This window comes from Muscardinus avellanarius (assembly GCF_963383645.1).
Source record: "Muscardinus avellanarius genome assembly, chromosome: 5".
In the NCBI taxonomy this organism is placed as follows: Eukaryota; Metazoa; Chordata; class Mammalia; order Rodentia; family Gliridae; genus Muscardinus; species Muscardinus avellanarius.
The window spans coordinates 115,823,331-115,889,339 of record NC_137790.1 but is presented as its reverse complement, the minus strand read 5'-3'; the positions used below and the strand labels follow the sequence as shown (position 1 = coordinate 115,889,339).

The 66,009-nt window shown below is 39.3% G+C and overlaps 2 protein-coding genes across 6 annotated transcripts; one reads left to right on the top strand and one right to left on the bottom strand.

Moving 5' to 3' along the window:
* Nucleotides 1-9,173: 9,173 nt before the first annotated feature.
* Nucleotides 9,174-44,256, bottom strand: EIF2A (eukaryotic translation initiation factor 2A; the record flags this gene model as incomplete). Of its 5 annotated transcripts, none has more annotated exons than XM_080695699.1 (14): nt 9,174-9,239; nt 10,120-10,185; nt 11,359-11,487; nt 17,162-17,275; nt 19,117-19,688; nt 22,410-22,526; nt 22,653-22,797; nt 22,939-23,012; nt 24,277-24,359; nt 24,642-24,741; nt 26,827-26,945; nt 30,871-30,945; nt 35,250-35,319; nt 44,205-44,256. In XM_080695699.1, the coding sequence occupies 14 exons, from the start codon at nt 44,254-44,256 to the stop codon at nt 9,174-9,176; spliced, it is 1,782 nt and encodes a 593-aa protein (XP_080551825.1). The 5 variants fall into 5 exon arrangements, with proteins under 5 accessions (XP_080551825.1, XP_080551824.1, XP_080551826.1 ...); XM_080695698.1 differs by having other exon boundaries at nt 24,642-24,780; nt 44,205-44,232; XM_080695700.1 differs by lacking the exon at nt 30,871-30,945 and having other exon boundaries at nt 44,205-44,232.
* A 535-nt stretch (nt 44,257-44,791) lies between these two features.
* Nucleotides 44,792-47,131, top strand: SERP1 (stress associated endoplasmic reticulum protein 1; the record flags this gene model as incomplete). The annotated part of the gene is made up of 3 exons (XM_080696319.1): nt 44,792-44,875; nt 45,076-45,151; nt 47,091-47,131. 3 exons carry the CDS (start codon nt 44,792-44,794, stop codon nt 47,129-47,131), a joined length of 201 nt encoding a protein of 66 aa, XP_080552445.1.
* Between the last annotated feature and the right edge of the window lie 18,878 nt (nt 47,132-66,009).

The window sequence follows — 66,009 nt, the reverse complement described above, 5'->3', positions numbered from 1 at the left end:
AAAAGAGCCAGGCATGATGGTGCGTGCCTGTAATCCCAGTATTTGGGAGGCTGAGAGAGGAGGATCACAGGTTCGCAGCCAGCCTTGGCACTTTATTAAGGTCCTACGACTTAGACCTTGTTTCAAAAATAAAAAATAAAGCCGGGGCGTGGTTGGCGCAGTTTGTAATCCTAGCATTCGGGAGGCGGAGATCGGGGCATCTCGGTTCACGGACAGCCTCAGGTACTTACTGAGGCCCTCCACAACTTAGTGAGACCCTGTTTCAATAAATAAAAATAAATAGGGCAGGGGGAATAGCTCGGAGGTCGAATGCCCCGGGTTCCATCCCCAGACCCGCAATAAATAGGCTCGAAGGTAAAGTGCCTTTGGGTTCAAGTTCCAGTAACTAAGACACACACTTTAAAAGAAGGCATAATGAAAGGAGAAGGAAGTATAATTTTGTTTTGTGGTGTTGGGAATGGAACCCAGGGGCATTGTACACCCCCAACCCTATTTTTCTCCTCCTCCTCCTCCTCCTCCTCCTCCTCCTCCTCCTCCTCCTCCTCCTCCTCCGTACTGGAGTTCCTGGAAACCCTTCTACCTCCAGGCTACACTCCCAGACGTAATTTTATACTTTTTTATTTGGAAACAGGGTCTCCTAAGCCAGCGTGGCTGGCTTTGAACCTGTGAGATACTCCTGTCTCAGCCTCCCAAGAGCAGGGATTACAAGTGTGGGCCACCACGACCGGCTTATTCTTTATTTTGAAACAGAGTCTCATTAAGTTTGGAGGACCTCACTAAGTAACCGAGGCTGGCGGAACCTGTGATCCTCCTGTCTCAGCCTCCCAAGTACTGGGATCACAAGTGTGTGTGGCCACCAGGCCTGGCTGGGAAATATACTTTTTTTTTTTTTTTTTTGCGGGTCTGGGGATGGAACCTAGGGGCATTTGACCTCCGAGCCACACACCCTGCCCTATTTTATTCTTTATTTTGAAACGGTCTCACTGAGTTGCCGAGGGCCTCATTAAGTAGCTGAGGTTGTCCGCGAACCCTGATCCTCCTGTCTCAGCCTCCCAAATACTGGGATTACAAGCGTGCACCACCACGCCCGGCTGGAAATAGATATTTTAATCTGGAGTTCCACATAGTTTTCCAAGACTGTCACTCCCTAAACCAGTCTCTCCCCCAGGCCTGTCACTCCTAAATTTCTGGGAATTCTATAAACCTTAAAGTTAACCGTAAATTAACTCATTTATGATAATTACCTTGTACACTGTTAATTAGCCATCAAGAGATTAAAATTAAGCAACTTTCCAGTGTTATATATTGGGCAGAGCCGGGCGTGGTGGCGCACGCTTGTAATCCTAGCATTCGGGAGGCTGAGACTGGAGGATCGCGGTTCGCAGACAGCCTCAGCTACTTAGTGAGGCCCTCTGCAACTCAGTGAGACCCGGTTTCAAAATAAAGAATAAAAAATAGGGCAGGGGGTGTGGCTCGGAGGTCAAATGCCCCTGGGTTCCATCCCCAGACCCGCAAAAAAAAAAAAAAAAAAAAAAAAAAATATATATATATATATATATATATATATATATATATATATATATGGCAGATAGTAGAGACTGTCAGTCTAACAAACTTGAAAATGATCAGGCCACCATGAACTAAATTGTAACTGACAAGCCACATACCTTCCCATACCCACCCTTCCTGTTTCCTTTAGAGGAAATGGGGCTACCACTCCCCCCACAAGTGTCTTTTCCCCCATTTCCCTTTCTCTCTCATTGGGTGTGTGTGGGGGGCTAACTGGGGATTGAACGCAGAAGCATTCTACTTCTGAGTTACATCTCCAGCCACTTTTAAAAAACAAAATAGGATCGCACTAGGTTGCCGAGGTTCTTGCTAAATTGGGTTCTTGCTCAATTTCTGAGGCTGGCCTCAAATCTGCAGTCTTCCTGTCTGAGCCTCCCAAGTGCTGGGGTTACCAGCAGGTGCCTCTATACCTAACTTCTCCTCTCTTGATAACCTGAATTCTCTTGAGTGTGTATTATTTGCTTTACCCCCAAAGGCATTTCTCTTGCGATACCCCACGTTCATCCTTGAATGTGTATCTGTTTTCCTAAATAAATCTGCCTGTGCCTCTACAGACACAGGCTGAAATTCTTTTGTCACCCATGTCTAGGAGCCCACCTGTCCCAAATCTAGCCCCTCTGACCTCCTTCTCTGGGAATTCCTTAGGATACTCTGCTGGAAATATCTCTTCTCTGATAATAACTCAAAGTTCATAGTTTACATTTGGGTTTACACTCTTGTAATTGGAGTACATGCTGTATGTTGGGATCACGTAGCATATAGCCTTTTCTGATTGGCTTCTTCCACTTACAACATGTATTTAAGTTTCGTCGTCTTTTGCTGGCTTGGTGATTTGTTTCTTCTTAGCAGTGAATAACATTCCACCATCTGGAGGTACCAACATTCCTTTATTTACCTACTGAACGACATCTCGGTTGCTTCCAGGTTTTGGCAATTATGAACAAAGCTGCTATAAATATCCATTCACAAGTTTTTGTGTGAGCCTAAGGTTTCAATTCCTCTGAGTAAATACAATAAGCTCCATTCTGAATTTGATGGTATATTTAGTTTTGTAATAAACTGCCAAACTGTTTTCCACACCAACAGTCCCATCAGCAGTAAATGAGAATTTCTGTTGCTCCACATCCTTGCCAGCATTTCAGTGCTCTTGGTGTCTTGGATTTTGCCTAGTCTAATAGGTCTATGATGGTATCCACTGTTAATTTGCATTTCCCTGATGACATATGATGCAGATCATCTTTTCGTGTGTTTGTCATCTATCTTCTTTAGGGAGATGTACCCATCCCCCCGAGTGGTACTGGGAGTGGAAGCCAGGGGCTTTTCTACCTCCGGGCTATACTCCCCGACCTATTTTGTACTTTATTTGGAAACAGCGTCTCACTAAGTTGCTGAGAGCCTCACTATGTTGCTGAGGCTGGCTTCGAACCCATGCGATCCTCCTGTCTCAGTCTCTCAAGCGCGGGGATTACAAGCGTGCGCCACCATGCCCAGCTAATGTGTACCCATTTTAAAATCAGATTGTTTTCTTACTATTGTGGGTTCAGAGTTCTCTGCATATTTTGGGTCACAGTCCTTTATCAGCTCCTTTTGCAAATATTTTCTGTGGCTATTTTTTCATCTTGGGAAAAAAACCTTTAATGCACCTATTTATGGTTTGCACGGGCCCACCTCAGCACTGGTGAACATGGATAATATCCTATCTATGGGAAGATACATTTCATTTTGTCAACAGTTGACTTATAAACTCCTGGACATTATTCATTTGTAACTAATAGGTCACTAATAGAGAACAGATTGAGAGGAAGAGTGGCTGGGGCTGAAGATGGCTAATTGAAGGAGTATGGCAATTAAAAAAAAAAAGAATAGTAAAACAGTAACACAGGCTACTAAAATGACAATTTTTTTTTTTTTTTTTTTTTTTGGTGATGCTAAAGGTTGAACAGGGGCATTCTACCTCTGAGCTACAAACACCCCCAGTCCTGTTTTACTTATTTGGAACAGAATCTAAGTTGTTGAGGCTGGTTTTGAACTTGTAATCCTTTTATTTCAGCCTCTCAAGTACTGGGATTACAAGCACATGCCATCATACCCTGCAAGTAACAAAATTTTAAGTGAGTAAACATAGTTTCCAGCTCTGTTCTCAAAATTTCTAATTCTTAATTTCCCTATACGCCAATCTTCAGAACCCTCTAGTGGCCATATAAGGAACTGTGAAGAAAATGCTTTCATTTTTAAATTCATTTAAAATGCATATAAAATCTAAAAGAAAAACCTTTAGAGAAGTTTGCTTTTTTGACTTCCAATTTAAGATTATAAAACTAAGCACTTACACTTGCCTCTCTTTTCTCAGGATCTCAGTGACACGACCAGAAAGTGGCACAAACAATAAATCCATGGAAGCAGAAAAGGGCGAGTGGTCCAGAAGCTGCGAAAAACTCTTAAAACCCAGAAAGCAGATGATCAGTCACAAGTGGTTTTCCCGTCACGTCCACAGCATACTAGGGTGCAGTGAATGCAGAAGCTGATGAGCCCGAGAGGCTCTGGGCCCGGGGAGCGAGGCTGTGAAGCAGCATCCGGTAGCTCCCCTAGCTGGGGAATCTAGGCATCAGCCCTTTCCTGTGGGCAAAGAACAAATGGTTGCAGCATTTCCTCTGTCCTGAGTCCTGCACCCTGCTTTCCAAAGACAGTACAGAGCCTCAGACGATTCAGACCCCCCTTGAGGTTCTAAAGAGGAAGAGAAAGCTCCCTACACAAAGAAGGGGACATTTACTTTGGAAGTTGCAGGGGTCCCATGCCACCCTGCCAGCACTCCAACAGAACGCCTCCCAGCAGGACCATCCATGAGCAGGTAAGCAGCGCACACACAGGGAGTGGCTGACGTCGTGACCGTATGGGGCTGAGTTGTTCCTGTGGTTGGAATCTTATTGCTGGAGTCTGTAATGACCACTGTTCTGACAGAGAGGTTAGTCTCAGTAGGCCCATGGCTATTCATGGATTCTGTCTTTAATTAGAGAACTGAAGAACCAAGAATAAAATACTCACTTTCACATTTATTTTTAGAAAATGCAACATGCAACTTAATTCATGTGTTTGGACGGCAACACAAATATCATGGACTTTATAAAATTTCTCTTGGGACTTAACACATACTATTTTTTACTTGATAGAAATTAAGAAAATGTTCGCCGGGTGTGGTGGCACACGCTTGTAATCCCCGCGCTTGGGAGGCTGAGACAGGAGGATTGCACGGGTTTGAAGCCAGCCTCAGCTACTTAGTGAGGCTCTCAGCAACTTAGTGAGACCCTGTTTCCAAATAAAATATAAAAAAGGTCTGGGAGTATAGCCTGGAGGTAGAAAGCCTCTGGGTTCCACCCCTAGTACCACCAAAATAAATAAATAAATAAATAAATAAGTAAATAAAATAAAAAAAATTAAGAAAATGTTCAATTTAGTTTTTAAAAAGTGGTATAACAATTTGTATGAAGTAGGATGGTGGGCCATAATTTCTTCTCATTACCATTTTAAACAATAAATGCATACATGGTTCAATCTGTGTTAAAGATCAATCTGAGCCAAGTGTGGTGGCTCTTGTCTCTAATCTCATTACTTAGGAATCTGAGAAAGGAGGATCACAGATTTGAGGTCGGCCTCAGCAATGTACCAAGACTATCCGTAACCTAGAGAGACCGTGTTCTGAAACAGAAAATAAAAAGGGCTGGGAGCGTAGCTAGGAGGTAGAATGCCCCTGGGTTCAATCTCCAGCAACGTAAAAGGCATACACACATCAATCAAACCAACTGCCTTCTTTTTTTCTTTTTTTGTGGTATTGAGGACTGAACCCAGGGTCCCAAACATTCTAGGCAAATGGTCTGCCACTGAGCTACATCCCCAACCCTTTTTTTTATTTTGAGACAGAGCTTCTCTTGAGTGGCCCAGGCTTGTTTTAAACTTTCCATCCTCCTGGTTTAGCCTCCTGAATGATCATAGGTGTAGATCACCATACTTTATTGCCTTATTTCCTTAAACAATAACGAAGTTAGGTGTAGTTGTCATTCACCAATGATTCGCAGTAGTATTAATTGCAAAAACCTTGTTCTTATTTTGCTGTGCCAACTATTCAGTTCTGTAAATCTACAAATAATCTATGAGCAATTAGACATTTCTAAGTGATTCATTATATTCCTTCGTAACTACACTGTGCACAGTAAACACTTGAAAATTGATCTGGAAACAAGTGTGCTTCTTTCTTCTTCCTCCTCCTCTTCTTCCTCTCCTACTTCTTTTTCTTCTACTACTACTTCTACTCTTCTTCCTCCTCCTCCTCCTCCTCCTTCTTCTTTTTTGCGGTACTGAAGATTGAACCAAGGGCATTCTACCCCAGAGCTACATCCCCAGCCCTATTTTTTATTCTTTATGTTTGAAACAAGGTCTCACTGAGTTGCGGAGGGCCTCACTAAGAAGCTGAGGCTGGACTCAAGCCTGAGTTTCTCCTATCTCAGCCTTCCAAGTACTGGGATTACAAGCATGCACCACCATGCCCGGCTCTGAAGGTTATTCTTTTTATTTTTTATTTTTTTGTGGGTCTGGGGATGGAACCCAGGGGCATTTGACCTCTGAGCTACACCCCCTGCCCTATTTTTTTTATTCTTTATTTTGAAACCGGGTCTCACTGAGTTGCAGAGGGCCTCAGTAAGTAGCTGAGGCTGTCTGCGAACTGCGATCCTCCAGGTCTCAGCCTCCAGAATGCTGGGATTACAAGCGTGCGCCACCACGCCCGGCTTTGAAGGTTATCCTTTCTAAACCTGGCTTGGCTTTACAGTCTTTGTAGTTTAGGATGATTTAGAAATAGGTATCTGGTATGGGCTTATTCTACTCTTCCTCCTTCCTTGCAGAACAAAACAAGTAATTCTGGTAAGATTGAAATAGCCAGGCTTGTCACAGCTATTTCTACAATTTTATTACTTGGTAAGTTCTTGCCAGTGTGCCCAGCTATGGATATAAATGTATTTAAATAGGTAGATAAACCCCAAAACTGCTTTGGAACCTCATTTGAATAAAAGCTCTTACTATTCCTGTTCTAATATCTCACTAACTCAAAGACAATGCAGCTGACTACCCCTCCAACGGAGCACCCGTGAAACTGTCATTTCTTAAAAATTGTGACACACCCGGTTCCAGAACAGAGAACGCCTACACTTTGTTATTTAAGCACGTGTATATATGTGCTTAGCTGAGTTTTATAACCCAAATGTGCATCGTATAACTGCAAATTACATATGGGATGATTTCCAAAATATTTTAAGGAAAAAGAGGCACAGAACAGTTTTATATGCTATCATTTGTTTTGTTTAAAATATATGTGTGAGACGGGCATGGTGGCGCACGCTTGTAATCCCCGCGCTTGGGAGGCTGAGACAGGAGGATCGCACGGGTTCGAAGCCAGCCTCAGCGACTTAGTGAGGCTTTCAGAAACTTAGTGAGACCCTGTTTCCAAATAAAGTGTAAAAAAGGTCTGGGAGTATAGCCTGGAGGTAGAAAGCCTCTGGGTTCCACCCTCAGTACCACCAAAATATATATATATATATATATGTGTGTGTGATATGTGTGTGTGTGTGTGTGTGTGTGTGTGTGTGTGTGTATGCTATCTACCTTTAAAAATAAAGAACTGGTAATTGTTGCTCTAGAATATAAGTAAAAGACTTACTTTTCATTGTATGACTTTTTGTACTGCTTGAATCTTTGAATATTCTGTGTGTGTGTGTGTGTGTGTGTGTGTGTGTGTGTGTGTGTGTGTATGTGTGTGTTACTGAGGCTTGAACTTAGCTGTGCTCCCAGCATTATTTTTTAATTTGGATCTCACTAAGTTGCAGAGCTGACCTTGAACCTGTGACGCTCCTGTCTCAGCCTCCACAGTACTGGGATCACAGGTGCATGGGTGTGTACCACTATGCTTGGCTGCACTTAATTTTTCTTGAAAGGACTAATAAGTTACGTGAAATACTCTTACAAACTAAAAATAAAGTCAAGCCAGGCATAGTGGCACACACTTGTAATCCCAGTACTTGGGAGGCTGAGATAGGAGGAACACAGGTTAGCAGCCAGCCTCAGCTACTTAGTGAAGCCCTCCACAACTTAGTGAAACCCTGTCTCAAAAAAAAGAATATGCCCGGTGTGGTGGCGCATGCTTATAATCCATGCACTTGGGAGGCAGAGACAGGAGGATCGCGCAGGTTTGAAGCCAGCCACGCTGGCTTAAGAGACCCTGTTTCCAAATAAAAATAGAAAAAAATAGGTCTGGGAGTGTAGCCCGGAGGTAGAAGGGCTTCCAGGAACCCCAGTACCACCAAAAAAAAAAAAAAAAAAAGAATATAAAATTGGGCTGGGGGTGTAGCTTGAAGGTAGAATGCCCCTGGGTTCAAACCCCAGTACCACAAAATAAATAAATAAATAAAGTCAAATAATCAAATAGAGAAATGGCCAAAGTAAAAAAAAAAAAAATCATTAAAGAAATGCAAACAATCACTGAATGTAGGTAACAAATCTCTAATAAAAAGAAATATGTAACAGAAACAAAGTATCATTTCCCCTTTCTCAACTTGGCAAAAATTCAAAAGCCTGATTCATCAGACATTGATGAGCATGTGGGAAACTTTCATTGGTTTGAAGTATACACCTCCAAGGAGGGTAATTTGGCAGTCCCCAGAAAAATCTGAACATACAGTTTATGATCCAACAGTCAAACTAACCTCCAGTAACATTAAGTAGAGTGTGTAAAGATATGTTGTCTAAACAGTGCATCATGGTAACCTAATGTACAGGCTCTATAATCAAACTGCCTGTGTTCAAATCCCATTTCCTAACTTTGTAACATCGCAAACTTCTTAATTTTCTGGCCTTAGTTTCTCTTCATTATAAAACAGAGATTACAATAACATCTACCTCATAGTCCTGATGTGAAAATTAAATAATTTAATTCATGCCTTGTAAATTAAAAGAACTTCTTAAACCAGGCATGGTGGCGCACACTTGTTATCTCAGCATTCGGGAGGCTGAGACAGGAGGATCTGGGTTTGCAGACAGCCTCAGCTACTTAGTGAGGCCCTCTGCAACTCAATGAGACCTTGTTTCAAAATAAAGAATAAAAAATATAGGGCTGGGGGGTGTAGCTTGAAGGTAGAGTGCCCCTGAGTTCAATCCCCAGTACCATAAAAAAACAACAACTTCTTAAACAATAGGTAAATTAAAAGAACTTCTTAGTCAACAGACTTAAAGGCAAAGCAATTAAAATTAAAATGTCTTTATTCATTTATATAGTAAATACTATTCCCACTTTAAAAAAGTCTCTCAATCTGTCAAGTTTAGTTGAAAATTCATATGTCTTATCTTTATCATGTACAAACATGATAACAGGATGCAGAATGTAAAAGTCAATTTAACGGACATTATTAAATAATTTCACACATATGTAGACTGCTGCATAAATGGTTAAAATTATTGACTGACATTAAATGTGGGCATGTGGATATTCCACAACCATGTTGAGTTTAACAGATGATATATTTGCACTGATGATCAATGAAAACTAATTTGCTTTCTGTGAGTCTTTAAATACCCAATTCCAAATCTTCCAGCTCCTGGAGAAGCGCTGTCTCTTTTTGAATTTTCTCCAACTAGAAAAGTTTAAAACAGCGAAGTTATTAAATAGTAAAACAAATAATCACTGGATGTTTAACTGGACAAATTTATAGAAGGTTGGAAGAAAATACTTAGAGAGAGAATATTTCTTATGCTTTATCAGACCTACTGATAAACATAGGTTAAAAAAGACTGTTTAGAAACAAATTCTAACTTAATATCTGGTATGAATCAAAGGAACCAAGAACAGAGCTGTCTTATTGTGTTCTTTTCAGTCCAATAAAATTTCCACTCTACATTTGGGCTTTCAAGTGTCGTGGAAAGGAGGCAAAGACGGCAGCCCAACCTGAGTTATGGCAAGGAAGAGACAGCAAGTGTCCAATGTAACAAATGGCCATTATTTTCAGCAGTGATGGCAAAAAACTTCTTAACCAATAGGTAATAGCCACTATGCCCCTTGGGCATAGTGACTCTCATTCATCATGACCTATAGCAGTACCTAAACTTATTAAAGAGTAAGATTATTTAAAACTAAAATTATGAAAAAGAATATGTTATACAGTTTTCCAAACAAGTTTTAAAAATCTATGTTTCAGGTGGGTGTGGTGACACACACCTATAATCCCAGTACATGGGAGGCTGAGTCAGGAGGATTGTGGGTTTGAAGCCATCCTCTGCAACTTCGTGAGGCTCTTCTCAATTTAGCGAGATCCTGTTTCAAATTTTAAAAAAACTAAATAAAATAAAATAGGGCTAAGTGTGTATCCTGGAGGTATACTGTCCCTGAGTTCACTCCTCAGTACCATACACACACAGAAATAACTTATGTGCTCATTTTCCTGATTAATTGCTTATAATAAACAGGGGAAGGGCGGTCAGAAATGACCTCAAAGCAGAAATGCAGATGAAAAATACCTGATTTTTTTCCAGCTGTTTCCCAGCAGCAGCTTGTTCTTTCAGTTGTTCAATTGCTTTCAATTTCTATAGGCATCAAATATGAGTCAAGAAAAAGAAGAGTCACTATCTAATGCAAACTTTCTTATTAACAACACAATTCTAGGAATATGAAACTTAAATAAAGACAATTATCTTACACTTCTATAAAGAGTGGTTTGTTAAAATGCTGGGGTAAACTTTTTTTTACAGTTAAATATAAAATTGTATGTTAAAAACATAAGATTTGGCAAGTATCTTTTCAATCTTTTAATTAATGTTACCATGTGTATGCATGCACATATGCACATATGTAATATATCACTCATTTCACCACTTATCACAACACTCCATTGTGTCAGGACAATGACTTAGGCTTTAAAAGAAACCTCATAATGCAGCTGAGAAGGGCGTTAGACATGTTTGACTTCCAGGCTATTGTGACTTGGTTGCAATTTCATAAGCTAATAGATTTCTTTTTGTCTCTGTTTCTTCATCTTTAAAACTAGGATAAAATATCTGCTCTTACCTTTCTTATAGGAATCTAATCAAGTACTGAGCATAAGAATGCTCTACATTTTTTCTTTATTTTTTTCCTTTTTTATTATGGTACTGGGGATGGAACCCAGGGGCATTCTACCTCCGAGCTACATCCCAGACCTATTTTTTTATTCTTTATTTTGAAACAAGGTCTCACTAAGTTGCAGAAAGCCTCACTAAGAAGCTGAGGCTGTCCTCGAACCATGAACCTCCTGTCTCAGCCTCCCGAATGCTGAGGTAACAAGTGTGTGCCATCACACCCGGTTGTTCTATATTTTCCATACAAATGTATATTATTTATTACTTCAAAAATAATAATAAAAGCAGTAATAGCCTTAAAGCATTTGTGAGTAGAACTAAAATAAGTACCACTGCTAAGTTCCAGTATTTCATAGTGAAAAAACAACAATAAGAACTGCTACAAACGTCTTAGATACCTGTTTTATGTACCTAGGCACTATTCTTTGTATGATTCTCATACATAGTCCTTTTCTTTTTTTTTTTTTTTTTTTTTGTAGTACTGGGGGTAGAACCCAGCCGCTTTTCTACCTCTGGGCTATACTCCCAGACCTATTTTTTTTATACTTTTTATTTGGAAACAAGATCTCACCAAGTTGCTGAGAGCCTCACTTAGTAGTCCTTTTAACACACACATCTACTTTTCATTTGAAAATCGCTCACCTTCTTTAGGTTCTTAATTTTTTTGTCTACTTCAGGGTCACCAGAAGTCGACTGGGGGGCAGTGTTTCGTGGTGTGTTCTGAGGGGCAGGAGTAGGTGCCAAATCTGGACTCTTGTCACTTCTTGCTTCCTGCAGGAAATATTTTGACAATTTCAATTTAAAAAGTAAAAATATTAAAACATTTTATTTTATTTTTATTATTATTTTTTGTGGTACTGGGTATGGAAACCAGGGGTCTTCTACCTCCCTGGGCTATACTTCCAGACCTATTTTATATTTTTATTTGGAAACGGTCTCAGCGAGGTGCTGAGAACGTCACTAATAGCTGAGGCTGGCCTCAAACCTGCGCAATCCTCCTGTCTCAGCCTCCCAAGTACTGGAATTACAAGCATGTGCCACCCCGCCTCGCTGAACATTAAAGCATTTTAATCAATTTCAATTAACACAGCCTTGGTATATAAAATCAGGAGCCAAATATGGGATTTTATCTATATTTTATATGAAGAATCTGAATTAAAGGCCTCATAAAATATGCCACATATTCCCATAACAGGTAGAAATGAAATGACCTTATCAGAGTAAACTAGGTTTCTGAATCAGCTGACAAGCATTCTAAATTTCTGGATATTCTGAAATGAGCTACCAAAGGACTTTCAGAAATATGAGAAAGGTTTTTCAGTTAAAGTGCTTAAAATTTCACTCTTGTGAAATTCTCCAAAATTACTATGTATGTAAGAGCAAGTACATGAAATGGGTGATGCTACACAGAAAAGAGCTATGTATTTAATTACAGTCAGACCAATTCAGCTCTGCAACAAAGTGCCGTGGAAAATGCTTTTTCCCTGAAAGGGATGCTCTATTGCTTCCAGTATATTCTTTATATACTGACAACCTTTCTGGCTTCATCTCTCCTCACAGAGGGACCACCAATTCTTGTTTTTTAGGAATTGGGGATTGGACCCAGGGACCTTCTACCTCTGAGCTATACCCCCAGCCCTGTTTTTTATTCTTTATTTTGAAACAGGGTCTCACCAAGTTGCAGAAGGCCTCACTAAGTAGCTGATGCTGAACACGAACGTGTGGTCCTGTTCTAGCTTCCCCAAGTACTGAGATTACAAGCAAGAGCCACCAGTTCTGGCTAAGGACCACTTTTACATCCCCTAAGGTGCCATCCACTCTTGCCTCCTCACTGCTCTTTCTGCATACCCTCCCCCACAAGTCATCCCGATGGCCCTTACTTATCTTTTATGTTGTTTTTGCAGTACTGGGGATGGAACCCAGGGGCATTCTACCTCTGAGCTATACCCCCAGCTCTATTTTTTTTATTCATTATTTTGAAAAAGGGTCTCACTGAGTTGCAAAGGGCCTCACTAAGTAGCTGAGGCTGGCTATCTCAGCCTCCCAGATGCTCTGATTACAAATGTGCTCCATGATACACAGCTCCTACTTATCTCTTAAACCTTCTAGAAGCCGGGCATGGTGGCGAAGGCTTGTAATTCCAGCACTTGGGAGTCTGAGAAAGGAGGATTCCACAGGTTCAAAGCCAGCCTCAGCTACTTAGTGAGGCTCTCAGCAACTTAGTTAGACCCTGTTTCCAAATAAAGTATAAAATAGGTCTGAGAGTATAGCCCAGAGGTAGAAAAGCTACTGGGTTCCACCCTCAGTACCACAAAAAAGTAAGCAAGCAAGTAAATAAATAAATAAAATAAAATAAAAAAATAAACCTCCTAGATTTCCACGCCCCAAGACTGGATTAGCTGCCTCCTTCGCAGGCTGCCATGATACTCTCTAAGTATCCCTAAGTAACAGTCCCCTGTGAGATTTGATTCCCTGGCATAGTATTTGCTTTACTGCAAGTGCTAATTAAATGAAAGAGCGTAGAATAGCTCTCCCTTTGTAATTACAAGATGTATGTTTTGACAAGAGGGGGAAAAAGGTTATTTAAATATCCACTGGCCCCATGGCTTGGTTTCTATTTCTTCCTTCTACAGTTCCCACTGGAATATATAATGCTCAAGACCTGAAATCTTTCTGGAGAGAAAACTCTTTTAACTTCCAAGACATCCTAGGAAAAACTCAGAACAGGGTATCCCCCCTAGATCTTCAACCCTAGAAAATCCAAGTTTACAGAAAGTACAGAAGTAGAGCTGGGCGTGGTGGCACCTGCTCGTAATCTCAGAACGTGGGAGGCTGAGACAAGATGATCACAGGTTTGAGGACAGCCTCAACAACTTAGTGAGATACTGTTTCCAAATAAGAAATGAAATCAGTCTGGGGTGTAGCTTGGAAGTAGAATGCCTCTGGGTTCAATTTTCCAATACCATACACATATACATACACAAAAAATTCACTTCTAATATGTAATAAATCTTTAGTTATCTGTAATGAGCTAAGAATGTAATTCTTCTAGAAAGATTGTTATAAATGTGAAAAACTAGCCAGGCATGGTGGCGCATGCTTGTAATCCCAGCGCTTGTGAGGCTGAGACAGGAGGATTGCACAGGTTCGAAGCCAGCCTCAGCTATTTAGTGAGGCTCTCAGCAATTTAGTGAGACCCTGTTTCCAAATAAAGTATAAAATAGGTCTGGGAGTACAGCCCGGAGACAGAAAGCCCCTGGTTTCCACCCCCAGTGCCACAAAAATAAATAAATACATAAATAAATGTGAAAAACTATTAAAATGGAGCCGGGCATGGTGGTGCACACTTGTAATGCCAGTATTTGGGAGGCTGAGACAGATTCGAAGCCAGCCTTAGCTACTTAGTTAGGCTCTCAGCAACTTAGTGAAACCCTGTTTCCAAATAAAATATAAAATAGATCTGGGAGTGTAGCCCAGAGGCAGAAATCTTCTGAGTTCCAACCCCAGCACCACAAACAACAACAACAGCAAAAACTATTAAAGTAAAAATTTTCCACCATAAAACTAACCAATAATAAGTTAAAATGTCTGCATGCATCATCATACTTAAATTCCTGTCATCTGTATATGGCAAGATTAAACCCTTAAGTTTGAAGCCTTTTGCGGTAAATTGGTAGAAGCTGGGCATGGTGATGCACACTTGTAATCCCAGCATTCGGGAGGCTGAGACTGGAGGATAGCAGTTCACGGACAGCCCCACCTACTTAGTGAGGCCCTCTACAACTTAGTGAGAATCTGTTTCAAAATAAAGAATAAAAAATAGGGCAAGGGGTATAGTTCAGAGGTTGAATGCCCCTGGGTTCCATCCCCAGACCCGCAAACAAACAAACAAAGCTGGTAGAAAATTATCACAAGTTTATAAATTGTGTTTATAAAATATAAATACTTTATAAAACTATTTAACTCATACTCAGAACTGAGAGGCTCTGGTCAGGGTGTGATCCTGCCATGGGCCATTTAGTTTTATTCTATCACACAACCAGAACTTTTACTAACTCTAGCCAGTTATTAAAAAATGCATATCTAAAGAGTATCTTGGAAGGTAAAAACTGTTTACCAATCCTTGAAAAACACCTAAAGAGTGGGTGTTTTTGTAACTATATGCTTTATTCTAATGGCAATGAATTTTTTGTGTGTGCATGTGTGTGGTACTAGGGGTTGAACCCAGGGGCATTCCACCCCTGAGCTATACCCCCAGCCATATTTTTTATTCTTTATTTTGAAACAAGTTCTCACTAAATTGCAGAGGGCTTCACTAAGTAGCTGAGACTGTCTGGCAACTCATGATAACTCCTGTCTCAGCCTCCCAGGTACTAAGGTTATAAGCATGCAACCCTAGCTATACCTCTTTAAAAAAGAGACACAATTACCTTTAACAAAGTCAACTATTTTTTCATGTATTTATTGGCCATTTGTTAGGGAGATTCTACTAAGCAATAAAGAACAAAATTATGTCATCTGCGGGAAAATGAATGGACCTGGATAACATTATGTTAAGTGAGATTAGCCAATCACAGGGCGTGGTGGTGCGTGCTTGTAATCCTAGCATTTGGGAGGCGGAGACAGGAGGATTGCAGGTTCAAAGCCAGTGAGACCCTGTTTCCCAATAAAAAATAAAATAGTGCTGGGGGTGTAGTTCAGAGGTAGAAATGCCCCTGGGTTCAATCCTCAGCATCATCAAAAATAAGTAAGTAAATAAATAAATAAAAAAGAAGCTCAAGGGAACAAACTCCCTTGCCCCTCCCACCACAGGAGGGCTTGTAGGAGGTGACATTAACGAGAAAAACATCCTTACCAGACAAGGCTAGCACCTTGCTTTTGTACCCCCCAGCCTCTAGAAATATGAGCAATAAATTTCTGTTGTTTAAAAATTACTCAGCTTAGCCAGGCGTGGTGGCGCATGCTTGTAATCCCCGCGCTTGGGAGGCAGAGACAGAAGGATCATGTAGGTTTGAAGCCAGCCTTGCTGGCTTAAGAGACCCTGTTTCCAAATAAAATATAAAATAGGTCTGAGAGTGTAGCCTGGAGGTAGAAGGGTTCCATTCCCAGTACCACCAAAAATAAATAAATAAATAAATAAATAAATAAATAAATAAATAAATAAATCAGCTTGCCAGGAGTGGTGGTGCACGCTTGTAATCCCAGCATTTGGGATGCTGAGACAGGAGGATTATGGTATGAGGCCAGCCTCAGCTATTACTTGGTGAGACCCATTGCAACTCAGTGAGATCCTGTTTCAAAATAAAGAATAAAAAATAGGGCTGGGCTAGTTCCATCCCCAGTACTGGAAAAAAAAAAAAAAAAAAAAAAAAGGTCTTACTAGGTTGCTGAGAGCCTCACTTAGTTGCCTAGTCACCCGAAATCCTCCTATCTCAGCCTCCCATGTACTGGGATTAGAGGTGAGCACCACCATGTCTGCCTTAAGACATATGCTTTAAAGATTAAAGAAAGCAAACTATACCTTTTCAGACAGATTCCACTAAAAGGGTCAACAACAAGAAACACACTACATAATCCCACTGGGGTTTCAGGTTTTAAGTCAGGTCCATTTTTTCCCATAACTCTTGCAGTTTAGATGTCAAATGTCCTCCAAAGGTCCTTATGTTAAAAGAATTGGTCCCGCCAGGCGTGGTGGCGCACACTTGTAATCCCTGCGCTTGGGAGGCTAAGACAGGAGGATCGTGCACGTTCGAAGCCAGCCTCAGCTACTTAGAGAGGCTCTCAGCAACTTAGTGAAACCCTGTTTCCAAATAAAATATAAAATGGGTCTGGGAGTATAGCCTGGAAGTAGAAAGCCCCTGGGTTCCACCCCCAGTACCACAAAAAAAAAAAAAAAAGAACTGGTCCCCAAGGCCCACGCCACTGGAAGCTAGGGGAGCCTTTATGAAGTGGGGCCCAATGGAAGGTTCTTAGGTCACTGGGGACATGCCCTGGAAGGAGAGAGTGGGACCCCAGCCCTCATTAGTCCCTTGCTAATGATAGTTTGAGCAGTTTTTGCTCTGCCACAGGTTCTGCCATGATGTGCTGCCTGCCACAGCCCCAAAGCAACAGGGCCAACAGATCACGACTGGAACATCTGACACTGTGAGTCAAAATAATCCTTCTGTCTTTATACGCTGATTATCCCAGGTCTCTTCATTATAGCAATAGAAAGCTGACTAACACTGTCACCCATTATAGACAGCATTACTTAGAAATTAGCCAATTTCAATTGTATGTAAGCAAACACATACAAAAAGATGTTTTAGCTATTTAAGTGTAATTCCAACTACATTTTATAACACAATAGGTCACTGGGACCACAGTTCATTAAACATTAAGATTCAGAGCTAATTTAGCTGGCTTTTTGCTTGTTTTACTTTGAAGAAATTAGTACCCTAAATACCTGCTTGGCAGCTTTCTTAGCTTCATGCTTCCTTTGATTTTTAAGGGCTGTTTTTGATAATGGTTTATCATTTCCTGGTTGTGGTTTCATATTCTGGGGTGGTTCATCTTCATGCTGTGGAAAGTAGAAACAATCTTGAAATGGAGTTCATGTTTTTAAAAACACAATATAACAAATTATATACTTTTATTAATGAAAAATAAACTTATCTTAATATTACTGTCAAAGAACAATGCAAAACTCTATTAATAGTGTTGCATTCCAACTGTCAGATGGATTTAAAGAATGTCTTCCTATTAGCTGATATATATCTTTCAATTATCTAAGAGCTGGAAAAATTCACTTTAGTTTTATTTAAACAATGGAATATTTCTTAGTACTACTAGAGACACATGATTCTATTAAGAGTGAATTCCAACAACAGCTTCTTCTGGTCTTTTGATCTGACCACTGTAAAAAAAAAAAAAAACTAGCTATTTTCTTCATATGAAGAATTACTCATCAGATTGCTCTCTCTCTCTCGGCTTGGGATTACAAGTGTGTACCACTATACCTAGATTGACTGATTTTTGCAGTACTGGGGATGGAACCCAGAGACTTTCTACCTTCAAGTAACACCCTCAGCCCTATTTTTTATTCTTTATTTTGAAACAGGGTCTCACTATGTTGAGAAGATGCTCACCATTTGCTTGAGGCTGCCCTTGAACCTGTGATCCTCCTGTCTCAGTCTCCCAAGTACGAGGATTACAATGAGGGTGGAACCCAGAGGCTTTCTACCTCCGGACTAAACTACCAGGCTTATTTTATATTTTATTTGGAAACAGGGTCTCACTAAGTTCCTGAGAGCCTCACTAAGTAGCTGAGGCTGGCTTTGAACCTGTGTGATCCTCCTGTCTCAGCCTCCCAAGTGCGGGGATTACAAGCATGTGCCACCATGCCCAGCTTGCGATCTTTTTTTTTTTTTTTAACTCAAGTATAACACTCTTTAATCTTTATGGATTGGTAAAATGATTACCACTAACAAAAAAAAAATTAAAAAGGGATTAAAGGAGCAGGTAGTGGTGGTGCACTCCAGTAATCCCAGTAATTGAGAGGCCTAGACAGGAGAATCAAGGCCAGCCTTGGCAATTTAGGGAGACTCTCCTGTTTCAAAATAAAGAATAAAAAATAGGGTTGGAGGTGTAGCTTAGAGTTAAAATGTCTCTGGGTTCAAACCCCGTGCCCCACCACCAAAAAAAGAGAGAAAAGAATCAAGAAATGTCACATAACAATCAGATTCATTCTGTTTTAAAAACCAAACATTTTCCCAGGCATGGTGGTGCACACCTGTAATCCCTGTACTTGGGAGGTCGAGACAGGAGGATCATAGGTTCGAGGACAACCTCTGCAAGAAATAAAACTCTGATCAAGCTACCAAGACTCTGTTTCCAAGTAAGAAATAAACTTGGGCTGGGGGTGTAGGTCAAAGATGGAATGCCTCTGGGTTCAACCCCCAGCACCACAGAAAAACAAAAACAAATAAAAACAAACATTTTGGTAAACTGGACCCAAAATCTCCCATGGAAAGACTCAGCTATTACAGTATAGCTGCTATGGCCTTTAGAGGCATGAGCTCTCTTGTGCACCATCCTCTCCCACTCACTCCTGCCTTATATCACTAGCTCGCACCACAGGCATTGGAATTTGGGCCCCCGATCTACAAAACTAATGTGTATAATACTTAAATTGTCATTCCCAGAAATTTAAACATGTGAATTTTAAAAAATGATCCTAAACAATATGTCAGCTTAACAATATGAGCTGTTCACCATCTTCAGCAATAGGTCCTTAACCATTTCTGCCCTAAGGTTTATACTCTAATCAGACACCGAGGTAACACAAGGGCCTAAGAAAAAGATTAGAGTGTTCCACATAGTGGAATTTTTTTCTTATTAAAATAGTAAAACTTTACTTACCAGTTTGGAATTGGTGACTGGTTTATTTCTTAAAGCTGGGGGTCTATAGGCTGTGGCAACTTTAGGTTCCTCACTGGGCACTTCAGTACGAACTGCTTGGTAAGTTATTGCTTTTGCTGGAAATATTCCATCCAAAAATGGCTGCCAAGAAATCTGCCATAATTCTGCATTTGATGGCACATCATATTTGTGCAAGACAGAGCCAGTATAATGCCAAATCTTGTACCCGTTATTAACACGTAACCTTGGAGCACATGTGGCTGTTAAAATATGCTCACCATCTGGGCACCAAGCAAAATATGTAGAATCAGAAGCCACTGGCTTAGAAATAAGTTTGTAGTTTTTAACATCCCATACTTCCATTTGTCCCCTCAGATTTCCAAATCCAGCGAGGACTAATATATGTCCATGAGGGCTATAGTAGGCCGCATTGCGAGGACCAGTCCCAAAGTCAAACACAGGATCACATTTCAGGTTGAAAATTGTCGCTTTGGCAGGCATAAAACCATAAACTGCACAAAACTCAGTAGAACTAGAATTCCAAACCACATCATAAATGGGGCCATTTTTTGCTAGAAGAAGAACATAAAATCTGAATTAATAATAAAGAGGTATATAAATACAACATTACATTGTAAACATATAGCACTTGTACATGTCAAACAGTAAAAACAAAACAAAACAAAACAAAAAAATCTCTCCAAAAATTTCAAGGTATACCAAAATTAAAATACTCTTAAACTGCCGGGCATGGTGGTACATGCTTGTAATCCCAGCATTCTGGAGGCTGAGACCGGAGGATCACGGTTTGCAGACAGCCTCAGCTACTTGGTGAGGTCCTCCACAACTTAGTGAGACCCTGTTTCAAAATAAAGAATAAAAAATAGGGCTGAGGCTGTAGCTCAGAGGTCAAATGCCCCCGAGTTCCATCCCTAGACCCGAAAAAAAAAAAAAAAAGTATTAAATGGCTGGATATGGATGCACACACCCATAAATACCAGTACTTGGAAGGCTGAGACAGGAGGATAACAAGTTCATGGCTCAACAACTAGTGACACTCTTTGCATCTAAGTAAGACCCTGTTTCAAAATAAAAAAATAAATAGGGCTGGGGTGTTAATATAGACTTTCATGAGCCCACACTGCCAAAATGTTTAAAAGAAATTGATTTGATTTGAGTAGTTCTTAAATCAATTTATGATTCTACATTAACAGCCATAGTATATTACTGAAATATATATATGTATATCTAAGATATATACATATTTTATTTTTGGAGGTACTGGGTAATTGAACCCAGGGGTATTATACCTATGAGGTACAAAGTACCTAGAAGAAAGTAAGAGGATTTTGTCTCATCTTAAGAGTGCAAAAAGACATTCTAAACAAGAAATTATAAAATAAATGATAAATTTAGCCAAGTGTAATCCAGTACTTGGCAGCTTGTGCCTGTGGTCCTGGTCCTAGCACTTGGGAAGCTGATGCAGGGGATTCCTGGAGCTCAGGAGTTGGATACTAAACTGGGCAACATAGTGAAATCCCATCTCAAGCACAAGCTACCAAGTACTGGGATCAGAGTACAAAGATTCTTACTTTCTTCTAGCTACTTTGCAGTCTTATGTATATTTTTTTGGCTTAACTGGAATCTATTTTAGTGAAGAGATAGAAATAGCAACTTTCTGTTTGAACTAACTAGCCATTTGTCACTAAACCATAAATAAAATGATCAGTATTTTCTCCACTGATCCAAATGCTGACTTTACTATATATTAATGCCTACTGAAGTACTTATTTTTCTGAACTGTTCTATTCTACAAATTAATCAGTCTGTTCATAAGCTAGAAACAAACTATCTCAATTATATTTGCTTTACAATTTACTATTTGCTGTTCTTTTGCAAAAGTTTTCAAAAAAATTAATTTGTCTTGTAGTACTAGGGATGAAACCCAGGGGCATTCTATATGCGAGCTACACTCCCACCCCTATTTTTTATTCTTTTTTGAAACAGGGTCTCACTGAGTTGAGGACGACCTCACTACGTAACTGAGGCTGTCCACGAAGCAAGATCCTGCTGTCTTTGCCTCCCAAGTACTGAGACACCAGCATGCCCAGCTTCTTCCATTTTTTTTTTAAATGTGGCTATTGATTATACTGTGAGTTTATCTATACAAGCAGGGATGATTCCGTTTTCTCTTTTCAAAATTGTATGTGTTACTTGCCGGGTATGGTGGCGCATGTTTGTAATCCCCGCGCTTGGGAGGCGGAGACAGGAGGATTGCTCAGGTTTGAAGCCAGCCACGCTGGCTTAAGAGACCCTGTTTCCAAATAAAAATATAAAAAATAGGTCTGGGAGTGTAGCCCGGAGGTAGAAGGGCTTCCAGGAACCCCAGTACCACCACCAAAAAAAAAAAAAAAAATTGTATGTGTTACTCATTTTGGAGTTTGAGTGTGTAGTACTGTGAACTCAGGGTCATTCTACCTCCAAGCTATACCCCCAGCACAATTTTTTATTCTTTATTTTGAAAAGGAGCTCACTAAGTTGCAAAGGTCATCACAAAGTAGCTGAGGCTGGCCGTGAACCTGGATTTCCCTGTCTCAGCCTCCCAAGTACTGGTATTACAGCGTGAGCGAGCACACCTGTCTTTGAACATGATTTTGAGTTTCTTAGTTAAGAAGAATTTTATCATAAACTAGGCAAGCTGATAAATGCCTGTACTCCCAGAACTTGGGAGGCCAAGACCGGAGGATTTGAGGTTTGAGGCCAGCTGCAGCAATATAGCAAGGCCTTTAACAACCTACTGAGACTTTGTTTCAAAATAAAAAAAGGGCAGCAGGCGGGCATAGTGGCACACACTTGCAATCCCAGCACTTGGGAGTCTGAGACAGGAGGATTGCACAGGTTTGAAGCCAGCCTCAGCTACTTAGTAAGGCTCTCTCGGCAATGTAGTAAGACCCTGTTTCCAAATAAAGTATAAAATAGGTCTGGGAATATATCCTGAAGGTAGAAAAGCCCTGGGTTCCACCTCCAGCACCACAAATAAATAAATAAATAAATAAACAAATAAACAAACAAACAAACAAACAAATAAATGGATGGGGGTGTAACTCAGAGGTAGAATGCCCCTGGGTTCAATTCCCAGTACTAAAAAATAAAAATAAAAAAAGATTATTAAAGTAAACTTCTATTACTTAATAAGAATTTAGACAATGTCATCTTCATGGCATATTATTTTATACTTTCCATTTGTTTTATATTTTTGTTTTTAATCAAAGGACAACTACTGGAATACTCACGTAATTGCACTACAGCGCTCTCTCCATTCGTTGCAATATAGTGCAGTGTTTGTTCTCCATAGTAGGAAGCTCCTGTCTTGTCAACTTCTGTACTAGCTATTACCAACACAGCAGTAGCTATAACAGTAAAAATCTTAGTCTTAAAACACAAAGTAAATAATCATTAATACTTCTTTTTATACATCTGAGAATATAAAATTAATCAATACTTGATAAACAAATTGAGGAATATATTTATCATACCTTTTTTATTCCACAGCATTGTAGCTTTATCAGCTTTAAAGAAACTTTTGTTTGCTAAAGCTGCATGAGGTCCAGCAAAGTTGGGGTACTGATATAATCTAACAAATGAAGGCGCACCTTTACTTCCTGGAACGTAGACCGCCACCTAAGATACACAGACATAAATAAATCATGGTTTAATTTTTTGAAGCATATAAATTAAAATAGGTAAGTTCTAACAGTTACCAAAATAACTAGGAAAAGGTTTAAGTACATAATGTTCCACATTAAAAAAAATAGCAATTACCTTGTATGGTTGGGGTCCCGGTGATAAAACAAAATCACTGATTTTTTGCAAATGTAATTTATTTGCAATTGTATCTAAAAAAAGAGTAAATGGTGTCAAATTGATTAGAGAAGCTAACAAGAACATCTTAAACTCACAATATTTCACTGCCTAACCCCTAGTGGTTTTATATTAATTAATTAAATAATTGTGCATGTGTTAACAGGTTCGAAGCCAGCCTCAGCTACTTAGTGAGGCTCTCAGCAACTTAGTGAGACCCTGTTTCCAAATAAAGTATAAAATAGGTCTGGGAGTCTAGCCCGCAGGTAGAAAAGCCCCTGGGTTCCACCCCCAGTACCACCAAAAAAAAAAAAAAAAAAATCAAAATAACATAAGTTGGGCATTGTGCCACAGAAAAAATAAAATAAAATATAAGAAATTTTTTATTTGGAAAAAGGGTCTCACTAAGTTGCTGAGACCCTCACTAAGCAGCTGAGGCTGGCTTCAATCCTGTGTGATACTCCTGTTTCAGACTCCCAAGTGCAGGGATTTCAAGTGTGCACCACCATGCCCAGCAAAACATAGGAAATAATAAATAATTAACATCTGCAGTTGTTAGAAATTTAAATGCTGAACAGATATTTAATTATCTGTGATAATAATATAGACAAATTTGAAAATTAAGGGTCCTAATCTTCAGAAATGCATTATACAAAAACATTTACTAGTAAAATGATATGATGTTTAGAATTTGCCTTAGCTTAGTAAGATAGATGACAGTTGGATAGGAGAGGACGAGGACTACCCACAAGCAGGTGATTATTGGGATCAGTTGTCTTGAGTTTGAAATTCTATACAATAAAATATTTGTGTCACTTTTTTTTTTCTTTTTCTTTTTGTGTGGTACCAGGGATTGAACCAGGGGCATTCTATCTCTGGGCTACACTTTCAGCCCTATTTTATTTTTATTTTGAAACAGGGTCTCAACTAGGTTGAGAATCTCATTACTTGCTGAGGTTGCCCTCAAATCTGTGATCCTCCTGTCTCAGCCTCCCAATTACAGGCATGTGCCACTACACCTGGCTAGTGGCACAATTTCAGTAGCAATTAAGTTTAGTAAAAGCTATTCTAATGTCCCAATTTAACAGCAATTATTAAATAATAAAAAGTTATTACAAAAAAATCTTTGTGTTACAGAATTTTGCTGGTATTTAAACTTACAAAAAATTATAAAAATGAATATAACACCAATTTTTTATTAGTAAATTGCCAGTATTAGGAGAACACTATGATGCCAGATAATGAAACCGATATACACTTAAAGTAAACAATATAACCATTTCATGTATCTTTCTATACCAAAATTGTTGTTTTCAAAGAAGTGAACTTCATTGTTAACATTTCGGGCACAAATAATCTCATCTTCTGACCAGGATGGACACCTATATCAAAAAGAAAGTACATAAACAAATTAGACTATAAGTAATATATTAACACTACCAATAGTTTTATAAAACAGAGTTTATAACAGAAAAATACTGTTTTTCTTTTAAAGACTAAACAAAAGATCATGTTTTACTGTATTGCATTCCTATGTGCAAAATCCTTAAAAGATGCATGTCTTGGAATTATTTTTAAAATAAGTACCAGAGAAACAAATATAATGCCATGATGATATTTGAAATATTATATAAATATTTTAGTACTTTAAAGCATTTATTTACCAATTCTGCATTTTTTTCTGTATAAAAGATTTCAAACATCTCCCGGTTTTCACATCATAAAGCTGTAGGTTGGGTATTCCAGCTGTGCCATCTTTAGGAGCTGCAATCAAAACAAACAAAATTTTGTAGTTCCTGGCTCCTAAAACTTGAAAAATGATTTTCCTCTTAGAAAAAATTTGAATAGAATTACAAAGATCAAATAAATGAATTGCTTTAATTTTTCTTTCTAGCCTTAATTATAAAACTAATCATTCATTTCTAAAACCATGATAAGAGATATATAATTGCCATTTGAACAAAAGCACCCAGGATCTCTGAAATGAAATAATTACCAGCGGTCTTAAGAATACTTAAGAGATCTCAACCCTATTTTTTATTCTTTATTTTGAAACAGGGTGTCCCTGAGTTGCAACGGGCCTCACTAAGTAGCAGAGGCTGTCATTGAACCACAATCCTTCTGTCTCAGCCTCCCAAATGCTAGGATTACAAGCGTGTGCCACCACGCCCAGCTAAGAGATCTCTTTTTTGTTAAGTTTGAAATGAACTACTAGGAAATGGGTTAAATCATAAAAGATTATGTCTATAAGTCATGAAAAAAGTTAGATAAAATCATTCATGATTCTCCATTACCTGCCTCTTGAAACAACATAAATTCAGAAAGGTTTACAATGCAACAATATTATTAAACAATACTGATATTATTAGAAAGTATTTCTTAAAATAGGCCCTTTATATTAGTTTCTAATATTTTATTATTCATGTATAAGGCACATCTATATAAAATATTCATATATTATCTTGAGATATCTTTTTCTTTGGGAGGTACTGGGGATTGAACTCAGGAGCACTTTAACACTGAATTACAGCCCCAGCCCTTTTTTCTTTATTTTGAGAGTCTCTGATCCTCCTGTGTCAGCTTCCCAAGAACTGGGATTATAGATATGTGCTACTACGCCCAGCTGAGCTATCAATAAACATGTTAGGAAAAATGGCACACTGTCTCCTGCTTTTTGTCATAGCAGACACATCTCTTACATGTCTACTGTACTTCTTTAAACTTATAACAATTATTAAAAATACTGACTTTGAAAGTCATTCTTCTTCATCTTTAGAGGCCTTCTCTACCCAGCAGTCCTTTACTTTTAAAAATTTCTATAGAGTTTTTTCTTTTCTTCTATCTCCTAATGGGTCTTTCACTAATTAACTAGAGACAGTAGTTTCCCCTAATCTGTGGTTTCACTTCTTAAGGCTTCAGTTATCTGCAGTTGACCATGTGCCAAATATGATAAATGCAAAAGTCCAGAAATAAACGTTCCCTAAGTTTTAAATTGAGCATCCTGAGTAGCATGATGGTCGTGCGCCATCCCACTCCGTCCCACCCTGGACCTCAACAGTCCTTCTGTCTAGCATATCCGCACTATCCATACGCAGCAGTCGCTCAGTTATCATCCTGGTTACTGTGTGGACTGTTAGAGTACACAGTGCTTGTGTTCGAGAAACCCTTATTTTATTTAATAATGGCCCAAACCATCAAAGTAGTGGGGCTAAAAATCTAGACATGCCAATTAGAAGCAAAAAGGTGCTGCCTTTAAATGAAAAGGAGAAAATTCTCAAGTAAGTATGTATGTATGTATGTATGTATGTATGTATGTATGTATGTATTTATGGTCCTGGGGGTGGAACCCAGGAGCTTTCTACCTCCAGGCTATACTCCCAGACCTATTTTATATTTTATTTGGGAACAGGGTCTCACTAAGTTGCTGAGAGCCTCACTAATCAAGTATTTAATTTAAATAAGAAAAATCATTTGCTGAGGTTACTAAGAGCTACATTAAGAACAAATCTTTTACCTATGAAACTGTGAAAATGAAAAGAGAAACTTGGGTTAATTTTGCTGTAATCTCAAACTGTAAGAGTTACAGCCATAGTGAATGATAAGTGCTTAGTTAAGATGAAAAGATATTTAACAAAAGAATTCAGTACTAGCTGCAGATAAGGGAAATGACTGTACCTAAAAATTACTTTCAGTACATTTATTTGAAGAATACACCATTAGTTGCTGGTTATAAATATAACAAACACATTTACTATTATAAAGACTAATTACTGCCTCATCAGGTTACAACCCCCCCCCCCCAATTAAGTTGCTCCCAGCAGAATACTTTTACACTGGGAAAATACTTACTAGTGTAAGGCTGCCATGTTACCAGGACAGTGTTTTTTGGTGAGAATTCAAGGCAAACTGCCTTCGGGAGGTCGAAGGAGTGGAGTAGTCCCTTGTTGGTGACATTGATAATATTTACTCTGGTTTCAAAAGAAATTACTTCAGTAATGAAATAATACTTTATAATAGCCAGCACTAACCAAAACATTCATACCTCTTTTCAAATACAGATCATTTCAAATTGCTTATTTTTCATAAAAATTAATTTTCTAGAAAATATCCAGGCGACACCCTAACTTTAAAAAAAAGTACATTTTACCAAAAAGTTCCTATCTAGGCTAGTGTTGGGAAATAATACAGAAGTACAGAAGTAGCAGAAAGATACAAGAACGATGAGACTTTCAGAAAAGGAAGCAAAGCCTTTAAGTGACCGTGAAGCTCAGCTCTAGAGAAGCCACGGGGCCTCAAAGCAGAGGGGAGCAGAGGTGCCAGACAGAAGGGCAAAAGCATGTCCTTTTCATCTGAGTAAGTGGAAATTATAGCAGCCAAGAAAATCGGGAGAGACTTCTAGATGAAAATCTCAAAAGAAGTCTGTAAAGGACGTGACTGTAAGAATACTGTAACAATACTGACAAAGTGACGGTGGGAACAGAGTAAAAGCAATCCCATACTCTGGATGCTTCCTGTGTACCATGTAGCAGCCTCACCAGGTTCTAATTTAATCCTTGCAACTGTCTTGAAAGCATCATCACCTCTACTCCACAAATGGTTAGGTTTAGCTGGAGGCACTGGCGCCTCTTTTAATCCCACAGACTAGGGAGGCTGAGGCAGAAGGAACAGAACTGACCTCTGGACCATGCCATGAGATCCTATCTTAAAAGAGAAAGTAAAAAGAGGGCTGGGGCATTGGGTGGAATACAAACTGTAATCCAAGGACTTGGGAGTCTGAGCCGGGAGGCCTGCAGGTTCAAGGCTAGTGAGCAGTAACTTAGTTAGACCCTGTAGCAAAATAAAAAATGAAATAAAATAGGGTTGGGAGTGTAGCTTAGAGGTAGAATGCCCCTGGATTCATCCTCCACACAAAGAAAAAAAGGGGGGGGGGCTGAAAATATAGCTCAGTGGTAGAACACCCTGGGTTTGATCCTAGTTTCAGAAAAACAAAACAAAACAAATGGTTACATTTAGCCTTGAAAAATTCAAAGGAGTTGATGATTTGCCCAAGATCATACTGCTGATAAATGTCTGAGAAACGCTCAGACAATTTAAATCAGTTTGGCCTGTCTTAATTTTATGTACTCAACATTTTGAAGTTTAAAAAAACGACATTTCATCTTATTCCAGAAATTGTTGAATGAAACTTTGTTCTTCTCCGGTGTGAGAATACCAAGGTTAGGAAGAATGATAGGTTATGATATCCTGTTTAAACACACATGAAATTCTTGGCAAATTACTATAAATTACATATTTTTAAATTACATTAAGCTTTTTTGTTTTTTTTGTTGTTGTTGTTGTCGATAACCTTTAATAGTCCTTCCTAATTTAATGAAGGCTATTTCTCTTTAAAACATTTATGTAAAAGCCAGGCATGGTGGCACATGCTTGTAATCCCAGCATTCGGGAGGCTGAGGCCCGAGGATTGGGAGGCTGAGGCCTGAGGATCACAGTTTGCGAATAGCTTCAGCTACTTAGTGAGGCCCTCTGCAACTTAGTAAAACCCTGTTTCAAAATAAAGAATAAAAATAGGGCAGGGGGTGTAGCTCGGAGGTAGAATGCCCCTGGATTCCAACCCCATATCCGCAAAACACAAACAAACAAAAAATTATGTAAAAAGCCTGGTGTGAAGCCGGGCGGCATGGTGGCGCACACCTGATCCCAGTGCTTGGGAGACTGAGACAGGAGGCTCGCACAGGTTCGAAGCCAGCCTCAGCTACTCCAGTGAGGCTCTCAGCAACTTAGTGAGATCCTGTTTCCAAATAAAGTATAAAATAAGTCTGGGAGTATACTGCAGGTAGAAGAGCCCCTGGGTTCCACCCCCAGTACCACACACACACCAAAAAAGGCCAGGTGTGGCTGTACACCCTTGTAATCCCAGTACTTGGGAGGCTGAGACAGAAGGATCACCATTTGTGGACAGCCTCAGCTACTTAGTGAGTCATTCTGCAATTTAGTGAAACCTTGTTTCAAAATAAAGAATAATAGGGCAGGATGTGTAGCTCAGACAAAGAATGCTCTTAGGTTCCATCTCCAGCAGTACAAAAACAAATAAACAAACAAACAAAAATCTATGTAAAGAAAAAATCGGTTTCTGACTTATTAAAATACAAATGTGGAGGGAGACACAATCAATACACTGTCTCTGATTCTCTTGCTGTGGAACAGTATGCACTACTGTGGGCACAGCACTTTAGGAAACACATGTGCTATCTATTTTGAACCAGGGTCTCACTGAGTTGCAGAGGGCCTCACTAAGTAGCTGAGGCTGGCCATGAGCCGCAGTCCTCCTGTCTCAGCCTCCTGAATCCTGGGATTTCAAGTGTGTGCCACCACAACTGGCTTACAGGAGTTTCTTCACATTAAATAAATGCTGATGTTGAATTCTGTACAGCATCTGTGGAAATCCAGCTGTTTGTCAATATTCTGTCAAATAATCAAAATGGTAAGTACTGCATCTCTCTTCTGGAGATGGCCACTAAGAATATATCTGCTCGCTAGGAGAAGACTAAAACAGAAATGTGTACATGTATGTGTGTACATGTAGATGTCCCCTGTCCTGTATTTGTACAAATGACTTCTAAACCTTAAGGCAGAATTTTAGAATCATCCTTATTATTCCTCCCAGGTTTTGGCCTATCATTCCAGCCCACTCAAATCTACAAAAATGTTTATTTTCTCTTTAAAATGTTAGCTAAATCTTACAGATTCATTAACATACAGATTATAAACCATCATTCTAAGAGATCTAAATTATTTATAAGAATACTGAATGAGCTAACAGCAAATCCTGTAGACCTATTCTTTAGTTTGAAACAAGGTCTCACTAAGTTGCAGAGGGCCTCACAAATTGCTGAGGCTGGCCAAGAACCACTTTCTATTTATTTTTATTTTTTTGTGGTACTGGGGAATGGAACCCAGGGGCCTTCTACCTCAGGGCTACACTCCCAGACCTATTTTTTTTATATTTTATTTGGAAACAGGGTCTCTTAAGCCAGCTCAGGCTGGCTTCAAACCTGCACGATCCTCCTGTTTCAGCCTCCCAAGTGCGGGGATTACAAGCGTGCGCCACCACGCCCGGGAAGAACTCCTTTTTTATTTTTAAACAGGGTCTCACTCAGTTGCTGAAAGTCCCACTAAATTGCTGGACCTGTACTCCTCCTTTCTCAGTCTTCCAAGTACTGGGACTATAGGTGTTTACCACCGTGCCAGCGAACACTTTTAAATAATTTATGTATTTCTGTATACAATAGAACTAATAGTAACATTAACTACCGTTATTAATTTTAATAGCAAAGATAAAAGTATCTAAATCTAAGATAAAAGCAAAGAATTATTCTGTTAGTGCAGAAGTTAAGAAACTCTAATCAATAATTTAGAATACTATTTAAAATAACTTTCATTTCTTCAGGGTTTTTTTTTTTTTTGGTGGTATGGGGGGGGGACCCAGAGACTTTCTACCTCCGGGCTATACTCCCAGACCTTTTTTATATTTTATTTGGAAACAGGGTCTCACTAAGTTGCTGAAAGCCTCACTAAGTAGCTGAGGCTGGCTTCGAACCCGTGTGATCGTCCTGTCTCAGCCTCCCAAGCACAGGGATTACAAGCGTGCGCCACCATGCCCAGCTTCAATTCTTCAGTTTAAATAATCATGTTTTTCACTTGTTAATTTTTAGTTCTAAGTAAGTAGATAAACAAGTTATGGTACATACATGTAAACAGTTTTGGAGAAATTAAAATTTATCTCACCATATCAATGACTTTATTAAAGACATCCAATATATATTAATCAAATCGTTCCAGTTCTATTTATATTCATCACACATAAAACATAATGTATAAATGAACACTAACTTTTCTCCATTGCCCCAGGCAAACAAGGTCCCATCCTTACTAAAGGTGTAGACTTTGCAATTTTTCCCAGATTCCCTGAAAACAAAAAAAGTTTAAATTAATAAGCATTAATACTTTTCAAAAATGATTATAAAGTCTATAACCTTAATGTGATTAAGAACATACACATATTTTAGAAAACAATTCCAAAAGGTTTTACTTTATTTCCTAAAATATAATGCCCACCACTGTAAAGTAAGCTGGAGACTGATTTCATACCAACAGATGAATATTACTTTTATTTTTCTGGTACTGGGGAATGAACCCAGGGGCACTACTCCTTCAAGCTATACCACCAGCCCTTTTTATCCTTTTTAATTTAAAAATTTTTTTTAAGCCGGGCATGGTGGCCCATGTTTGTAATCCCAGCATTCGGGAGGCTGAGACCAGAGGATCGCGGTTCGTGGACAGCCTCAGCTACTTAGTGAGGCCCTCTGCAACTCAGTGAGACCCTGTTTTAAAATAAAGAATAAAAAACAGGGCAGGGGGTGTAGCTCACCAACAGTCCTCCCCTTAAACCAAAACCATTGCATTAATTAGCTTATTTCACTGTTGTTAACCAATGACAACTCTGTCATAAATATCCAACCAAAGACTTTCTCAATCTTCAGATACTTTGCTAAAATTATGTTCAGTGGTCTATTATTCTGATGCCTCTGGAAATTCTGAACAAAAAAGAAATGAGATAAGCTTGAAACAATTTGTTCTGAGCATGCTTTTTCTCCAATAATCATCCCCTTATCTCAGTGATTATAAACTGTCTTTTTAGTAAGTTATTCTAGAACAGTGTTTAGGACTGATGGCACATTTATTAGACTATATAATCCAGAATTCAATTCCTTTTCTTTTTTGTCTTTCTTTCTTATGTAATACTGAACCAAGTGGTATTCTATTTCTGAGGTATACTCTCAGATCTATTTTATTTTGAAAAAGGGTCTTGCTAAGTTGCTGAGGCTGGCCTCAAACCTGTGATACTCCTGTCTCAGCCTCCCAAATACTGGAATAACAGGCATAGGCCACTGTGCCCTGCTCAATTCCTTTCTTAATCTTCGCAATTGAGAAATTTTGTCTATTTCCTTCCAGTATTAGAATTACAGGCATGCATCATCCTGCCTCCTTCCTTCTGGTATAATTTTTATTTTATTTATTTATTTTTTTGCAGTTCTAGGGATAGAACCCAAGGGCATTCTACCTCTGAGCTACACCCCTAGCCCTACTTTTTATTTTTTTGAGTTTTTGAAACAGGGTCTGAGCTGTGAAAGGACTTGCTAAGTAGCTGAGGCTGTCCACAAACCATGATCCTCCAGTCTCCTCCTCCCGAATGCTGGGATTACAAGCGTGCACCACCATACTCGGCCTACAATTTTTAAATGAATAATTTTAATATATATGAAAATAAAAGGTATGATAATCTACTCATGTGTCACTGCCAACCTTAAACATAAGCTCAAAGCCAATTTGATTTCTTCCTCCAACTTTCACTGTTAATGTCAGAATATTTTAAACAAAAATCACATATATTTTTCTTTTAGGGAGGTTGGATGCTAAGGATTTAATCCAGGGCCTCAGACATCCTAGGTAAGTGCTCTACCACTAAGTCATACCCCAGCCCAGATGTCATACCATTTTACTTTATACTTCTGTATGCATCTCTAACTGATAAGGATACTTTAACAATATAATTACCACCAAGCCACTTGGTCTCATAAAAGTAACTATCATCTTTCTTATTATCTTTTACTATCCTGACTTGAACTGAATCTGGATTTCTAAACGTTCCCCAGGTCATTCTAATACACAGCCAATCTTGAGAACTACTCATCTAAAAGACTGATAGGAGCCAATTTTTAAATCTTTTAAAAAATCTCCATAGAAAACAAGTTCCATGTAGCTCCTATTGTAACTCACCAGAAGACACTTAAGATGTCCTTGTCCTCTCTTAACAAGACTGGATTGTACCATATTCGGTCATGTGCCTTGTCAGATATACATGACCATTCCTGCTCCTGAGCCTCAGCTATTTGAGAGACCTAGTACCCTCATGTAGTACCTCTGGTACTCGCAGTCTCTGGAGGAGTGAGGGTTGCGTTTCAGGGTGATTTCCACCCTGTGCCCACAGCAGCAGCAGGAAAAAAGCTCTGACACTCAGAGTTAGCCAAAACTGAAAGGTTCTTACAGCAGATGATTTCTTACCCTCTGCTCTAAGTAGTGTTCTGAGAGGCATTCCACAGGCATGACCACGGAATGGGGCTGTATCCTGCAGCTCTGTGCACTCCTATAATGCTTGCTTTGACTCCATCCCTACCTTAGCGCCCCCCATTTTTGCTGCCTTGGGACTGCATACCCCAGTGATATTTAGCACAACACTTTGCCACAGACCGTTTTCTAGGGTAGTGCTTCTCAAATATTAATGTGCACATAAATCACCTGAGGATCTGGCTAAAATACAGATTCTGATTTAACAAGTTGGATAGGACCTGAGATGCTGTACTTCTGCACTGGCTCACAGGGGATGCCACACTGCCTGTCCAGAGCCCATACTTCCTATAGTAAGGCTCTAGAGAGCCAGGCTCATAACTGGTCAACAGATTCTGGCAATGATAGGCTGACTAAAAAGTTCACTATCAACAGTTGTCGATAATCTAATGGTTTCAGCATCTTTTGATGATTATCTGCCTAGATCAGTGGGTTTAGTAGGTTTTCTTTTTTATAGTACTAAGGATTGAACTCAGGGTCATTCTACCTCCAAGCTACACTCCCAGCCCTATTTTTTATTCTTAAACAGGGTCTCACTAAGTTGTAAAAGGTTTCACAAGTTGCTAAGGCTGACCATGAACCTGTGATCCTCCCGTCTCAGTCTCCCAAGTATTTGGATTACAAGTGTGTGCCGTCCAGTAGATCAGTGATTTTTTTATGTGAAGTCTCTAGACTATGAAAATTTGTTAAAAATGTAAATTAAACTCTACCCTTCATCTCATAAGTCAAAAAGTATGGTGAAGGAGCCCCAATCACTGTGCTAAAGTTTTAACAAGCTTTTCAAGTGTTTCTGGTACACACTAAAGCTCAAGAACCACAATTTCTTTAGAATTACAACATACTGACTACCTAATCCCATTTACTCCTTTTGCATTTATTCACTGGAATTCTTCTATAAAGAACTTTTTCCTCAGCCGGGCATAGTGATGCATGCTAGTAATTCCAGAATCTGGGAGACTGAGACAGGAGGATCGAGGTTTGAGGCTAGCCTCAGCTACTTAGTGAAGAAGCCCTTTGCAATTCAGTGAGACCCTGTTTCAAAATAAAGAATAAAAAAAATAGGGATGGGGGTGCCTCTCGGAGGTAGCATGCCCCTGGGTTCCATCCCCAGTACCACAAAAACAAATCAAAACAAAACAAACTATATACACCAAAGTTCATTCAAGATATGTCTCCTACATCTGGCCACTCTCTCCCCTCTACAGGCAAGGTAATCATTTTTACTAGTTTTTGGTTTATCTTTCTGTTCTTTCTTTTTGTGAAGAATGTAACTATTTGGCTATGAATTATTCACATATATTCTCTTTTCTTCCTTTCCTATACCATGGCAATAGTAGTACTATCACATTTGTAAGCTTATCTCTTAAGATAAAACTCTTCCAAACTAAAGGCTTGAACTCAATTACATTAGTGCCTACACTTTTTCTTACTACTGTTTCCCTCTTTTTCTTTTTCTTTTTGGTGGTACTGGGGATGGAACCCTTCTACTTCTGGGCTACACTCTCAGACATATATATACATATACATATACATACATACATACATACACACACACACACACACACATATATATATATATATACACATACATACACACACACACACACACACACACACACACACACATATGTAAATAATTCGGAAACAGGGTCTCTTAAGCCAGCAAGGCTGGCTTCAAATCTGCCTGATCCTCCTGTCTCCGCCTCCCAAGTGCAGGGATTACATGCATGTGCCACCACGCCCAGCCCCTCTGTCTTTAAAAAAAAAATTTTTTTTAATTGGTGTACTGTGGTTATACCTTAATGGGGTCCAACATGGTAGAGGTATACATGCACACATCACTTATTTAGCCATTCCCCAATTTCCCTGTCTTTTAAATCGGCTTGCACTATTATTTTCAAATCTAAAGATCATTTTCCTTGATGAAGAGTAAGTATTCTTTCTTCTGTTAATATTGTATAACATATGCCAAGAAATTAGCTTATCTGTTCTTTTCCTTTCTTGTTCAAATTATACCAACAGGAAATGTGATTTAGAATGTATTGTATATCTTCTATAACATCACTCAAGAAAATAAACCATACCTTGGAAACACTGTGCTTTCTGTAAAATGTGGTGGTCCATTCACCATGTACAGTCCATCAGATCCTCGAACTAAATAAAGAAATGGAAGAACCACCATTACTTTGCTAACAAATACTCAGTTACATTTTAAATATTATTAAAACCAAAAACCTTTCAAAAATAAAAAACTCATTAAGCATTTCATTTCACTAGAGTATTAGCACTAAAAGGGTTCTTTCTCATCTCATTACATAAAATCACATAACTGCTGAGAAATAAACTTTGGAACATTAACTGTCACCAGCTAATGAAAGCAGATGTAATATAGGAATAAAGGCATGAAGCCAGACAAAATACCTGGTGGTGGAACCTTGGATACAGCACTGTCTCTGAATCTCTGCCCTAATCTGTACAATGGAAATACAGAACACAGGATAGCTGGATGCTTTACAGAAACGAACATGAAAATATGGCATCTATTTAAAGTTCTTAGGAATATAAGATGTCATTAATGTATTTTTATACATTCTCAAACTAAGAGAATCAGTAGAAAGAGACACATTCATTTACTAAGCACCAAATAACAGTTATATCCTAAAAAAATTAAGTGGGAACAATGTTCAAGGTTAAATAGGCAAATAAAATATTTAGCACTAACTATACTTTTTTTTTTGGTGGGTCCGAGGATGGAACCCAGGGGCATTCAACCTCCAAGCTACACCCCCTGCACTATTTTTTATTCTTTATTTTGAAACCGGGTCTCACTGAGTTGTAGAGGGCCTCACTAAGTAGCTGAGGCTGTTCCCAAACTGCGATCCTCCGGTCTCAGCCTCCCGAATGCTGGGATGACAAGCGTGCGCCATCACGCCCGGCTCTAACTATACTTTTTAAAATGGCTTAACTGGATATGATCCAAATAAACTGATTCATTTATTCAACAAATATTTACTAGGACTCTCTCCATAAGCAAAAATAGCATCAAAAAACAATCTGTATGTTAAGCTAGAGATATATCAAGAAGGAAAACCAGTTTTGTGCTTGAGCTCAGTGAACTTAGCAGATAATTTAAAACATGGAGTCATATAACTGCATTTAGTACTACAAAGGAAAATATGTGGTGCTAAAAAGTGAATAATAGGGAGTTTTGTCCTAAAAACAGGTTAGGGAAAATATTCCTGAGTGACACATGCTGAGACTTAAAGGACAAACAGCAGTTAGCAAGAGTAACAAGTACAGACAAGAACATGGCAAGAGAAAGGACAGTGGGTCAGAAGAATGGCAAGGCCTGTGTGACCGGAAGATGCTGGAAAACAAGGCTCAGACCAAAAATATTGAGGCCTGCCGTAAGCAATGTTGGTCTGTCTTAACAATGCTGGGAAGCCTCAAGAGTTTTAGGCAGAGTGTTAAAACCAGATTTGCATTTTGAAAAGGTCAACCTGGTACAGTGTAGAAAATGAACCGGAAAGGATTAAGAGTGACTGTAGAGAAACTATTTAAAATGCTTCTGCAATAGTCCCACAGGAAATTATGGAAATTTGGACCAAGGTGGAGCAGTAGAGATGAAAAGTGGGAAACGAGTCTACAATATTTAGGAGAAATAACCAACAGGACTTGGCAATGAGTTGCCATTCTATCAACTAGAATTCTTGCCAGCAGCAATAAGAAAAGAAAGTTTTACTGAGGTCCACAGCTCTAACTGCATCTGCTTCCTTTTCTGCTAGCTATTCATAAACTTCCCACCCTTTTCTTGTTACTGGGAAAGCAGCAAAGCTGGTGAGTGGGAGCCATCCCTGGCTCCAATTCTGATCCCTATTTCCTTTCCCTTCTCAAGAACTGTCAAGAGATAGTTATCAGAATACTGACAATCTTCCTAAGAATTAACTAGCTCAAATTTCAGGTATTCAGTGGCCCCACGTACAGTAAATAACCTAAAGTTAGAACAGAAGCTAAAGGACAACTAATGAACAAGACAAAAATCTGCGTCTTCATGGCGCTCCCAACAGAGGGATAAAAAGAAAACACACATAACTAAACAATAATGTTCTTGTTAGATATCTACAAGCATACAGCCGGACGCCATATTTTCTCTTATGTAGAATACTAGACAGAGCTATCTTGGGAAAACAATTGCCCCTGTGGGTAGTCTGGACTAGGATAGAATGGAGCCTAGCAAAGCATTCTGCATATTTCAAAATCCAAACTCCTTACACCACAGCTTAAAAGACTACAATAGAGCCTATATTATGTAGCTCCTGCATAGCTCTATTATGTGCTAAGCACTAAGGATTTTTAAAAAGTCCATCACTGCATTCAAGATAGTGATTTCTAAAAGGCTTACCCTAGCCCCACAACTTGAATTAAACACTAAAGATATCCATTCTAACAATTACTAATGAAAATTATAAAAAAAAGTCTTCTGCTGGTAAAAACATTCTAGATGTAAAATTATGAAGTTGTTGTGTGTGTGTGTGCGTGCACACAGTACTTACTCATGTTAAGCTCTCCTCCACTGAGATAGATAGATAGATAGATAGATAGATAGATAGATATTCCTAACCATGAACTTAAATACTCTTACCACATGGACACAGCAGTGCTACTTTTCATCACCAATTCAGTCATCTGCTGTAATATTTCATATACATTAGCACTTTGAAAAGAATAGGTGACTCTTAATATATGAAGTTGTATTTGGGGAATTAATAAAAAATAAAATTAGGGAATTTATAATTATTCTTATATTGAATTTCATCAGCATAATGAAGGCCCTCACAAGCTATGGTAGAATCTAACACATGAAGAGCTCTTTCAGAATTGATATGCAGGTCTATAAAAACAAAACAGCACACTGTCAGAGCAGTCCCAGTGAAGCCACAGTGTAATTAGAAAATGCTAATGAAATCATTTCATGTTCTATTACATATGACTGAACTGATTAGCAAAGAAGAAAAAACAAGCATCTCCCCAGCTTCTTGTATTCTAGTGATACTTTGACCTGGTAGCCTTAGTCTTCCATATTTGTTGATTTTGCTATTACACAATTTTACTTGAAGAAAAGATTTTGTCCATTATTAAAATGGTAGCCACAGGCCAGATTTCATAAAGGTAGCCTGTCTGGCTACAGTAGTGAGAACAATCGGGGTTGCCAATAGTTTCCTTTTCTAAAACTTGTTTTTCTAACCTATATCCCCAAATAAGGCAGGTAGAAAACCCCAAAGGAGTAGTAAGAGAAAAAACACTTCATCCACACTCTTTTCTGCAGACAATTGGCTCAAAATCTTAGAAGGTAACACCTGATATTTTAAAAGCCAGTGTGACGGCGGGCGTGGAGGCGCACATTTGTAACCCCCATGCTTGGGAGGTGGAGACAGGAGGATCGCGCAGGTTCGAAGCCAGCCGTGCTGGCTTAAGAGACGCTGTTTCCAAATTAAAAAGAAGTATAAAATAGGTCTGGGAGTGTAGCCCAGAGGTAGAAAGGCTTCCAGGAACCCCAGTACCACACACACAAAAAAAAGCCAGTGTGAAAAATGTCATGTCTTTCCTGTTCAAGTACCAAAGTTTTGTGTAGTCTCCAATTTTGGGGTTTGGCATGTTCTAGAGAAGCAAAATCTTGAGTCAAATTAATCAACTGTGTTTCAACATGTACACATTCACATTCTAAATAAAGCATTAAAAACAAAAATCCAAAGGTTACATTTTCTATAATTTCCTTTATACAACATTCATGAAATGACAGAACAGAGAAGTGATTGTCAAATACTACAGTTGGAAGGATCACAACTACAAAGGGTGGCACCAGAGTTTCTTGGTGGTGATGGAGCAGTTCTATACTGATGGCGGTTGCATATAATATGTGATAAGTTTCTTAGTATTATACACATGCACACACACAATCTGAATAAAGAGTATAGTTTAATAAGTACTATAGTAGCAACAGTGTAAAATTCCTAGTTTAACATAATATGATTATATACATTATCATTAGGGAAAGTGGGGTGAAAAGTATATGGAACTCTATTTGGAACTCAAAGGAGCCCTAAATTACATTAAAATTTAAAAAGCTACAGCCGGGCGTGGTGGCGCACACTTGTAATCCCAGGATTCGGGAGGCTGAGACTGGAGGATCACGGTTCACGGACAGCCTCAGCTACTTAGTGAGGCCCTCCTGCAACTTAGTGAGGCCCTGTTTTAAAATAAAGAACAAAAAATAGGGCAGGGGGTATAGCTCGGAGGTCAAATGCCCCTGGGTTCCATCCCAATACCCACAAAAAATCCAAAAAATAAAAAATAAGCCGGGCTTGGTGGCGCACACTTGTAATCCCCAAGCTTGGGAGGCAGAGACAGGAGGATCGCGCAGGTTCGAAGCCAGCCTGGTTTAGGAGACCCTGTTTCCAAATAAAAAAAAAAATGTAAAAATAGGTCTGGGAGTGTAGCCCAGAGGTAGAAGGGCTTCAGGAACCCCAGTACCACCAAAAAAACAAAAACAAAAACAAAAAAACAAAAAGCTACATCATTTGTTCATAATATAGCAAGAATTTAAACCAATTAAAAGCTTTTTTTTTTCTTTCTGGTGGTGGTATTGGGGATAGAACCCTCTGAGCTACACCCCCAGCCCTAGTTTTTTATTCTTTATTTTGAAACAGGGTCTCACTGAGCTGCAAAGGGCCTAAGTAGCTGAGACTGTCTACGAACCGGTATCCTGTTTCAGCCTCCTAAATGCTGGGATTGCAACCACCAGCCACCATGCCTGGCTGCTTGTGTTTTTTTGAACATTTCCCCAAAATGGTTCTGCTCAGAAATACTGGACAAAAGTGTGGTTATAATCAAATGTGGAATACAGCAAATTTTTTTTGAATTTTGTTTTAGGTAGTACTAGGGATTGAACTCAGGGACATTATACCTCTGAGTTACATGCCCTTTTTTTCAAATTAATTATTTCTTCTGAAATAGGGTCTTGTAAGGTTGTTGAGTCTCACCACATTGCTGAGCCTGTCCTCAAACCTGAGATCCTCCTGCCTCAGCCTGCCAAGTATTGGGATTACAAGCATGTGCCACCATGCTCAGCTAAGATTTTTGTACTCAAGTAAAAATATATTTTCTATTGGCCAATAGTACATACCAAAGCTACTACTAAAGTTGATGATATTACTGGTCCCTTATTAAATTAGATGACATTCTTTGCATATGATGCATCACAAGAGAATTCATGTCAAAAATCATACTGGATCATTTATAGTTTTAAAACAGCTAGGCTGGGTGTGGTGGCGCACGCTTGGAATTCCCTGTGCTTGGGAGGTGGAGATAGGAGGATTGCGCTGGTTCAGATTCGGAGCCAGCCTCGCTGGCTTAAGAGACCCTGTTTCTAAATAAAAAAGTATAAAATAGGTCTGGGAGTGTAGCCCGGAGGTAGAAGGGCTTCCAGGAACCCCAGTACCACCAAATAAATAAATAAATAAATTAATTAATTAAAAAAACCCAGCTACTTTATTTCATATCTCCCTATATTAAAACTTAACTCGGAGAAAAGGCTGCAAGACATTTTGACTTTTAAGATTCTTAACTGTATTAAATAATCAGCCTGTGCAAATCTGAATAAATGAATAAAGTTTACTAGGAAAAATACAAAATGAAGTTATAACAGAATATAAACTGTTTTACAAGTTAATAAAAGCAAAACTAGATATGGATTCAAGACAAATTTTTCAATAATTGTGAAGATTATATTTCTACATTTAATTTTCTAATAAGAAATCATTTTAGTTTCAACTGTCTAAATGTGAAACAATTAATATAAAATGAAGTTAGTGTAAGATAGTGTATTCATATTGGTGTGATTCTGTGTTTTTGATGATTTATTCCTTTAATCAAAAAGAATAAGCAATACATGCCAGAGCAAATGTAAAGTGAAGTCTTCATTAAAACAATAAATACCAGAGTTTTACACAGTAATTGTTCCAAAACAATAATCTTATCAAATATTACCACACAATACCTTTTTAAAATTCACCAGCCTTCTAAAAAACTCATATACCATTTATTGCTCTAGACTTGAGTTTAAATGAAAAACAAAACACTGGGCACCAACAAGCAAGGGGCTTATGTCAGGGATATAATGATCTTTGAAATGTACTTTTCCCAACCCTTATATTTATGGAACTACCTATCAGTTTAGAAAAGTGACTCCATTTTGATTAATTAACTCATGACCTCAACTAGGCAAGTTGACTAGACAACATGAATTCCATGTAATGGACATTACCTATCATCAAGCATCTTATATAAGCCACATTAATAGAAATAAGGATATAATTTGGTCCTGACCTTATTAAAAGTTGACTGATACCAAGATGAGCAAGAGCTAACCCAAGGCAGATAGCAGTCTTAGGACTTTTGCTGAAACTACTAGCAAAGATCTGTTTTTCTTTTGGAGCTGCTGAGCTGTCTAAATGTTGGCCTGAGAATGAATTTAAACAAGAAAGAAGGTTCTGTGGATGAGGGAAAAAAAAAAAAAGATTTGTGGAGTCATACGATTAACTGATTCTAGTTAGGTTTCGTGAGTTAAAAAAAATAACTCCCTTTCTCACCTGCTTTGGCCTTTTGTAACTTCTAATTAAGAATGTGACTAGTAAAAAATTTACTGAATAATCTCAAAATTATTCACGGCTCTAAAATTCCATGATTCTCAGTTTAACAATAGATTTTGGAAGTTAAAAAATGTATTATTAAATAAAATATCTAGAGTAAGAATGTCTAAAAGATTAAGCAGTGTGTGGTAGTGACAGAAAATGGACCATGAAGCCAAGGAGTGATAGTGTACTTGTAATTCCAGTACTTGGGAGGTGGAGACAGGAGGATCACTGGTTCACAGCCTCAGGAACTTAAGCCCTCTGCAACTTAGTAAGACCTTACTTCAAAATAAAATAGGTCCGAGGGTGTACCTCAAAGGTAGACTGCCCTGGTTTCAATTCCTAGCAGCAAAAATAGAAAAGAAAAAGGAAAGAAAATGGACCGTGGAGTAGAATGATATGCATATAATTCTGACTCTGACAATCTGTAGTGTAAATGTGATGAAAAAATATCTTGAGACCTCTAATATGATAGACTGAATAGCCTTTAGTTCTTACAAAGTCCTTGACTTTAAGCACTATAAGAAAACTGTCCTTCTTAGCTAATTTAACTAGAAATAAAAGTTATCCTTCTTTAATTTAGTCTTCCTTTAGTATTTACACTGCCTACAGTTTACTAAGTTCTGGACTAGATATTGAAAGAGACAGAGATCAACAATACCCTACCCCTGACATCAAGAAGCTCACACAGTCTGGCAGGAGAGAAAAACATCTGAACAACTAGGTAATTATCCTATGTGGTAAGTGAAAAAAAAAATTTAAGTATATATGAGGTACAAAAATAACCTAAGGAGTGACTACTGGAAAGAGAGAGAAAAGGCTTCAAAGAGCAATGAGATCTAAAATTAATTTTAACATATAAAAAGAGATTTGCCAAATCAAAAAAAGGAGAAGGATAGTTCTAAGCTGAATAGAGTACTTAAGGAGATCTATAAGCAGGTCAATATTGATTGGTAGTACACAAAATACAATGGATGGCAAGGAATAATGTCAAGAGCTACTCCAATATCATAAAGGGACACATATGCTATGCTAAATAGAATGGAACTTGCACTGTAAGAAATAAGAAACCATTTCTTACACAGATTTTTTCCCCCCGGTACTGGGAATGGAACCCAGGGGGTATTCTACCTCCGAGCTACACCTTCAGCCCTATTTTTTATTCTTTATTTTGAAACAGGGTCTTACTGAGTTGCAAAGGGCCTCACTAAGTAGTATTTGAGGCTGCCCACCGACCGCGATCCTACCGTCTTAGCCTCCCAAATACTACCGTCTCAGCCTCCCAAATACTGGGATTACAAGCGTGCGACACCAGGCCCGGCAACACAGATTTTTAAACGTACAAATTTTTATTAGAGTTCAAATAATCGTTCATTCTATTAAAAAATTGTAAATAACGTAAAGTTAGCTTTATGGAGCTACAGAAAAAATCGTTTTATTGTGTAATCATGCCATTTAGTCTCGGCACCTATCTCACAGATTATAGTCAACATTTGATGTTTGTTCAACTGAACACGTGTAGGCAAATAAATGGAGAATGGCAGTAAGTGCAAAAGCTTTTTAAATAAAGTTCAAGTCTCAGAGGGAAATAACCCCCTCCTCAAAAGTAGACAACCTTTCTCGGATGACTTCTTTCCTTCTATGTAGTTATCATGACTTAATTATTCCATCCCAACTCCCCTCTCCTAACTTGATACTCATCCTGGTCCAGCCTCTGCCCCAGCATAGTCAAAAACTAATCTTCAACACTACAAACACTGCTTCAGCCTCAAAATCCAAGAGTCTAACGATGTTCTTCTAAAATGCTCACAGTTATCATAGTATCGAATGTTATTACACCATTCCTGTGATGCTTCACTGATACCAAACCACATCATTTGAAGCCGATACTATCAGTTTCGCCCTCCCTACAGCCACACCAAGGCAGAACTAATAGAATTTGCTATTACATAATTCCAGGTGTAGTCAATGTGTACAGTCATACTTATTTACTACTTTTTGTCCATAATGTGGCGTCAAATGGGTCCATGCAGTACACGTACTGCGGACCAAGGGTACATTTCAGACTAGAACTTTCTGTCCTTTCCCCTTTCTATTCCTGTAGAAGATGAAGAGGCGGGGAAGAACGATGGCTGGGTAAAGGGGAGGGGGCAGATCCGTGAGCGTGGCCTTACTTCCGACTGCCACGCTTGATGTCAAGAAAACCAAAAGACAGTCTGACCCTTTTTCAAGCCACGAGAGGCAGCGGGTGGGACGCTAAAGCTCGTCGGATTATTCTCACGGGTTAAAAAAAAAAAAAAAAAAAGGTACTACTCTAAAGAAACAGCCCACAGCTCGTCTGGAACCCACCTGTCAACAGCGGCGTGGACGGCGCCATCTTGTCCCGGAAAAAGAAGCCCATGCACTGGGGTCAGAGTTCACCAGGGGCCGAACCCGGCCCCTACACGTCTCTCCAGGCGTGGAGACTACGAATAAGTGCTTCCGGAGCCACCAGCCTCGGGGCCGATTCACTTCCGGCCACTGATGGCGCATGCGCACTACGGAGGCTCCGCTCCGCCGACCGTGTGGAGGGCCGGGCTGGGGCGGGCGCGCCGGCCCTCGCCCTCCTTCTTCAGAGGGCGGAGTCCGCACTTCCGCGGGGCGGAGCCGGCCCAGTGCTGACGTTGGCAGCCGAACCGAAAGTAGTTTGGGGCGGCGGGCTGCACCGTCCGGTGGCTGCCTTTCCTTCTTCTTTCGCTCCACGCTCCCGGCGGCGGCCAGAGCAGCGGCGCGGTCTCCGGCGGCCGGCTCCCGTCCTCGCGCGCCCCGCTAGCGCCCAGCCCCAGCGGCCGGAGCCAGCGCCCGGCCGAGAGCCTCCTCCCGCGGCGGCGCGGGCACCGGAGCCGAGCCTCAACGGCCCGAGCGAGGGGCGGCCCGGCGGGGGCGGCGCCGCGAAGATGGTTGCCAAGCAGCGCATCCGTATGGCCAACGAGAAGCACAGCAAGAACATCACGCAGCGCGGCAACGTCGCCAAGACCTCGGTAAGGCGAGAGCGGGCGCCCCGCCGCGCCCCGGGCCGGCCGAGCTCCCCCGACCCGGTCGGCCTGGCCCCCGCCGCCCTGGAGTGCCCGGGCCCGGAGGGCGCCGGACCCGGGAGAGACCTGCCCGGCTCGGGGACGGGCCGGGAGCCCTGAGTGCCAGTGCCCGCCCTGCTTCTGAAACTGGATTTTCCCTTTTGCAGAGAAATGCCCCCGAAGAGAAGGCGTCGGTAGGACCCTGGTTATTGGCTCTCTTCATTTTTGTTGTTTGCGGCTCTGGTAAGTGTTGTTGGGGGGAGCTCCCATTGGGTAAGGTGTTGGGCGAAGGGTCTGGGATGACGTGGTGACCGATTAGTGGTAAGCCCTACCCGCTGGAGTTTTTCAACCCACCTGTGAGAATTCCACCTAATTCCGTTTCATCTGAACCAAATTACTTGTCCCACATATGCACAGAGGGTGGTGCTCCAGAAACTTCTCCCACTTTGATTTGTGCTTGCAGGAGATCAGAAAAGAGGTCAGATTCTTGGTAATAATCAAACTGGAAGACATTTAAGACAGACGACAGCAACAACAACAAAAAAACCCTCATGGGATGAGAATTTCGAATGTTTTGCGGTTCCATTATCAGGGCCTTTGCAGAGAAACTACGGACATCATGTTTAGATGTTAGGACTTGATTTCACTCTCAAAATCTGTTACCTTTATGTCAAAATGTAAATTTTATTAAGTAAAGATAGTGCAAAGAACTGATCTGTATAGGGGGAAATATACATGTTTTGAATGTAATGTGTGAGACATATGGTTTTAGGTTAATAAAAGAAACGTTTGACATATGGTCAGACCTTATCAGGGCAGCCTGCTGTTAGAGTAATAGACACTTTTCTCTGCAAAAGTATTACAGAATGTCTTTCTTCATTTACTGTCTTTATATGTAAATTCTTAATATTGAGATAGATGACTCGGTTTTCTACATTCTAAAGTTACTGAGATTTGTGTTTAACATTTTGCTTTGCCTTTCTCCTAAACCTACCATTTGGAAGCTTTCCTGATAAATGGCAGAGAGCCAAACAGTTTATATAACCCAAAGATTATTGAATTTCAGCTTTGTGAGAACAAGGAAACATGCATATATTATAAGCCAGGCTTTGAATGGATGCTTAATTATTTAGGGATAAGTCAAAATAATTCTGTGCTAGAAAAACCTGTTTTCTTTGGTAATTTATATTTTTATTTTTTGTGATACTGAGGGTGGAACCCAGGGTCTTTCTGTCTCTGGGCTACCCTTCCAGACCTATTTTATATTTTATTTGGAAACAGGGTCTCACTAAGTTGCTGAGAGCTTCATTAAGTAGCTGGAGCTGGCTTCGAACCTGTGGGATCCTCCTGTCTCAGCCTTCCAAATGCTGGGATTACAAGAATGCGTCAGGCCCAGCGTGGTGGTGCACACTTGTAATCCCCATGCTTGGGAGGCTGAGACAGGAGGATCGCGCAGGTTCAAAGCCAGCCTCAGCTGGCTTAAGAGACCCTGTTTCCAAATAAAATATAGATCTGGGAGTGTAGCCCGGAGGTAGAAGGCCCCTGATCCCCAATACCACCAAAAAAAAAAAGAATGCGTCATCATGCCTGGCTTCTTTGGTAATTTAAGTTCTTCCCAAAATGACTCCCTATCTGCAATATCTTTGGACACGTAAAACATAAAATTCAGGAAAGCTAAGATTAAAAAATAATGAAAGGCCGGGCGTGGTAGCGCACGCTTGTAATACCAGCGCTTGGGAGGCTGAAACAGGAGCATCGTACAGGTTCAAAGCCCACCTTGGCTACTTAGTGAGGCTCTCAGCAACTTAGTGAGACCCTGTTTCCAAATAAAATATAAAATAGGTCTGGGAGTATAGCCCGGAGGTAGAAAAAGCCCCTGGGTTCCACGCCCACCCACCAAAAAAAAAAAAGAAGAAGAATGGAGATGTAGCTCAGAGGTAGAACACTTGGCTAACATGTGCAAAGACCTGGATTCAATCCCTACTACTGCAAAATAATAATTTGTGGGCATTTGTTATATTAAGATAAGCCTGTCTTTATTTTTATAACAAAGGTAGATAGCTTTTACACATTATTTTAAGAAGAGTGCCCTTGGATTCTTCACTTACTTCAAAAGGTTTTTTTCAATTTACAAACCTATTATATTCAAAGCTTATTATAATATTTGCTCTTCTCTTTACAGCAATTTTCCAGATTATTCAGAGTATCAGGATGGGCATGTGAAGTGACTGACCTTAAGATGTATCCATTCTCCTGTGAATTTTAACTTGAACTCATTCCTGATGTTTGATACCCTGGTTAAAAACAGTTCAGTAAAGCATCCTGCCTCAGAACGATTTTCATACCATCCTTCATGTGTCATTCCAAGGTTTCTTCACGAGTCATTCCAGGTTTTCTAGTTCATGCCACAGTGCCTTGCAGAAGCACCACATGAATAAAGCAATAAAATTTGATTGTTAAGCTGTAGTAGTGGACCCTACTTATTTGGTCAGTAAAGAATACATTTTTTAATGCAGTTATTGAAACAATATGCAGTGTGGATAATTAGATTAGATTTGTAGATAGGGTCTAGATTTTGTTAACCCTAACATGTAAATGTGATTAGTTTAAAATTTGAAATCAAGGGTTTTTTTTTTATAGCTAGGCACTTTATTACTCTCGAATTGAAAGCACACTCCATTATAGGGTCATGTAACTGTCCTATAATTAGGTGCTTGTAAAATGGAACAACTACACAGTTAGCCTAGTTTTACCATGACCATTAGCACCTAAAAATATTAAGCTTCTAAATGCATAGTATAAGCAGAGATGCTTATCTGTAAGCCACATCTATTTTAATATTTCTGACACTACCTTGGATTATGCATGAGTATAGGAACTTAAGATTCCATTAAAAAAAAAAACTTGTTTGAGCCTTTTGTAATTTTATCAGTCACTGAGGTTTCAGTAATAGGTACCATGGTAAAGTCAGGGAAGGTTTGTTTTATGTCACATTGATTTTACCAGAATTATTTTAATATATCAAAGGGGTTTACTATGCTAGACAAAATTTTAGGGGAAAATACTACTAGAAGTGGATGCCTCATCTGGACATACTGTTGAGTCCAGTGTGCCATAAGACAGATCTGAGTATGTTCATAGCACTTTTAATACCAGAAAAAGGCACATCAACTAAAAGTTACATTTAGTTTGGAAATTTTTTTTCTAGATTTATGCTTAAAATGCCCTTAGAGTGGTACTAGAAATATTAAACTACAGTGGCATTTGGAATTAAATGGATATACTGAGAGATGATCAGTCTTTAGTCTTCCCTTGTATGATTTTATAGGTTATGTTTGATCAGATTTTCTTTTTACTAATAGTAAAGGTGAAGATGATAGGCAGGTTTTGGGTTTTCTAGAATTGTTGAAATCTGCAAGTATTGGCTGTTTATATACTTAGTCATAACGGTGCAAAAGCCTGAGCAATGTCTGTATTAATGAATTGGAAGAAGGCTGCTTACGTTTGCTTTGTTAATTGCCTCAGGATAACTCTTTTAAAATAAGCTGTTTTAAGAGGAACAGAAGGGAAATCTGCTACCTAGTCTCTATACAGTGTGAACCTCATAGGGGACTTCCAGTATACCCTCATGTATGAAGGGGAGTGAAGGAGAGGAGTGGCCGAGGACCTATAGGAACTCAACTGCTGCAGTAGAAAGGAATCGGCTGACCTGTCAGCAGCTTCTAACTCAACTGTTACCTGCCTTTCTCACCCAGTAAATCAATCCCTGTACTTGTTTCCCTCTTTAAAACAAGTCTTGGAGCCGGGCGTGGTGGCGCACGCTTGTAATCCCAGCATTCTGGAGGCTGAGACTGGAGGATCGCAGTTCGCGGACAGCCTCAGCTACTTAGTGAGGCCCTCTGCAACTTAGTGAGACCTTGTTTCAAAAAAAAAAAAAAAATAGGGCAGGGGGTGTAGCTCAGAGGTCAAATGCCCCTGGGTTCCATCCCCAAACCCGCAAAAAAAAAAAAAAAAAGAAAAAAACAAGTCTTGATTAAGTAATTCTATTTCATTTTAACTTTAAGAATGAGAGTTATTGCTCAAAATCCATAGCAGGTGCCTTATCCTTTGCTTTGAGTCAAATCATTCCATATCAGAATTTCCCTTGATTTATTATAGATAATTGGCTTTAAGGTGTTTTTTAATGTACAATGTTTTGATTAATTTGATTGTTAAATTGCTCTAGTTGGCAATCATTTCACATATGTAAAATTGCATTCCCTTTGTATTTCATGTGTAATTTACCAATCCAGTGCATTTTATATTCAGGTTGGATTATGCATGTTTGGGTAAAAGAAAACTGTCTATTTGATTTATCACTTAAAAATAAAGTTCCCTGAATATTTGATGCTTCAAAAAATGATCTTACAGAATTCTTATCTGAGTGTGCTTCTTATAGTTAATATAAAATTATTTTTAAGAATGCCTAGTATTATCTCATATTTAAATAAAATACAGACACATATGTAAGGTTGGTAACTGGAAATGGGCGGCAAGAAAAATAATACAAAAAGCAAAGTGAATTAAGTATTTTTCACTTAGGATATATTCATCTCGTAAGTCTGATTCAAGGAAAAAGCATAGTTCTTTGCTATCCCTTTTCCAGTTGAATTCTATTTATCATCTAATGTTGAGCATAGTATGAGGATGAATATTGAGGTAGTGTACATTATCCATTTGCTCTCTTATTTAGCCCAAATGTTTCAAAGACTTGTCAAGTATATCATTGTATCTTTTGAGTTCTATGTAATATAAAGTGTGTGTGTGTGTGTGTGTGTGTGTGTGTGTGTGTGTGTGTGTGTGTGTGTGTACGTACTTTGGCTTACATTAAAGAAGGCGTGGGTGTGGGTGTGTGTTTATCCCACTGCAGGGCCGTGACTTCTCCCTGAGGCTACTGGAGGTTCCTTCAGCACAAAGGTTTACCATCACAGCTGTACTACATTGTTGGGCTCAGTAGTTAGTCCCACCAATCAAACTTAATTGTGCCATGCATGGTAATACATGGCTGTAATCCTAGTATTTGCGAGGCTGAGACAGGAGGATTGCAGGTTCAAGACTAACCTCAGCAACTTAGCCCATTTTAAAATAAAAAGGGCTAGGGGTGTAGCTCAGAGGTAAAATGTACCTGTGTTCAATCCCAAGTTAAAAAAAAAAAACAAAAAAACTTCGCTGTGCTTTAACATCTGCAAATTAGAACATCATCAAATTCTCCATTTAACAAGTGTGATTTGCCCCTTACCTCCCTTTTTAGTTTTTATTTTTGGTGCAAACCATGACTAGGAGTTGGCGCTTTTCCTGTTTAAACTTAGTCTCACTGTAGATTGTACTGCTTCATCTTTTAAGTTGGATTAGAACATGTCCTTATTTGGAAGTACTACTAATGAGCAATAAAAGGCTAAAAAAAGTAACAGCTTTGATAATTAAAACACATATATGTTACAGAAACAAAGGACATGGAATATGTAGTCCAACTGTCTCAATGTGCACTTGGGACATGCATTTATTCCGTGGCTAGTTAGTAATGTGCTCCGTGGAGATAGGGCTATGAATACGGTCCCAACACTTGTGTGTCTTTCAGTCTCATAGAGGGAAAACACAGCTGAAAGTGTGCTCACAATCGTGATAAGTATTTCAAAGGAAAAGTAAAGTCAGATAAATGGTCTTTGGCAGAGCTATTGAGCAGAAACTAGAACTGAGGTTTCTTGGCTCACTACTGTAAAGAAGCTATAGAAATGTTTGTAAAACTTACAGAACAGTTCTGTTTTTAGGAGCATTTTGCTTCTGCTTTTAGAAAGGAGTTTTTTTTTTTTTTTGAGTTGCCAATTCAAAGTAGAAAATTTTGTCTTTTTATGGATGCAATTTCAAAAGTAATTTAAATGACAATCACTTGGTGTTTCTTGTGTAGCAGAAAATGCAAAGGTCAAATGAGTAATGTTGCCACTGATATATTTAAGAGTACATTTCTAAAAGTTATTTTACTACAATTTTATTGTACTTTGTTTAAATTTTTTCATCTGTGATGTTGAAAATCCTAAAATAAATTATTTTAAAAAATAATTATTAGGTAGTCTGATAGTCCAAAATATGCAGTCGCATGTTCTCCATAAGTACTTTTTATAACAAAAGTTTAGTGAATAAACCATGTATGATTTCCAGTGTGTGTTTTTCTACTCTTGAGATCCAGATTGAATTAAAACAAATTTTTGAGTTTAATTAAAACCATTGTTTCAATATCATTAAATGGACTAGTAACAAGTGGTTCCCTCTCACTGTTAGCCCAAGGTAGAAGAATAAGAATCATTAATTTAGAACTCATTTTTTTAGGAACATTAGAAATCGCCTTGACACTTGAAGTTATGCCTTTGAGAAGTTATCTTCTCAATACGCAGGAGCCAGTGGCAGAGCAAAGAATAGGAAACTGGCTTTTTAACCAACTGGCTTTTGAGTGTGATGAGTGCCAAGGCAAGAAAACATTAGGGACATTCAGGGTTGGGGGTGAAGCTCAGTGGCAGAGCATGCTCCTGGCTTGCTGGAGGTCCTGGGTTCAGCCCAGCACTGCAAAAAAAAAAAAAAAAAAAAAAAGTACCCTTTTACCTTAAAGTATGTATTAATCTCATGAGGCCCCATGATTTTACCTCCATAGAGGTAAAATCTGAAGGTTTACTAAGCCTCAGTGGCTTGCTTCCCATTGCCACTGGGATGAAAGACTCCCAGCTCAGTGAGCAGGCACTAACAGCACGGCCCCACGCCCTCTCAGCCTCGCCCACAGCTGCCTGCCCAGGTGCTGTTCCGGCCCACAGAATTCAGATACCTTGTACTTTTAAAAAAGTTTTTGCAGCCAGGTGGGTTGCGCACATTTCTAATCCCAGCACTTGGAAGGCTGAGACAGGAACATCACACAGGTTTGAAGCCAGCCTTAGCTACTTAGGCTCTCAGCAACTTAGACCCTGTTTCCAAATAAAGTATAAAATAGGTCTGGGAGTATAGCCCAGAGGTAGAAAAACCCCTGGGTTCCACCCCCAGTACCATACACACACAAAGTTTTTGCCCATTCCCTCTGCATTAAAATACTACCTGTCTTCAGATCCAGCTTTATTTTCACCTACTATGTTAAGTTTTCTTTTTTGTTATGAGAGTCAAACATTTGCTTGGGGATCAATGACTCTGGGCTCGTTAGCACTTACTAGGTTGTTAGGTTTATTAGCTTTGTGCTTTAGTTCCTAAGCTCAAGTGTGAGATCCTTCAGGGCCATATTTTCTTTTTTACTTCTACTCGCACCACTCCCAAGGCTAGTACATGCATAGTGGGAACTCAATATACTAATTGAGTGATAAAGTCAAAGAGGACTATGAGGATACTCTTTCATTTATTCTTTGGGGAGTGAACTGGGGGTTGAACCAGGCGCATTCTACCTTCAAGTTACACCTCCACCCACCCCCTTTTTAAAAGAAGGTCTCACTGCGTTGTTGAGGGTCTCACTAAATTGCTGAGATTGGCATCAAACCTGCGATCCACCTGTCTCAGCCTTACAACTACTAAGATTACAGGTGTGTGCCACACGCCCAGCTGAGAACAGTCTTAATCAAGAAATGTGTCTTGTTGAGATGGGCATGGTGGTGTACATTTGTAATCCCAATACTTGGGAGGCTGAGACAGGAGAGTCACAGCAAGCCTCAGCTACTTAGTGAGGCTCGCTGCAACTTTGTGAGACCCTGTTTCAAAATAAAGAATAAAAAATAGGGCTGGGGGGTGTAACTTGGAGGTAGAATGCCTCTGGGTTCAATCCCTAGTAATGCCAAAAAAAAGAAAAAGAAAAAGAAATGTGTCTTGTCAAGTTCTCTAACCCTGGCATAACAGTTGCCCCACCACTTCTAACCTGATAACCTCTTTAATTAATTACTTAATGTCTGAACTCAGTACCACAATTCCAACAAACTCACCCAAGATGGCCTTGAGAGTTGGAAACATATCAGTAATGTGATATTTGTCTTTCGGTCATATTTAGAACCATCATAGGAAGGGTCATTGCAAAATGTAAACAGCACCATATCAAAGAAACCTAATACTTCACCAACCAGTCAGCCCAGTTACAAGAGTCACGGCCATGCTTTCCCTCTAGAGCAGGAGCCTGTGGTTGTCCGTTGTCCCTGCACCTGCTTCATCTGAGGGTACGGGAAGGCGAAGGCACAAAGCACGTGTCCCTTCACACCAAACCCATGCAAACCTCACGGTTGTGCACTAGATCTAGAGCCAGATCTAGCCCACTGGAAGGAAGTTTATCCTCAGAAAAATTCCTCCCAGTGGAGCCGAACCACGCCAACTATGTTTAGGAGCTCATACACTGTGCAAAGGAAACTCCCTGGGCCTTTTGGGGAAATCCCGACCTCGGAGCCACGCAAAACACAGGACTCAGAGCACTTAGCTCCTGGCACCCAGGAGTGCCTGCAACCAGAGAAAACCTTGGCACAGCAAAGTTGTTTTCTGTTCTATGCAGAGAACACCAATAAATGCACAACTGCAGATTCTTGAGCACAAATGCATCTGGGATTGATACTGAGATAATTGCCAATAAAGCCCAAATCAGCAAAGTGAATAAACATTAGGAGTATCCAAGCATCCTTCTAAACGCAGCTCTGTCCCTGGTCCCTAGCGAGCAACCCTCCTGTTAATTACAGAAGGATTATACAGGAAAGTATCACAAAGAATAAAGTCCACCCCAAAATCCTAAAGTCATTTGTTTTTGCATGAGAACAGTATTAAAATGTTTTCTGAAGTGCGCACAAGGAAAGTTGACCAGTGGAATTTAATGCCCAACCTGGTCTGATCGTCTACCATTCAAGCATTGTCCTGGAACTAGCAGTAACCTGGAAGCTTCTTAACAAATACAGTATCTTCTGCTCTCCTCCGAGGCCGCTGAGCCTGAATCTGAAAAGGACCCCCAGGTGCTCTGTCTGCAAATTAAACTTTAAGAACTTATCAGCCGGGCGTGGTGGCGCACGCTTGTAATCCCCGCGCTTGGGAGGCTGAGAAAGGAGGATCGCATGGGTTCGAAGCCAGCCTCAGCTACTTAGTGAGACCCTGTTTCCAAATAAAATATAAAAAAGGTCTGGGAGTATAGCCCGGAGGTAGAAAGCCTCTAGGTTCCACCGCCAGTACCACCACCAAAAAAAAAAAAAAAAAAAAAAAAAGAACTTAGGGCTTGAGTGTTAATTCCAGCTCTGACACTAAGTAGCTCCTGGCTGCCAAACCCACACCCTCCTTGGACTTCATTTTCTTTGCCTGAACAAAGGGAAACACCCTCCTACCTCAAGTAGCCGTTACGAAATCTAGTGATGGTAAAAGTACTTTGAAAAGTTAAAAATACTCCATGCCAATAAGATGCCTCTGACTTTGTGACCTGCAAAAACAAAAAGATTTCTGATAGGCTGAAGGGCTTTCCTCGCTAAAACAGAAAGGAGTAATAACCTTCCTATTTAAGTTGGCAGGAAGTCACCTACCTTCTTACAGCCACTTTTATTTATACGTCTCAGATTATCCATTTACATTTCCAAACTCTTGCCTTATGAGTGACAGTGAAAACTTGGAGGATTGTGAATTAATGTCAAACTACTTAACCTCCACCATGAAATGTCTTCAGGTACCACGTCCTCCAAGAAGATCCTTGGAAAGGTGAGGGGAAACCAGGGCACATCGATCACTCATGCACAACAGTCAGCCCTGCTCTGGAGGCCCCAGACACCTCTCATCACTTTTCAGCAAAAGTGCCACCACTGGAAGCCTGCAGTGACGCCACCTACAGCCAATGCCCACTGGGTTTGAGGAAGGCACTCCGCTAAGATGTGGGCTCACAGAATGTGTCCCCAGAGTGCTTGAATTCCCACTAAAAGAAAAAAGAAAACTACTTAGAGGAAATATATAAAATTTGATTTGTTAACTTTATTCACTTAGACTTACTGTAAAGTTGCAAAGATCATACAGAAAGTTTCTGTATGTCCTTTTTTTTTTTTTCTTTTTTTTAAATTTTATTTTATTGGTGCACTGTATTCATACATCATAGTGGGATACAAACTTTTGTAGACATACATGCACACATCGCCCAGTCAGCCCCCACCCGATCCCCACCCCATTCTCTCCCCATCCCTCCCTCCCATGCTTGGCTTAGTGGTTGACATCTAGTATTATAGCAATTTATCCAAAATTAAAAATGATAATCTCACATAACAGTTTCATTTGTCTGATACCAAGCTTTTGATGTCTTAAAGATAACATTTCAATATTTCTTTTTGCTTTCTTTCTTACCAGAGAATATTTTTTTCTTTTTTTTAGGTGAAACTATCATATATTTATTTTTCAGAAAAAAATCTATCCTGATATGGAATATGGACTCTAGATACCCAAAACAATCTCGAAGCAAAAACAAAGCTAGAAGATGTATATTTTCTGATTTCAAACCATATAAAGCTACAATAATTGAAACAGTGTAGTACTGTTCTAAAGGCAGATATATAGACCATTGGAGTTAAATACAAGCCTAGAGCTAACTTCTTCCCTATATTGTCAAGTTATTTTTGACAAGGTTTCCACGAAGATTTGGTGGTGGAAATAATAATCTTTTAACTAAATATTGTTGAAAAATAATAATTACATGGAAAAGAATAAAATTGGACCCTTACCTAATCCCACATACAAGTATTAACTCAAACTAGATAAAAGACCTAAATATAAATCTTAAGACTATAAACTTTTAGGAGAAAATCTGGGTCATAAAACCTCACAACATTGAAATTGGCAGTGATTTCTTGGATATGATTTCAATGGCACAGGCAACAGAAGAATATACAAACTCCCTAAAAAATAAAAGAAAATATTGTATATCCAAAGACAATGTAAACAGAGTTAAAAGTTACTAATAGAATTGGATAAAATATTTCCAAATGCTATATCTGAAGGTATATTAATATTCCAACTAGAAATCCTAAAAATTAACAACAATAAAGGCAAACAATACCATTTAGAGATAGGTAAAAGACTAACATAAATAATGAATCTCCACAGATAACCAATCTTAGTTGTCTGTTGGATGGAAACTCTTTTTTCTCTGGTTCTGGTGAGTGTTACCTATTTCTTCTTTGTAGTTAATCTCTTTGAGTATTTTCTCTAGCGCTGGTTTTGAAGACATAAATTCCTTCAGTTTCTGTTTGTCATGGAAGCTTCTTATTTCTCCATCTAATTTGATAGAAAGTTTTGCTGGATAGGAAATTTTTGGCTGGAAGTTGTTTTCTTTCAGAGTTTGGAATATGTTACTCCAAGCCCTTCTGGCTCTCATGACTTGGTTTGGGAAGTCTGGAGTGATTCTAATTGATTTGCCTCTGAATGTCACTTGGCCCTTTGTTTTTGTTGCCTTTAAGATTCTCTGCTTGGCTTCCACATTGGTCATTTTGACAATTATGTGGCGTGGGGATCCTCTTCTCGGATCCTGTCTAAAGGGAGTTCTATAAGTTTCCTGGATCTGTGTATCAACCTCTTGCTCTATATTTGGAAAATTTTCTGCTATTACTTCCTTGAAGAGATTGTTGATCCCTTTGGTATCACTTTCTTTTCCCTCCTCTATTCCAATTATTCTTAGGTTAGCTCTCTTAAGATGGGCCCATATTTCTTCAATGTCAGATTCCTGCTGTTGGATATCTTTTTCTAGATTAGAAACTATGCATTCATTTTTGGATTGCTCATCTTTTAAGAGCGAGATTCTGTTCTCCATGTGGTCTAATCGGTTGTTTGTGCTTTGAATTGAGGCCTTTACTTCATTAATTGCATCCTTTATCTCTTTTTGGCTCTCTCTGAGTTCTTTTCGAAGCACCTCTATTATTTCTACAGTTATTTTCCTGATTTGATCTTCTAGAAATCTCTGATTTTCTGTTTTATCAGGTTCTGATGTTGTGGGGTTGTGCACATTCATTACTTCAGTGTTATTCCTCTTTCCCATGATTTCGGAGGTTTGTGCCTTCTCTGGGTTCTTCCCTTGGGTCACTATGGCTTCACTTAAGGTGCTCTGGATCTCGAGTCTGTATTATCTCAGACCCTACTACTCCTTTACTGGGTTGTATCACAGAGTCTCCGACCCAGGGAATCGATAGAGGCTGCTTTAAACTATGGGGGGTGCCAGGTTGCACGCTCTCCTATGGTGTGATATCTCTGCCACCACCAATCCCTCACTGGGTCAAGTCCCACGAGGCACAATACTGGGATTTCTCCTCTGTGGCCCACAATTTGACTTACTGTTCTTGAGTACGTAGATGTAGCTGTACTGGACTCGGTGAATTCACTGCTGCTGCCGCCGCCGGTGGCAATATGGCGCCTCTGCCACGCCCTCGGCCATGAGGCTGGCGTATTTTTTCTTCTCTGGTTTTGATTTCCACTCTGAATCCCTGCAGCGTGTGCTGAGCTCAGCCACTGGGAGCTTTAAATGCTGTCTGCGCCGAAAGATCCCGCCTGGCTGTTCCGCATCGGCTCACCTCGGCTTGCTGTAGCCGTCCGCTGAGTTCGCCGCTGCCGCCGGCAGTATGGCGCTACTGCCGCGTCCTCGGGCGCGTGTGTCTCCTCTGTGGCCCTGAGCTCTGTTCTCAGTCCGCTTTCTCTCTGGAGCCTGGTGGTTTTTTTGTTTTTCTGGTGATGGTGTTTTCTGGCTATGAAAGGCGCTCTTTTTGTGGTAATGGAGATTGGTTGTTAGCGGGACTCTTAAGCCCCGCTTTTCTCGGCCGCCATCTTCCCGCTCTGTATGTCCTTTACTTGGCGTCCCTGAATATTAACATCTTACACAATCACGGTACATTTGTCAAAACCAAGAAATCAACATTGGAGCAATATTTGAACTAAATTAGGACTCTATTGGGATTTTGGGATTCTTACCTGTAAAATATATATATATATATATATTTTTTTTTTTTTTTTTTTTTTTTTGGTGGTACTGGGGGTGGAACCTGGGGGCTTTCTACCTCCAGGCTACACTCCCAGACCTATTTTATATTTTATTTGGAAACAGGGTCTTGCTAAGTTGCTGAGAGATTCACTAAATAGCTGAGGCTGGCTTTGAGCCAGCACGATCCTCCTGTCTCAGCCTCCCAAGCGCGGGGATTACAAGCACACGCCACCATGCCCAGCTTCTCCTCCTCCTCCTCCTCCTCCTCCTTCTTCTTCTTCTTTTTTGTGGTATTAGGGGTTGAACCCAGTGGCATTCTGCCACTGAGCTACACCCTTAACCTTATTTTATTTTTTATTTTGAAACAGGTTCTGGCTAAATTGCTAAGGCTGGCCTTGAACTTGTGATTCTCCTATCTCAGCCTCCCAAGTACTGAGATTATATGTGTGTCTCCCCCATGACAAGCTTTTTTTAAATTCTTTTTTTTCTCGAGCCAAAGTTATTACATTGCAACTTGGCCTTCTTCATGCATTTCATTTCTTAATGAACATATGGTGCCTAATATTGATATTATGCATTGGATTTTAAATGTTTTCATTATAAAATCTTCAAATATACACAAAATAACAGGAGATGTCTATATTGCCAATATTGGCATGCCACAGTTGCTAAGGTCTTACTGTATTTGCTTCAAACATTTGCTTAAATATAAAAGGAAGCAGGGTGTGGTGGGGCACACCTGTATTTCTAGTACTTGGTAGGCTGAGACAGGATGATCGCAGGTTCAAAGCCAGCCTGTCTCAGCAATTTAGGCTCTCAGAAATTTAGCAAGACCCTGTTTCCAATTTTTTAAAAAAAGGGGAAGGGAAACTGGGGGCATAGTTCAGGGGTAGAATGCCCCTGGATTCAATCTTCAGTATCACTATACACACACACACACACACACACACACACACATATAAACACAATAATATAAATAGAAGCTAAGGAATGTACCCCAGTGGTAGTATCCCTAACACCATATAAATAAAAAATTACAATAACAATATTTCAGTAGGATAAAGCATCTCTTCTTTGCTTTCTGAAGCTAGTGTGGGCTATTCACATACATTTTTTATACTTTTACCACACATGTATAAATTAATAAACAATATATATTCTGTGCACTTCTAAGATTTAAAAAGGTATATAAAACTACATTTTTTGTGGTACTGAGGGGTGGAACCCAGGGGTTTTCTACCTTTGGGGTGCACACCCAGCCCTATTTTATAATTTATTTGGAAACTGTCTCACTAAGTTGCTGAGAACTTCACTAAGTAGCTGAGGCTGGCTTCGAACCTGTGAACCTGTGTGATCCTCCAGTCTCACCTCCCAAGCAGCACCAGGATTACAAGTGTGCACCACCATGCCCGGCTAAAACTTCATTTTCATATGCGACTTTCAACTCAGTATTATTATTATTATTATTATTATTATTATTATTATTTCTGTTGCCGTTGTTATTTTGGTGCTGGGGATAGAACCTAAGGCCTTGTGCACGCTTAGTATTTGTTCTACCACCAAGGTACACCCCAGCCTCTGAGTCATTCATTTTAAGTAAGACACTTTGGTTTCCTTCCCTAAACTTGGAATCAGCCAGTTTTTTTTCAAGGAACCTGTTTTTGTTTTTGTTTTTTTAATCAAGACATGGATTTAGAGAGTTCATTGAACCTATGTTATTCTTGCTTCTCAGACTTTTAGAAATAAAGCTGGACAGTATGTTTGTTGTTGTTTATGGGGGGGTTGAAGATTGAACCTATCACCTTTTATATGCTGCTAAGCATGCCTCCTCACCAAGCTATGTACCTCCAGCCAGAAAATGTCTTTTAAACAGAAAAATGCATCATGAATTTATACTGTTATTTCTAACTCAAGTTGAAAATTATAAAGTTTTAGCTGGACGTGGTGGCACACACTTGTAATCCCAGCATTTGGGAGACTGAGACAGGAGGATCATGCAGGTTCGAAGCCAGCCTCAGCTACTTAGTGAGGCCCTTTGCAACTCAGTGAGACCCTGTTTCAAAATAAGGAATAAAAAATAGGGCTGGGGGTGTAACTCGGAGGTAGAATGCTCCTGAGTTCCATTCCCAGTACTGCAAAAAAATAAAAATAAAAAATAAAAAAAGGAATATCATAGTTAGATGTGGTGGCACGTTCCTGTAATCCCAGTACTTGAGAGGTAGAGAGAGGGGGGTCACAGGTCCGAAGTCAGCCTCAGCAACTTAGTGAGGCCCTCAGCAACATAGACCCTGTTTCCAAATTTAAAAAATAAAATAGGGCTGGATGTATAGCCCAGAGGTAGAAGCCCTCTGGGTTTCACTCTTAGTAACACACACACACACACACACACACACACACACACACACACACACACACACAAAATCCCATGCTGAGTTTGGTGGCTCACACCTATAATTCCATTTCTGGTGAGGCTGAAACAGGAGAATCGAGGGTTTGAGGCCCATCTCAGCAACTTAATAAGATCCTGTTTAAAAAAAAAAAAAAAGTAGAGCTGGGAATCTAGTCAGAGGTAAAACAACCTGAGTTCAATGTCCAGTACAGAAACAACAAACCAAACAAACATAAACCCCTCATTACCTTCTAGCTAACACTACTCAACTACTACCCCCACATACACAGTCTAAAGCAACCACTAATTTACTTCTAGCTCAATATTTACCTATGGACATTTCATATAAATGGAGTCATTTATTATGTGGTCTCTAGTGACTGGTTTTTATCCATGCTTGTATCAATACTTCATTCCTTTTTTTGACTGAATAGTATTCCACTACATGGATATACTGTATTTTGTGGGTCTATTCATCAGCTGATGGAGATTTAGGTGCTTTATACCTTTTTATTATTTTGAAAAAATGCTGCTGTCTACATTTGTGTACAAGTTTTTGTGTGAATCTATGTTTTCATTTCTCTTGGGTTATATCTAGGAGTGGAATAGCAGAATCAAATTGTCAGTCTAGGTTTCAGTTTTTGAGGACTGCCAGGCTGTTTTGTTTTGTAAACCATTTTACACTCCCACTAACAGTGTATGAGGCCACCAATTTCTCTACATCCTTGTCAACAGTTGTGATTTTCTGTCATGTTTTTTTAATTCTAGCCATCATATTGGCATATGAAGTGGTATCTCCTTGTGGTTTTGATTTGAATTTCCCTGATGCTAAATATTTTTATGTACTTATTGGCCTTTGGGTATCTTCTTTGGTGAAATGTCTATTTAGATCCTTTGCCCATTTTAAAACTTGAGTTACTCATCCTGATTGAGTTGTAAGGGAATATGCATACATATATATTTTTTCCTAGATACAAGTGCCTTATGAAGTACATGATTTATAAATATTTTCGCCTAGTCTGTAGATTGTCTTTCACTTTCTTGGTGGTATCTTTTGGATCACACCATATTTTAATGTAGATGAAGTCCAATTTTCCTACTTTGTACTTTTGTCGCCTGTGCTTGCTTTTGGTGTTATATCTATGACTCATGGCCAAATTTGAGATCATGAAGATATGGCCTCATGTTTTCTTCTAAGAATTTTAGTTTTGGTTCTTACATTTAAGTTTTTGATACATTTTGAGTTAATTTGTGTTTATGGTGTGAGGTAAGGATCAATTTTATCTTTTGTATGTAGCTAGTCAGTCATCTTAGGACAATTTATTGAAGATTGTTTTTCCTCTATTGAACTGTCTTGGCATCCTTGTTGAAAGTCAATTGATCATACACACAAACACACATATGTATATATATGGGTTTATTTCTGGACCCACATTTCTTTTTTTCTTTTTCTTTTTTTTGGTGGTACTGGGGTTCCTGGAAGCCCTTCTACCTCCGGGCTACACTCCCAGACCTATTTTTACATTTTCATTTTGGAAACATGGTCTCCTAAACCAGCGCGCGCGGCTGGCTTCGAACCTGCGCGATCCTCCTGTCTCCGCCTCCCAAGCGCGGGGATTACAAGCGTGCGCCACCACGCCCGGCGCTCTGGACCCACATTTCTAATCTATCAATCTACATGTCTAGTCTTATGTCAGTCCACAAGGTCTTGATTACTCTTGCTTTGTATTAAGTTTTGAAATCAGGAAGTGTGAGTCATCTGGCTTTGTTCTTCTTTTCAAGATCGTTGAGCTATTCTGGGTTCTTTGAATTTTCTTATGAATTTTCAGATCAGTTTATACAAAGAAGTCAGTTGGTATTCTGGTAGAGATTGTGTTAAATACATAGATGAGATTGGTGAGTGTTGCAATCTTGATACTATTGTTTTCTAATCCAGGAACATGGTATCTCTCTCTTTTTTCCTTTAGTTTCTTTCAGGGGGTGGTTTACTGGGTATGGAACCCAGGGGTGTTCTACCTTTAAACTATATCCCCAGCCTTATTTTATTTTTGTATTGAAACAGGGTCTTGCTAAATTGTTTAGACTGGCCTTGATCCTGAAATCCTGTTTCAGCCTCTCAGTACTGAGATTATAGGTGTGCACCATCATGCCTGGCTGTGATATTACCTTATATTTAATTAGGCTTTCTTTAACTTTTTTCACCAATGCTTTATAATTTTCAGTACAAATTTTGCCCTCTTGTTAAATTTACTCCCAAGTACCTTATTTTCTTTGGTTATGTTGTAAATAGAATTGTTTTTTTTCTCTCTCTTTCTTTCTTTCTTCCTTTTTTTTTTTTTTTTTTTTTTTTTTGGTGGTACTGGGGTTCCTGGAAGCCCTCCGGGATCCACTCCCACGGGCTACACTCCCAGACCTATTTTTTTTTTTTTTACTTTTTTATGTGGAAACAGGGTCTCTTAAGCCAGGAGGCTGGCTCCGAACCAGCGCGATCCTACTGTCTCCGCCTCCCAAGCGTGGGGATTACAAGCGTGCGCCACCACGCCCCGCAGAAGAATTTTTTTCTTGATTTTACTTTTTCTTTGCTCACTGCTACCATATAAAAATAAAATTTTGTATATTGATTTTTGTATCCTGCAACTTACTGATTTTTAATAGTGTTTTGTATGCCCAGGATTTTCCACATACAAAATACGTTATCAGCAAATATAGTTTTACTTTTTTCCTTTCCAATGTAAATTCCTGTTATTTGATTTTCTTTTATGACAACAATTCAGTCCAGTACATTGAATAGAAGTGGCAACACTGAACATTTTTGTCTTGTTCTTAGCCTTTCATCACAATATATTATGCTATCAGTGGGTTTTCTGTAGATGTCTTTTTCAGGTAGATACTTTGGTTTGGTAGTATAGGTTTGTTGACGATTTCTGTGTACATATGTGTGTGTACTCATAAAAAAACACTGGTGTCATTTTTATTTCTTGAGGTATAGGTTTGTGTGTTAGAATGAATCAGGAATTTCCTCCTCTTCTTCTATTGCCTTTTCTTATTGGTAAAGAATTGGTATTCATTATTCTTTAACTGTTTGGTAAAATTCATCATCTAGATTTGGGCTTTTATTTATAGATAATTTTTTGTACAAATTTAAGCTCTTTACTTTTTATGGTTCAATTCAGTTTTTATTTCTTCTTGACTCAATTTTAGTAGCTTTTATCTTTTTAGGAATTTGCCCATTTTCCTAAGTTATTTAATTTATTGGCATATAATTGTTCTTAACAGTCCTTCACAATCCATCTTATTTATTTATTTATTTATTTATTTATTTATTTATTTATTTTATTTTTTGTGGTACTGGGGGTGGAACCCAGAGGTATTCTACCTCTGAGCTATACACCCAGTTCTACTTTTTATTCTTTATTTTGAAACAAGGTCTCACTAAGTTGCAGAGGGCCTCACTAAGTAGCTGAGGCAGTCCACAAATTCACAATCCTCTTATCTCAACCTCCCAAGTACTGGGATTACAAGCATGCACCACCACACCTGGCTTAATCTGTCCTATTTCTAGAATTATTTATTTCGATAATGTCAGCCTTTCACTTCAGCCTTATATCTCTATTTTTTGGCCAATCTAGCTCAAGATTTGCCAACTTTGTTGTTCCTTTCAGAGAGCCAACTTCTGGGTTTATTAATTTTCTCTCTTTTTTTAAAATCTATTCTTGCTTTCTTCAATCTCTGCTCTATAGCTGCTGGTATTTTGGTTTGCCTGCCTCGGCATGGGAACTTCACTTTATGAATAAACTAGGTTCAAGGGAACTGGACTCGGTATTCTCAGTACACCCACCCCCCTCATGGCTGATAGAAGAAGGGATCACCTACCTTCTGGCCTGGTCCCCAGAATTTAACCTCTGCAACAGGTGGCTAGGACAGGATGAAACTGTGGGTACCCCACTCCTCCTAGAAAGATTTCATATCCCTTTAATTGGGTGATACGGACAGAGGGAACCTGTGGTCTGGGTTATATTCATCTGGGTTAGGGCATCCGTCATTCTGAGTATGGATGGGGAAGGAAACCAGTTATGGTTCAGATGCCACAGACTCAATATTTACCTAGTTTAAATAGCTTTCCTTGCATAAATGTCCATTTGCTATATGGCCTTAAGACAATTCCTGGAAAATTCAAACATTTAGTGAGGATTCAACTCAGGGGCATTCTACCTTTGACCTCCACCTCCACCTCCAGGTGGAGTTGCTGAGAGGCTTGCTAAGTTACTGAGGCTGGTCTTGACCTTGCAATCCTCCTGTCCCATCCTCCCAAGTACGGGGTACACACACCTGGCTGAATTTAATGTGCCTGATGTACATTTACAAACACGTCAAAGTCAATCACTAAGCCAACAATGAAAAGAAGGAAGGGAATAGGATAGGAATGGGGGTTAAATGAGTGACGTGTGCATGTCTACCATCTTGTACCCCATTAAGATGTATGACAACAATGTACCAATAATAAAAAGTATTGTCTTTTTTTTTTTTTTTTTTTTTTTTACTAATATCACCATGGTGTAGATCCATGGAAGTTCACATTATCATGTCAGCAGTAGAAATTTCGGGATTGCCTTTTAACATTTAATTCAATTTTATTTCATAACTATGTGCCTTATTTACATAATTCTAATATTAAACCTATTAAATAAGTTCTTATTCCATCTACTTTGCTGCCTCTTCCTATTGATAAAATTAACATTTTGGGGATGTAATTAATATACTATTATCCTCATCTTTTTTTTTTTTTTTTTTTTTTTGGTGGTACTCGGGTTCCTGGAAACCCTTCTACCTCAGAGCTACACTCCCAAACCTATTTTTCTATATTTTTATTTGGAAAAAGGGTCTCTTAAGACTGCGAGGCTGGCTTCAAACCTGTGCGATCTTCCTGTCTCCGCCTCCCAAGCTCGGGGGATTACAAGCGTGCACCACCACGCCTGGCTATCCACATTCTTTTAAACTACACAGTTCAGTGGTTTTTAGTACATTTACAAAGCTGTGCAATCATCATCACCCTCTAAATTCAGAATATTTCATCTTGCCCAAAAGAAACACCATACCTATTATAGCAGTCACTCCCGTACCCATACCCACTGGCATTCATTCCCTCCTCCCCATCCTTGGGTAAACACCAATATACTTTCTTCTGTTAGGATTTGCCCATTTTAGACTTTAATATAAATGGAATAATACAATATGTGGCCCCTTGTGACCACTTCTTTTACCTAGCATGTTTTCAAGGTTCATTTATTTTATGACATTAATTGATATTTCATTTCTTTTTATTTGTGAATCCATTCATCAATTGATGGACATTTCGGTTGTTTCCATTTGGGCTACCATGAACAATGGTGCTATGAACATTAAAGTCCAAGTGTTTGTGTGTGTGTGTTGTACTGGGGATGGAACCCAGAGGCTTTCTACCTCCAGGATATACTCCAGGACTTATTTTATACTTTATTTGGAAACGGTCTCACTAAGTTGCTGAGAGCCTCACTAAGTAACTGAGGCTGGTTTTAAACCTGCGCGATCCTCCTGTCTCAGCCTCCCAAGCGCGGGGATTACAAGCATGTGTCACCACACCCGGCTCTAAAGTCCAAGTTTTTGTGTTGAACATATGGGTTTCTCCACTTGGATATATAGCTAGGAAAAGAATTGCTGGGTTTTAGATAACTCTCAGCAAAAGTTTTTGTTTTATTCTCTCATTAAAAGATAGGTACA